Source organism: Odocoileus virginianus, chromosome 2 (genome assembly GCF_023699985.2).
Source record: "Odocoileus virginianus isolate 20LAN1187 ecotype Illinois chromosome 2, Ovbor_1.2, whole genome shotgun sequence".
Classification (NCBI taxonomy): Eukaryota; Metazoa; Chordata; class Mammalia; order Artiodactyla; family Cervidae; genus Odocoileus; species Odocoileus virginianus.
Genome location: NC_069675.1, coordinates 57272883 through 57333830, shown reverse-complemented (window position 1 = coordinate 57333830; position 60948 = coordinate 57272883). Strand labels below are relative to the sequence as shown.

The 60948-nt window shown below is 41.8% G+C and overlaps 1 protein-coding gene, 1 long non-coding RNA gene and 3 pseudogenes across 4 annotated transcripts; 2 read left to right on the top strand and 3 right to left on the bottom strand.

Annotated features, from left to right (window-relative positions):
- Window positions 1–4133: 4133 nt before the first annotated feature.
- Window positions 4134–7103, bottom strand: LOC139039186 (uncharacterized). Its single transcript, XR_011492468.1, has 2 exons — window positions 6564–7103; window positions 4134–6454 (listed from the first exon to the last, which is right to left on the bottom strand). It is a non-coding gene; the product is annotated as an uncharacterized lncRNA (long non-coding RNA).
- Window positions 7104–7362: 259 nt separating this feature from the next.
- FAM161A (FAM161 centrosomal protein A) lies at window positions 7363–36532 on the top strand. 3 transcript variants are annotated; one of them, XM_020891631.2, is made up of 7 exons: window positions 7363–7652; window positions 23783–24021; window positions 25261–26427; window positions 26842–27009; window positions 28595–28694; window positions 35365–35519; window positions 35949–36532. In XM_020891631.2, the coding sequence occupies exons 1-7, from the start codon at window positions 7464–7466 to the stop codon at window positions 36085–36087; spliced, it is 2157 nt and encodes a 718-aa protein (XP_020747290.2). In that variant the 5' UTR covers window positions 7363–7463; the 3' UTR covers window positions 36088–36532. The 3 variants fall into 3 exon arrangements, with proteins under 3 accessions (XP_020747290.2, XP_020747292.2, XP_020747291.2); XM_020891632.2 differs by lacking the exon at window positions 7363–7652 and adding an exon at window positions 8833–9057; XM_020891633.2 differs by lacking the exon at window positions 26842–27009.
- LOC110136130 (cytochrome b-c1 complex subunit 7 pseudogene) lies at window positions 10603–11042 on the bottom strand (annotated as a pseudogene).
- Window positions 11485–13249, bottom strand: LOC110136129 (ubiquitin carboxyl-terminal hydrolase 14 pseudogene; annotated as a pseudogene).
- A 17822-nt stretch (window positions 36533–54354) lies between the features above and the next one.
- LOC110136141 (protein O-linked-mannose beta-1,2-N-acetylglucosaminyltransferase 1 pseudogene) lies at window positions 54355–55946 on the top strand (annotated as a pseudogene).
- The last annotated feature ends 5002 nt before the right edge of the window (window positions 55947–60948 follow it).

Here is a 60948-nt window from a genome sequence, read left to right as displayed (position 1 = left end):
ATGGGACCAGATGCCATGATCCTAGTTTTCTGAATGCTGAGTTTTAAGCCAACTTTTTCATTCTCCTTTTTTACTTTCATCAAAAGAGGCTCTTTAGTTATTCTTTACTTTCTGCCATCAGGGCGATGTCATCTGTATATCTGAGGTTATTGATATTTTCCTGGCAATCTTGATTACAGTTTGTGCTTCATCCAGCCCAGCTATTCTCATGATGTACACTGCATATAGTTAAATAAGCAGGGCGAAAATATACAGCCTTGACATACTCCTTTCCCAATTTGGAACCTGTCTGTTTTTCCATGTCCAGTTCTAAGTGTTTCTTCCTGACCTGCATACAGATTTCTCAGGAGGCAGGTCAGGTGGTCTGGTATTCCCATCTCTTTCAGAATTTTCCACAGTTTGTTGTGGTCCACACAGTCAAAAGCTTTGGCATAGTCAATAAAGCAGAAGTATATGTTTTTCTGGAACTCTCTTGCTTTTTCAATGATCCAGTGGATGTTTGCAATTTGAACTCTGGTTCCTCTGCCTTTTCTCAATCCAGCTTGAACATCTGGAAGTTCACGGTTCACTTATTGCTGAAGCCTGGCTTGGAGAATTTTGAGCCTTACTTTACTAGCATGTGAGATGAGTGCAACTTGTGGTAGTTTGAGCATTCTTTGGCATTGCCTTTCTTTGGGACTGGAATGAAAATTGACCTTTTCCAGTCCTGTGGCCACTACTGAGAGTTCCAAATTTGCTGGCATATTGAGTGCAGCACTTTCACAGCATTATCATTTAGGATTTGAAATAGGTCAACTGGAATTCCATTACCTCCACTAGCTTTGTTCGTAGTGATGCTTCCTAAGGCCCACTTGACTTCACATTCCAGGATGTCTGGTTCTAGGTGAGTGATCACACCATTGTGATTATCTGGGTCGTGAAGATATTTTATGTACAGTTTTTTTGTGTGTATTCTTGCCACCTCTTCTCAATATCTTCTGCTTCTGTTAGGTCCATACCATTTCTGTCGTTTATTGTGCTCATCTTTGCATGAACTATTCCCTTGGTATCTCTAATTTTCTTGAAGAGATCTTTATACTTTCCCATTCTACTGTTTTCCCCTATTTCTTTGCATGGATAGCTGAGGAAGGCTTTCTTATCTCTCCATGCTATTCTTTGGAACTGCATTCAAATGGGTATATTTTTCGTCTTCTCCTTTGCCTTTCACTTCTCTTTTATTCATAGGTATTTGTAAGGCCTCTTCAGATAGCCATTTTTCTTTTTTTGCATTTCTTTCCATGGGGATGGTCTTGATCCCTGTCTCCTGTACAATGTCATGAACCTCCATCCATAGCTCATCAGGTACTCTGTCTATAAGATCTAGTTCCTTGAATCTATTTCTCACTTCCACTGTATAATCATAAGGGATTTGATTTAGGTCATACCTGAATGGTCTAGTGGTTTTCCCTACTTTCTTCAATTTCAGTCTGAATTTGGCAATAAGGAGTTCATGATCTGAGCCACAGTCAGCTTCCAGTCTTGTTTTTGCTGACTGTATAGAGCTTCTCCATCTTTGGCTGCAAAGAATATAATCAATCTGATTTTGGTATTGACCATCTGGTGATGTCCAGGTGTAGAGTCTTCTCTTGTGTTGTTGGAAGAGGGTGTTTGCTATGACCAGTGTGTTCTCTTGGCAAAATGATTAGCCTTTGCCCTGCTTCATTTTGTACTCCAAGGCCAAATTTGCCCATTATTCCAGGTATTTCTTGACTCCCTACCTTTGCATTCCAGTCCCCTCTAATGAAAAGGACATATTTTTTGGGTGTTAGCTCCAGAAGGTCTTATAGGTCTTCATAGAACCATTCAACTTCAGTTTCTTCACCATTACAAGTCAGGGCATAGGCTTGGATTACCACGATAGTGAGTGATTTGCCTTGAAAACCAACAGATTGTTCTGTCATTTTTGAGATTGCATCCAAGTACTGCATTTCAAACTCTTTTGTTGACTATGATGGCTCCTCCATTATTCTAAGGGATTCCTGCCCACAGTAGTAGGTATAATGGTCTTCTGAGTTAAATTCACCCATTCCAGTCCATTTTAGTTCGCTGATTCTTAAAATGTTGATGCTCACCCTTGCCATCTCCTGTTTGACCACTTCCAATTTGCCTTGATTCCTGGACCTAACATTCCAGGTTCCTATGCAATATTGCTCTTTACAGCATCGGACTTTTCTTCCATCACCAGTCGCATCCACAACTGGGTGTTGTTTTTGCTGTGGCTCCATCTCTTCATTCTTTCTGGAGTTATTTCTCCACTGATCTCCAGTAGCATATTGGGCACCTACTTCCGGGGGGCTTTATTCTCCAGTGTTCTTTTTGCCTTTTCATACTGTTTATGGGGTTCTCAAGGCAAGAATAATGAAGTGGTTTGCCATTCCTTTTCCAGTGGACCACATTTTGTCAGAACTCTCCACCATGACCCATCCGTCTTGGGTGGCCCTGCATGGCATGGCTCATAGTTTCATTGAGTTAGACAAGGCTGTGGTCCATGTGATCAGCTTTTTAGTTTCCCGTGATTGTGGTTTTCAGTTGGTCTGCCCTCTAATGGAGAATGGTGAGAGGCTTATGGAAGCTTCCTGATGGGAGAGACTGACTGTGGGGGAAATTGGGTCTTGTTCTGATGGGCGGGACCATGTTCAGTAAATGTTTAATCCAATTTTCTGTTTATGGGTGGGCTGTGTTCCCTCCTTGTTATTTATCTGGGCAAACTATGGTGGAGGTAGTGAAGATAGTGGCGGCCTCCTTCCAAAGGTCCCGTGCATGCACCGCCACACTCAGCGCCCCAGCCGTGCAGCAGGCCACCACTGCCCCACGCCTCTGCTGGAGGCTCTTGGACACTTACGAGCAAGTCTGGGTCAGTCTCTTGTGGGGTCACTGTTCCTTTCTCCTGGGTCCTGGGGCACAGAAGGTTATGTTTGTGCCCGCCAAGAGTTTGTTTCCCAGTCCCATGTAAGTTCTGGCGGCTCTGTGGTAGGGTTAATGGCGACCTCCTCCAAGAGGGCTTATGCCACACCCAGGTCTACTGCACCCTGCCCCGAGGCAGTCCACTGCTGACCCGCACCTCCACAGGAGACACAGACACAGTTCTGTCTCAGTCTCTGTGGGGTCTCTGGGTCCTGGTGCGCACAAGGTTTGTTTGAGCCCTCTGAGCGATTCTGGAGGGCATGGGGTTTGATTCTAAATGCGACTTCACCCCTCCCACCACCTTGCTGGAGCTTCTCCTCTGTTCTTGGACGTGGGGTATCTCCTCACAGTCACTCGAGCACCGAGCAGCTGCTGCTCCAGTGCCTGCTATGTTGCTGGGGTTTCTCTGCCCTTGGATGTGGGGTACCTTCTCACAGATGCTCCCGCGCCACGTAGCCACCACTCCCAAAATATATATGTACATATTACTAAGTATGTATACTCTAACTATGTATATTCCCAGGGCTTCCCTGGTAGCTCAGCTGGTAAGGAGTCCGGCTGCAATGCAGGAGACCCTGGTTCGATTCCTGGGTTGGGAAGATCCACTGGAGAAGGGATAGGCTACCCACTCCAGTATTCTTGGGCTTCCCTGGTGCCTCAGCTGGTAAAGAATCTGCCCCCAGTGCGGGAGACCTGGGTTCCATCCCTGGGTTTGGGAAGATCCCCTGGAGAAGAGAATGGCTACCCACTCCAGTATTCTGGCTTGGAGAATCCCATGGACTGTATGGGGGTCCTTCCATGGGGTCGCAAAGAATCAGACAGGGTGGAGCGACTTTCACTTTCACATAGATGTGTGTCCTCTGTTTGTAATTGTGCTCTTCAAATCGTCTACACCACTCCATATACACATAAATGTATCAAAGACACATCCAGGACTATTCAAGCTGTCTTATTCACAATGGCAAATGTGGCAGCCATCTAACTTAGTTGCTTAGATCTCCCTTAAAGACAGGCTCTGCTGTGAGGACTGCAGTCAGTTGACACTGCAGTCTACAGGGGCCTGTCAGTACTGCCTTGAGAGAGCTGATTGTAAAAACTTCAGGATATTTTCAAACTGGTTGCTAAACATAGCCATTCTTAAAAATTGTTTTGCTAAATTATAATTAAATAAATTACATTCAAAACAAAGATAATTTCTCAAAACTCTTCACTTCCTCTTCTGTTACTACATTTTCTTACACCTATGCTCTCGAGACTATTACTCTATCTGTGTGGTGGAAAAACTGTGTAATGGTGTCCTATTGGGCATCTTTCCCCAAGTTCATGTTTAGTGATGTGACACTGGTAACTTGAAATTGGCCCTTGTAGTAGGGGGGACACCACGGAAAGCAGCCTGTGCTACAAGTTGGACTTTAAAACTTAAAGCAATAAGGAAAATGTTAGTAATGCAGAAAAAACTTGGTGTGTGGTATCTAAAGCTGTCACATTGTGAATAGCACAAAAATTTAAGGAAAATTTTTCCAGTGTTAGAAAAGTATTCTAGCAACGAAGTTGCTCACAACATTGGCAAACAAGTGAAATTCTAATGTACATGTTGGTTGTTTCACTTTCATTTTAGTCATTAATACAAACAAAAATATCAACAAGCATTCATCAATCAGTTGCAACCATAGGTTGGCTATAGATACAAGAGTTCAGCAAAAACCAGTGAAAATATTCTGGAAGAATCAATTGTGGGGGATTTACAGTAAAAAGTATGTATTATTTATAACTTGTAGGCTACAATGCTTTATACCACTGAAATATATAAGCATAATCACACACATACAGTTTCTCCCAGAGAGACTGTCATCAACCATTTACCAGCATACCACTGGCTAACAAACAGGCTGCAACCACAGCACCTCAGGGTTTTCCCAAGTATACCATCTGAGAACTTGCTTTTCAAAGGGAGTGCTAGCCAACGATGAGATTGCGGACTGGTAGTGTTTGGCCATGTCTGCTCTATGTGCAATCTTTGTGTTGGAGTTCTTTTTAACCGGTCTGAGACTTTTTCAGGCCTTCACTGTAGTTTCAGCCTCCTCCTACACAATTATTCTTTCCCTCTCTCTTATCTAAGGTGTCAGAATATATCTTGTCCTGAAAAAATTCCTATTCCTCTCCTTTTATCTTTCACAGAAACTTCCCCCAATAACTCTCTTTCACTTCTAACTCCTTCTTGGTGTCATCTTCCTCAAGGATCCAAACTGACAGCAAACAAATAGTAAATAAATGTAAACAACAGGTAAGTGAATAAACTTAAAGTGATACAGACAATGTTATCGGTGCAGACTGGGATTCCCTTGTGGCTCAGCGGTAAAGAATTCACCTCCAATGCAGGAGATGCAGGAGTTACAGGTTCAATCCCTGTGTGGGGAAGATCCCCTGGAGGAGGGTATGGCTACCCACTCCAGTATTCTTGCCTGGAGAATCCCATGGACAGAAGAGCCTGGTAGGCTACAGTCCATGGGGTTGCAAAGAGTTGGACACAACTGAAGTGACTGAGTACAGCACAATGGTGCTGATTAAATGTAAGAGTATATCTTGTCTCTGTTACATTATGAATAGCACAAAATAAAGAGGAAAATTCTTCTAGTATTGGAAAACTATCATCTTAGCAAAGAATACTATTCAGCAATTAAAAAGGAACAGACCACCCCTATATACAGCATGGACGAATCCCTAAGAACCGGTATGTTGATCAAAGAAGTTAAGAGAAAAAAGACTATATGCAGTATGATTCCATTTACATGAAGTTCTAGAACAGTCAAGGAAATGTGAAATGGGGAACATACAGGGAAGGGGCACAAAGGATCTTTCTGGAATGACTAAAATGTTCTGTACCTTAATATGATTTAAGAGTGTACGCACTTGTCAAAAGGCATCCAACTACACATTTAAGATCTATTCATTGCACTGTATATATTTCAATACAAAGGTGAAAAAATAATTCTTCCTATGATGGCATAAGATTTGTCATTTTCTTCTTGTAGATCTGTCCATTTCTGCTCTATATATTTTGAGGCTATATTATTAGATATCTGCAAATTTATGTGTATATATAGCTGAATCACTTTGCTGTACATAAACTAACACAACATTGTAAATCAACTATTTTTCAATAAAAACGATTTAAAAGATAACAGCAAATTTAGAATATTGCTCATGAGTGGAAGCTTTTTTTGCTTTTCTACATACACATACAATATGTCCTCCACACTTACTGCTTCTTTTCCACTCTATTCTAATGTTCTATTTTCAGTGCTTCAGCATGCTGATTTGAGGTCGGGGTCAAATCACAAGAGGGTCACGTGCAGTCACAGAACTCGCTGCATGCAAACGCCTGGAAGTCCTTCTGTGGTCACTTGCGGCGTCCGTACCTCATGGACTTCCAACTCTAGCTTTGGCTAAGAATCCAGCCAGGATCTGTTCCAGTGGTCGAAGCAAATCCTCAGCCAAAACAAAGAGCAGCCTGCAGAAGGTGAGGGAGTAGGGCGTTTACATTCCTGACGGGCGAACAAGAAATACTTGGCTCAGACCTCAGAGAAGGGGTCTTGATATTGCGCGCTGCATACCCTAACCTTGTGGTGGCGGCAGCAGGTTGTGGGGCCAGGAGTGGGAGGTGGCTGCGGCCTCAGCCTCAGGAAGTAGAGGTTTGGCTGACACTGCACCACGCCTGCTATTTTAAGGTTAGGCCTCATACAGGCGCGCGGTGTAGCGAGAAGGCGTCATTTGAAGCGCCCAAACGGCGCTTGGAGATGAGGCTTGTCTGTGGCTACTGCTGGGCGTTCACGCCTTCCGATCCCCACCACTATAAAGCGGAGGAATCCAAGCAGCAAGTGTGTGGGTCACACACCTGCACTGTCAATCATTGGTGGGTGGACCAGGCTCCACCCAACTCTAGGCTTTTATTGGTCAGAAGAGAGGGATAACTAGCACCTCCTCCAGATTGGTCGATTTCTGCTAGCTTTCAAGTCAGGGTAGAAAGTAACTCACTGCTTCCCATTCTCTGGCTCGCTGGAGAGCCATGTTAGGTCGCGGGACGCAAACGTTCCCATTGTCCCGAGACCGCAACACAATACCACCCCCGTTTTCCTCTGCCGCCGCCGCCTCCTCCAAACACATTATTTCAATGAATAAAAAGCCCCACCACTACCACCACAAGTCGTTTCATTAGTGTAATATGAGAAGTCTGCGTTTAGCGGGTGAAATGCGAAGAGGGACCAGGTGCCCTATTCCGCCGACCAATCCTCTAAACCAGCAAAGACTCAATACTGACTTCCACTATCCAAGAGGCCCCGCGGCGGGCGCAGGTTTTAAGTGATTTTTGGCCCCTCGCGGCCCCTGTAGCGTCCCTAGTTACCGGGGTCCTAGTAACCACCACCCTAAGCAAAGAGCAATCCGGCGCCTGCGGCCACGCCGGCTTCCCCGCCCCGGGCCAGCGCGGGCGCTCAGGCCTCGGCGGCGCGGTGACGGCCGCTATGCACCGAGCGGCGAAGTTGGCGGCCAGCAGTCTCCAAACCCCGGTCAATCCCAACACCGGAGCGCGGGTCGCCCAGTACGAACGCAGAGACCCCTTGAATTCCCTGTCGGCGGCGGCGGCGGCGGCCATGGAGGAAGAGGAGGAAGAAGAAGAGAAAGAGGCGGCGGCACGGCTGGCGCGGGCGCCGGTAATGCAGGGGCGGGAAGTGGGGTGGGGCTGGGCGCCGGGTGCAATTGGAGGCTGATCTGCGACCCCCGCTGGTGAAGCGCGGTCTGGGAAATGCGCAGTCTCTCCTGACCTCCGTACAGGTGAGCCTGGCCCAGCACGTCCTCTGGGCCCTCACGGAAAATACTCAAAACCGAGGCGTTGAAAAGTCTTTTAATTTTAACCAAAGAGATTTTTATAAAAATTTTTTGGAGGGCATTTACGTTACGCTATTTCTAGAGTGTGAAAAGTACAGAACTTTATTCCTTATGCTCCAGCAACTGTTGGGAGTAGATATTTGCTTTTCTTTTTTTTTCTTTTTCTTTTCAACTTGAGGGAAACTGTGCTGTCCTACAGAGAATAATCCAAAAAATGCAGGTGAATCAGCTGTATTGTCAGGTGTGTTTTGTTGTCACTTCGATGTCTTGGTTATTAGTGCATCTTAATACAATACATGAGAGATGATGTTTAAAACCAGCAGGGGTTCAGTGGGTAGGTGGGAAACAGAGTTAAGCCTCCAGAGAAGCAAATTACTGAGGCTCCAGTGTTGCCACACGGCTCTTCAGAGTGGGGAGAAACAGCTTTTTCACGGATCAGTTTTCAGTGTCAAGTGTTTTGTGAACACCTGTCTACCAGGTAGGGGGCCAAGTCTACCATCTGTTCTGTTCACTTAAAAGATGAGAACTTTGAATTTTAACCAGCCATCTGCAGATATAAACCTTCTTAACCCCAGGTAAAGATTCTTTTGTTGTTTTTAATATTTATTTATTTGGCTGTGCTGAGACTCAGTTGCCCCCATGCGACCTTTGTGTGGATTCTTTAGTTGTGGCATGCGGAATCTACTTCCCTGACCAGGGACGGAACCCAAGGCTCTTGCGCTGGGAGTGCAGAATCTTAACCAGCAGAGAAGTCCCCCAAAATTCTTAATACTGTTTGCTCAAAGCATCTTAGATTCAAAACATGTGGTCTAGTGAAAGTCACTCAGTCGTGTCCGACTCTTTGTGACCCCCATGGACTACAGAGTCCATGGAATTCTCCAGGCCAGAATACTGGAGTGGGCAGCCTTTCCCTTCTCCACGGGATCTTGTGGTCTAGGGCTATTAGAAATCTCTGGATATTTTGGAATTCTAATCTCTTTAAATCTGCACTAAAACTGTTAATGAGTAAATCTGTAGTAACACCTTTTATGGGCAGTATTTTACCAACAGATAAACTACTTGAGGTTATCCAGAGTAAAACAGATTGAGACCCTGAACTTGAACCAGAATGAGTGACCTACAGACCTACAGCCAAATTCATTCATGATGAAGCTTCAAATTTCAATAACCAATGAAGGAGGTGGACTGATGTTGAAAAATGATTTGAATGAAGAGGATTTGGAGCCCTGGGTTAGGATCTGTTCATTTGCTAGTTAATATTAAGATGTAACTTCTTTCATTCTGTTTCCTTATCTATAAAAGAGCTTTAAAATAACTGTCTTTCTTGTCTCACTGGGCTATTATGAGAACCAAATGAGAGAATATGTCATAGCTAAAAGACAGTTTGTATAATAATAATAACAGCTGCCAGTGGGGCTGTTATTTGAACACCTATTCCAAAGAGAACAAGAGAACAAGAGATTAAGTTCTCTTCTGGCTTGCTGTAGTGGAAAAGTCAGTCATTTCTGTGGTTGCAGGTATACTTCCAGAGTACCCTATAAAATTGCAAATTTGTATTAGAAACATTACCTTAGGAGAGATCAGTATATCTAATGAGCTAGTTTCTAAGGGACAGTATCTCAGTTAAAAAAAAAAAAAAAAAAGGGAAGCTAAGTTTTGAGTGTAACTCTATTCTGAGACCGTGGTACTTGAAGGAACCAAAAGCAAATCTGGATCAGCTGCCACTGTAGTTGTGGTAAAGAACCCCCTGCCTGCCAGTGCAAGAGATGTAAGAGACGTGGATTTGATCCCTGAGTCAGGAAGATCCCTTGAAGAAGGGAATGGAACCCATTCCAGTGTTCTCTCCAGGAAAATCCCATGGACAGAGGAGCCTGGGAGGCTACAGTCCATAGGGTCACAAAGAGTCTGACACGACTGAAGTGACTTAGCACGCGGCACGTAGTAGTAGACCTGATGGAGACACAAGTGTTGGCAGACAAAGCACTGGAAAGGCAAGAAAGAGAGTGCAGCCGCCAAGCTTTACCTTCCTCACAGTTTGGCTTGATCTCATCTTGATTTTTAAATGCTAGTTTCTCTCAACTTTGTCGTCTATTAAATGGAGTTAACTCAGCTTCCCATAGCCATCACACAAAATTGATTATGGAGAACTAACTGTCATAGTTCAGTTCAGTTAAGTTCAGTTGCTCAGTCATGTCCGACTCTTTCCAACCCCATGGACTACAGCACATCAGGCCTCCCTGTCCATCACCAACTCCCGTAGTCTACCCAAACTCATGTCCATTGAGTTGGTGATGCCATCCAAACATCCCATCCTCTGTCGTCCCCTTCTCCTCCCACCTTCAATCTTTCCCAGCATCAGGGCCTTTTCCAATGAGTCAGTTCTTTTTGCATCAGGTGGCCAAAGTATTGGAATTTCAACATCAATCCTTCCAATGAACACTCAGGACTGATCTCCTCTAGGATGGACTGGTTGGATCTCCTTGCAGTCCAAGGGACTTTCAAAAGTCTTCTCCAACACCACAGTTCAAAAGCATCAATTCTTTGGCACTCAGCTTTCTTTATAGTCCAATTCTCACATCCATACATGACTACTGGAAAAACCATAGCCTTGACTAGACAGATCTTTGTTGGCAAAGTAATGTCTCTGCTTTTTAATATGCTGTCTAGATTGGTCATAATATTGCCTTCCAAGGAGTAAGCATGTTTTAATTTCTTTTTTTTTTTCAACAGTAATTATGATATTTATTTAAAGTAATATATTTACAGCCCAAATAGTTCTACATTGTACATTTCAGGTTTAACCAGCTTCATAAAAATACTTGAGAACAGCTGTACCCACAGATTTAGACTACTATATTATTTCTTTGCCCATTCTTCTCTCTCTTTTCTTTCCCAAATAACCTCTTTCAGATACGGTTCAAGGTAGAATTTATCCTCCTCATGTTTTGTCCACTGCTCTTTAGGCAGGATCTGCTGCCTCATGCTGAGGTCCGGTGCTCTCTTAATATGAAACATTCTGTCGTTATAAAGGTTCTCAGGAAGCCTTCTTATGGCTTCTTTTACATCGTCATTCTCCTATATTGTGTCATCTTGCATTAACCCAGTTTATTGAACCCGGCAGCATTGTAATACCATTTTCAAATACCCTCCAGCCACCTGCTTAATGCAACAGCTGGCCAGCCTGCCATGTTGACCTGACACAGAAGCATTGCATCTTTTTTTTTTTTTTTAATATTATTTGATCACAATTTTTTTTAAAGTCATGAAAAGCCAACAACAGTCAGGCTGGACAAATACTTGATCGTACCCATGTTTCCATGGGGGTGGGGACTCAGCACTGAGTTACACAATGAGATCAAACTTACTTCCTTTCCACCTTCCTGGCAACATTTATGTTAGATAAGGCAAAGGATGGGCAGCTACTGAATCACTGGTGGTTTGAACCATGCAAGAACAACAAATAATAGAGTAATAGGTGTGCAATAAACATCTGATTGCTGAATCTTGGGCTGAAAAAGACGGAGAAAAATTATCACAGAAGGTAATAATGGTTGAAAGCCTTTTCAACTCATAATTTTTAAAAATCAATCCAAGCAATAAGCTTTTTAAAAAGTTCTTCCTGCCACCTTTACACAGGGCACCACAGTCCAAAGGCAATTTTTCTTTTCTGTTCTCTTTTCTGTAATTTCTTAGGTCAGTAACACAGAGTGGTCTGCTTCTGCCCTCTCTTGTTCCACATGAGGGGAAACACATAAAACCACCTAAACAAAGCTCTGGGTTATAGAAATGATCAACAAATAACATTTATTTCACACCTAAGCATAAATAGCTAAAATGAAGATTACTGTTCACTTTCCTCTTCCATGATTTCCACTCTGCGAGGCCCATAGAGGAGGACATAAGCTATGTGCCAGTCGCCAGAGAGTCGTAGGATGTCCTCTGGTGTCATGATGCTGACCTTATCATCATCGAACTTGATCCACTCATCTTGTTTCCTTTTCACCCATGATACATAATGGCCTGAAGAGCTAGACCTTCCCTGATGTGTTAGCACTGCTTGTAAATCATAGTATCCGCAATTATTGGAGCCAATGTCATCAGCAAAAGAAAAGGGTTCATACTTAACTTCTTTTTGAGGACTACTGTTTTTGTCACCTGTCTTTGGCTGCTGATTTACTTTTTTATCCTCTAGATCCTTGAATTTTGATAGAAAAGAAACCATTTTCTCTTGAAGTTCTGGTGTACATAGTTCATACACATCCAACATAAGAGGAAATTTCACATCCTTAAGAACTTTAACATTCACAGATTCCTTCTCTTTGTAAAAAACTCGAACCATCTGAATAGTTAAGTAAGCAGGTAACCGGCTGATCTTGGACGATTTGATGTACAAAGCATTTCTTTGCAATGTTGGAGACTGTTTGGTGATTTCTTCCTGAAGTCGCAGCTTAAGTCCTGTAAAAAGATACTTGACTTCTTGATTGATGAAACAGCTAAGCTGAAGCTGACTTTCCTTTCCGTTAGTGACTTCTTCTTCTTCAGATTCTGTACATTTCATGGTTGTCTCAAATTCAACTCCAAAGAACTGATCAATTAAACTTTTCTTTTTAGAAGGTGTCACTGCTGATGCAGATGAAGAATCTGTCTCTTTAACAGTATCATCTTCTATAGCTTCCAATTTCTGCTGTAATATTCGCATCATTTGTACCCAACACTCATTAGCATCCTGCTGAAGATACTGTTCTTGTTCGCCATTCTCTGCAAACTGTGGAAAAGCCATGTGCAAAAACTGCAGTAAAATAATCGGTGGAATACTAGCAGAAGTTTTATCCATGGAATCAAATAAATCTCTAAGGGCTGCAGTAATATACTGTGCTGACGCCATTTCTCCTGAAGCTCTCAAGGCGCCTGCATACCTTTTAAGGGCATCTTTGAGTTCAGGCACAGAACGAATACACTGAACTGTAGCATTCATGTAACAAGTATTACCAAGCTTTGTCAATCCACGTGGTAATTCCATAGCAGATGCTAACTGTTCTTCTGTCATGTCTTCTACAAAGACAGTTTTAGCTGAGGGTTCCTCAGGAAGAGCATCTGCTGACCCCATCATTAGTACAGTCATTCCAGTTTTCATTTTGATGTCCGCCAATCATCGTCCTTCAGTGTTCCTCCTTTCACCATAACTTTCTGTCTGGCCGGCTGGACTCCAGTCAGTGCAAAAAGCTGAGCCTTGAACACCATTGGAGGTTCATCAATATTCAGTTCTACGCCTTCAAATTTCTCCTTTCCCCATTTCACAGTAACGGAGTAGAGCGGCATGGCGGGGCGCGGGGGCGCGGCGGCACGGGAAGGCCTGGCCTGGCAAGGACGACGAAGGGAAGGGGCCGCGAAGGAGCTGCGGTGGCGGCCGAGGCGGAGGCGCGGCGGTGGCGGTGGTGGTTGCCGCATTGCATCTTTTAATTTCTTGACTACAGTCACCATCTGCAGTGATTTTGGAGCCCAAAAATAAAGTCTGCCATTGTTTCCCCACCTACTGTCATAGCAGGCCCCTTTAAATCCTTTGGCTTGCCAAAGCCACTCCCCCGAACCCCATGTCTCCATATACACCCCTTGCAGGACTCTGTGCCCATGTAAGGGCATTAAGGCATATTCCTTGAATCTAGCCTCAGTTGGAGATACCAGTTCACAAGTCTTGCTTTGTGGTTGATGATGATATGGGTAAAGCAATATTCTATAATTCACAGTTAAAATTTCATGGATTTTCCTAATGGGATGGCCTTCTCTTTTTCAGCAAATTTTGAGCATTTATTAAGTGCCAGTAATGGACTATTTAGAAGTGAGTGCTAGCAGACATAGCTCATGTTGTCACAGTGCTTCCAGTCTGATGGGGAAGTTGGACAATAAAAAATGAGCAGTCAAATGATTATAAGACAGGAAATGTTGGGAAGGAGGTGAGCAGGCTACTATAATTAAAAATGCAATAGGCGGGGACCTACTTCAATGAGTTAACATTTAAGCTAATGCCTGGTAGATGAGAAGGAGCAACCATTTTTTAAGATGGGGGTGGGAGTGCGAAAAGCATTCCAGGCAGAGGGAACAGCATATGCAGAGGCCCAAAGATAGAAAGAGAAAGAGTTTTGTGTGATTAAGAATCTGAAAGAAAGCCAACAGGACTGGAAAAGGGAGAGGGGAGAGGGCAGAAGATGAGGTCGGAGAGGAAAGGAGGTCCTTATAGACGAAGGTAATGGGTTTAGTGTTTACTGCCGGTGTAGTGAGAAGTCTTTGAAGACTTTTAAGAGATCTAGCATGTTTCTGTTTACAGTTTTTAAAGATGACTCTGGTGGCTTTGTAGAGAATGATTGGAGGGTTTGACAAAGAAAGGAGATTGGGTAGGAGGCTGTTGCAGTGATTAAGGGGCCAGAGGCAGTGGCTTGGACCTAGAGTCAAGGCACGAAGTGGACACAGATTGCATAGGACTTATGTGAGGCCAAGGAAGAAGTCAAGAGTGCTCATTCCCAGATTGCTGATTTGACCAGCTGCATGGAAGATAAAGCCATTTACTGAACTGGGAGTAACTTGGAGAGGAGTAGATTCAGAGGCCAGGTGGGAATCCAGTTTTCAGTTTTGAACAGGTAAATTTGAGATATCTGTGAAAGTAGCAAGTGGAAAGATGTAGGAAGCAGTTGGGCCTGTGAAACTGTAGAAATGTGGGTGTGGGTTGGACATTTCTGTCTGGGAGTTTCCAGCATTTTTGAAACAATGAAGTCATGTAGAGGCAGAGTGCAGAGAAGGAAGAGAAGGGGCCTAGTGTAGAGCTCTTAAAGCCCTCAACAAGTCAGGTCCAGAAAATGGAGCGAAAGAGGTCAAGATCAGCTCCCCTGGCAGAATTGTTGCTGAAGCGCGGAAGTTTCCAATTCGTTGGTTTCAGTGATGGAACGGGTCAGATGCTGCTAAGAGAAGGGACACTTCATCTCTGAAGCAGGAGGGAAGGCAAAAAGGAGCACAAAAGGGAGCAGTTTTGTAGGTGGAAAGATGAGGGAACTTCCCTGTGATGGTTTCTTTTTTCCTGAAGAAGTAAAGGAATTATCATTTGCAGTTGGGAGGTGGGGGTGGGAGCAGATGAACAAGGAACAGATAGGCAGGATCATGGGGGCAGTGTTGAGAGCCACTTCCGGGAGCACAGGAGGTGCCAGGCTGACCAAGTAGCCATTAGAAATTGTTCCGTTTTTTTCTTTTTTTCATTTCTTCACAAGTATATTGTGTCTTTGTCTAAAAGGTATAAAAGCTTTCTAATCTGGTCACTTCTTTTTTTTTTAAATTAATTTATTTATTTTTATTAGGTGGAGGCTAATTACTTCACAATATTGTAGTGGTTTTTGTCATACATTGACATGAATCAGCCATGGATATACATGTATTCCCCATCCCGATCCCCCCTCCCAGAAATTGTTCAGTTTTTAATTTAGTATTACTGTTCACAAAACATTTTCTTTTTGTTGTTGTTACATTTTAATTATAGAAGTAATACATGAACACATTCTCCTTTTAAAATTTCAAATGTTATAAATAAGGCTAAGGCCCTTTACTAGTTCTCCCTGCAAAAAAGTCTGGCTTCCCCCTCCCTCCCCATTAATAGCCACTGGGTTTTATTTTGTTTTGTTTTTAAAGTATTTGTTTTATTTGGCTGTACCTGGTCTTGGTTGCAGCATGCAGGATCTTTAGCTGCAGCACGTGGGATCTAGTTCCTTGAACCAGGGATTGAACCCAGGCCCTGTGCATCGGGAGCCCACTGGACCACCAGGGAAGTCCTAGTAGTCACTGTTTTGAATCAGATATATACTCTAGGCCTTTTCCTATCTCCTATGTACATAATATTTTAATACATGGTAGCATTTGATAGATATATATTGTCCTGCCACTTGCTTTTTTCCTCTTATCATTTACATGTAGATCTGCCTCATTCCTTACAAATCTCTTTAATGCAAAAAAAATTTTTCAATAAAAATTCCAGAATTGTAGATGATAACTTTAACACAGAGAATGACGAATGCTGATTACTAATGAAGCAACATGTGTTGGAAGGAGTCATCATCTAAATGGGTCAAGCCAATCTAGGGAAGATTATCCTCTAATCTCATGGCTGTGTGTACAACATTCCACAGAAAGCTCAACAGTTAAAGGGAAAGGATGCAATCTTAGGCTCTTGGAAACTAATGTCCTTGGCCTAGGTTATCTGAACTACTGTTTGCTTCTATGTGAAGAAGACAATGAAAGATGAAATTAGAGTTGGAAGTCGATTATTAACCATTTATCTGTTTTGGGTAAAACACTGTGAGATCAGTTTATCTGAAAAGTTCAGTTCAGTGTTCCCAGCATTAAGCTGAAGTGCAGTGACTACTGTGCAGTCAGTGCTTAAGTATGATCGTCAGGCCTGTTGCGTCTCTTTAGAAGTTATACATCCTTCTGTATTGTTTTCAAACATCTTTTCCAGGTCCAAATAAATTTCATCCTTTTTGTGAAAATGATTGTTATAAGACCTTCTTTTAAGGAATGGTCTAAAAGAATGAATGGTGAGTCTGTGGATGCTTTTGCCTAAAAAATGATTCTTTGGAATATCCACCCGATTTTAATGATAGCTTTTGGAAGATAAGGCCTTTCCTTAATACTCAGTAGAATATAGCTCTTTAGAGCAGCCAGTATTTCTTTGATTCAGTCTTTTGTGAGGAAATACCTGTCCATTCCCCTTGGGAGGACTTAATATTGTTTTAGCTGGACATTGGTTTATCTAGTAAACCCTGATTGAGGGTCTTTCAATGACCATACACTCTTCTAGGCACTGGGGACACAACAAAGCAAATGCTTGCTTTCGTGATGCTTACTTTTTGGTAGGGACAGGCATGTAATACACAACTACATCAGCAAATATGAGTAGAATGTCAGTTGGGGGTGAGTACTTATGAGACAAATAAAGCAGAAAAAAAGGGTGAGAGTGAGTCAGAGGAGAGGTTGTCATTTCAATAACCGGTAGTCAATGAAGACCTTGTGGAGAGGATGACATTTTGAGTAAAGCTCTGAGGGAGTGAGCAGGTGGGCCGTGCAGATATCTGGAGGCAGAGAATCCAAGGGGGAGGGAACAGGAAGCCCTCGAGGTGATTCTGCTGATTCTGTGAGCACTAGAGAACCTGCAGACTGGAATCAGCCCCTGCTGCTAGAGTGAGCTGCTGCTGCCCAGAGGAAGAACACTGCTGGGGTGATGTTGTATTGTTGTGCTTAGTTGCTCAGTTGTGTCCAACTCTTTGTGACCCCATAAACTGTAGTCTGCCAAGCTCCTCTGTCCATGGGGATTCTCCAGGCAAGAATACTGGAGTGGGTCGCCATGCACTCCTCCAGAGGATCTTCCCAACCCAGGGATTGAAACCAGGTCTCCCTAATTACAGGCGGATTCTTTACTCCCTGAGCCACCAGAGAAGCTGGGGTGATACAAGCAGACAGATGGATGGAGAAGGAACAGGAAGAAATAGTCCCTTCTTCCTCCTCCAGCCTTGCAGTCTCCCTCTAGCCCCACTTTTGGCAGAATCTAGTGGGAAGCCTCTGGCAAAGCAGAAATGTGCTTTGCAGAGTTCGATCCCCAGCATCACATACATAGCAGGGTAGAGAAGGGTGGCTTTGGTGCTGTGAGAAAATAGTTTAACAACTGGCTCACATACTTTATGTTTCTCAAAGCTGAAGTTCCAAAGTTCTTAGCCTCACCACATGACTAAGAAGTGCAGAACCTAGGCTTGAATGAGAATTCTGACACCATGTCTGTACTCTTTTCCCCCAAGCCACATGAACATTCCAAACTGCAAAGTGTCCGACCCTTTCAGCTTTGAAGGGTTTTTAGGGGGCTGAAACCAGGTGACCAGGGAGGGGTCGGGAGCCAGCTATATACAGAAACAGAAACCGCCTCAATTGCCCTAACCTCCCTTTCCAGGCTTTCTGCCTTAAATTGCTTTGTGCATTTTTACTTTCCTTACAGCCTGCAGCTGTGTGCTTTCCACCGTGTTCACCCATCCACCCACAACCCCATCTCCACTGCTTTTACTGTCATTTCCTCTTTCTAGAGTACCTTTTCCCTCTTTCCCCGTATACTTTCTCTGATCCTCCAGTTTTCCCATTCTTTGGCTCAGCTCAAATATCACCTCCTCCAGGAAGTCTTTCAGTATCTTCCAAACTCACACAAAACCAAAGCTCCCTTCCTTTAAATACGGTATCACTTTGTTGCTGAATCCAAGTTCGTTTGCCCAGTGCACAGTGAAGCCAGACAAACTGACACATTAGAGCTTGGAGCAGAGAAAGGTTTATTGCAGAGCCAAGCAAGGACAATGGGCAGGTTGTCCTCAAAAAGCCCAACTGCTCTGTTGGGGAAGAGGTTTTATAAGCAAAATTTAGGGGGTGGGCTTCAAGGGTAGTGACCTTTTCTCTGATTGGTTGATGGGAGGTAACAGGGTCAAGGAATGGTCAAGGAAGCTCCATCCTCAGCCTTCCAGTTCCAACCATTCTGGGATCCATGTGCTTCTGATCAGCCTGAAGTTACCATCCTCCACCTGGGTGGGTGCCTTAGTTTCTGTATCAGATTGTTTTGTGTTTCCCTTTGGAGGAACTAGGACCCTGCTCCTTCCCCACACTATTTCTTGACTGCCTCTCCTTTTTTTTTCCTGCAGTCCCTCACTCCTCTAATTAGTAACTGTTTGCATCTGCTCTTTGAAACAAGGACATGGAAAGACTTTTGTGTCCTGGAGGGCCTCACGGGATTCTGTTCAGTTTCAACCTGATCTTTGTGATCTTTTGTGACTGTTTCATACTTTTTTGTACATTATTTTTAAAAATTAGTTATTTATTGTATTTTTGGTGGCACTGGGTCTTTGTTGCTGCTTGGAGGCTTTCTCTAGTTGTGGCGAGTGGGGGCTACTCTTCATTGCAGTGCATGGGCTTCTCATTGCGGGGGCTTCTCCTGCTGTGGAGAACAGGTTCTAGGCTCATGGGTCTCAGTAGTTGCAGCTCGTGGGCTCTGAAGTGTGGGTTCAGTAGTTGTGGTGCACGGGCTGAGTTGCTCTGTGCCGCGTGGAATCATTCCAGACGAGGGATTGAACCCGTGTCCCCTGCATTGACAGCTGGATTCTCAACCAGTGTACCACCAGGGAAGTTCTATCACTGCTTATTTGGATGCTGGTGTTTGCCAACATTTCCATCCTCAAGTTCTTGCCTCTCACTGCCCACAGGAAGCCTTATCTACACCCAGGGCTTCACCTGCATTTCTGTATGCATTGCTGGCTCCTTATTTCCATCTCCAGCCCAGCCTTCTTACTGAGTCTCCAGATACATTTACCCCTTTGTTTCCTGGACATTGGGCTGCCCTACTATCCCCTCACACTTAGTGTGTCTAAGACAGAGATTAATATCCTGTCCCTAAAAATACTCCTCTTCCCTGTAGCCCCTCTACTGATAAATGGCAGACCGTCATTTACCTAGACATGCAGCACTCCAAACAGAAAACTTTTTCAGTTTCTTGCCCACAGTCCAGACCTTTGTCAGGTTGATGACTCAGCCTCTTAAATCTCCCAATAGCCCGTTAACCGCCACCAGCCTTGCTTTCCTTCCCTCCACTTCGCTTGCTACCAGAGAGTCCTTCTGAGTGTGACTCTCACATTCCACGTCCTTCCGGGCTCCTGGTGCCTGTGCTTGGCCCACTGGGCTTTCGGTTGGGGCTCTTCACTTGCCTTTTTCACCTTGTTTTCCCTCCTCCGCTGTGCTCCATATATGCTCTTCCCCACTCCCTCTCAGACTGTATACCTTCCTCTGAGCACAGCATGCTTGTTACTTCCACTTGCAGCTAAAAAACCCTCCTGCATTTGGGAGGAGTGTGGTGTGTCTTTGGAGTCTAACAGGTATGGTATTGGAGCCCAGCTCTGCTGCTTACTAGCTGTGTGACCGTAGACAGGTCACCTGACTCCTCTGAGCCTCAGTTTCCTCACCAAGGACAGAGTACCTGCCAGTTGCATCATCATGAAGTAACATGGGGAATGTTCGAGCCCTCGGCCTCAGTTTCTTTGTTTTTCACAAACCTTGTCCTTATCCAGGCTTGTGTATCCAGTCTTTCTGATATCTGCAAATTTTGCCTCTTCTTTCCCCCTGTCAGAATTAGACGCTCTTTCTGTGAGCTCTCAAAGGTCCCTAATATCGTGACATACACGGTCACTTCTCTGTCTCCCTGCTCAGCTCGGAGCAAATCGTGGACAGGAATCAGGAGTTCTGTCTCATTCAGAGTCTGCTATTGATTATTTATCTGCATGTCCTCTTCTAAACTAGCTGGAAGCTTCTGGAAGGTGGAGTTGTCTTTTTTTCTTTTTTTTTAAAGCTACACATTTATTCAAAAGGTCAGAAGTTTAAAAAGACTAAACGTATTGGCAAGAGAATGGAAGAACCAGAAGTCTCAAACTCTTCTGGTAGGAATGCAAAAGGAAACAACCATTTTAGTTCACAGTATGTGCTGATGTGCTCAGTCACTCAGTCGTGTCCAGCTCTTTGCGACGCCATGGACTATAGCCCACCAGGCTCCTCTGTCCATTGAATTTTCCAGGCAAGAATACTAAAATGGGTTGCCATTTCTGGAAGGTAGAGTTTTTACCTGATTTGTATCTTTTAGCAGCTAGCTACATGCTGAATGTCTCTAAATATTGAATGAGAGAGGAAATTAACATAGTACTCGTTCCCACAGCTAAGCAGGTAATGGTGAGGAGCACATACAAAAAACAGCAGAGGATATCAGAAAATTCTCTTAATTGAGTTGTATGACTCAAGTGGGCCTTAAGAAGCGCTGCTGTTAATAAAGCTAGTGGATGTGATGGAATTCCAGCAGAACTATTCAAACCCTGAAGGATGTTGCCATCAAGGTTTTGCATTCATTATGTCAGCAAATCTGAAAGACCGAGCAGTGGCCACAGGACTGGAAAAAGTCAATCCTCATCCCAGTTCCCAAGAAGGCTAGCACCAAAGAATGTGCTAACCATCGGACAGTTGCACTCATTTCTTATGCTTGTAAGGTCATGCTTAAAATCTTGCATGCTAGGCTTCAGCACATGTGAACCAAGAACTTGAGGCTGTCCAAGCTGGATTTAGAAAAGGAAGAGGAACTAGAGATCAAATTGCCAACATTCACTGGATTATAGAGAAAGCAAGGGAATTTCAGAAAAACCTCTGTTTTATCAACTGTGCTAAAGCCTTTGATTGTGTGGCTCATGACGAACTGTGGAAAGCTCTTAGAGAGATGAGAATACCAGACCATTTTACCTGTCTCCTGAGAATCCTGTATGTGGGTCAAGAAGCAACAGTTAGAGCCCTATATGGAACAGCTGATTGGTTCAAGATGGAGAAAGGAGTATGACAGGGCTGTCTGCTGTCACCCTGTTTGTTTAACCTACACGCTGAGCACATCTTGAGAAATTCCAGTCTGAATGAGTTACAAGCTGAAATCTAAATAGGTGGGAGAAACATCAACAACCTCAGATATGTGGATGATAACTACTCTAATGGCAGAAAGCAAGGAGGAACTAAAGAACCTCTTGATGAGTATGAGAAGGCGAGTGAAAGAGCCAGCTTAAGACTAAATATTACAAAAACTAAGATTATGGCACCCAGCCCCACTACTGCATGGCAAATAGAAGGGAAAAAAGTGGAAGTAGTGACAGATTTCCTCTTCTTAGGCTCCAAAGTCGCTGTGGTCAGTGACTGTAGCCATGAAATCAGAAGACAGTTACTTCTCGGCAGGAAACAAACCTAAACAGTATGTTGAAAAGCAGAGACATTACTTTGCTGACAAAGATCCATATTGTCAGGCTGTGATCTTTCCAGTTGTCTCATACAGTTGTGAGAGCTGGACTGTAAAGAAGGCAGAATGCCAAAGAATTGATGCCTTCAAACTGTGGTGCTAGAGAAGACTCCTGAAAGTCCTTTGGACAGCAAGGAGATCAAACCAGTCAATCTTAAGCGAGATCAACCCTGAATATTCACTGGAAGGGCTGATGCTGAAGCTGAAGCTCCAGTATTTTGGTCATCTGATTCGAACAGACAACTCATCTTAAAATCCCTGATGCTGGGAAAGATTGAGGGCAGAAGGAGAAGAGGGCATCAGAGGATGAGATGGCTGGATGGCATCACTGAAGCAATGAACATGAACTTGGGCAAACTCCAGGAGATGGTGAGGGGCAGGGAGCCTGGCGTGCTGCAGTCCATGGGGTCACAAAGAGACACGACTGGGCGACTGAACAACAGCAGCAACATGACTCATAAAGCAATTCTCCAATTTATTTGGTAATAAATTTCTGCACACATGTTCTACTGAAGGAAACTTGTTTTCTTTCATTTGCTTTCTCTTAAGTTGTCCCAAGTGGTACAACACTGGCCTCATCTACACTGTTTCTGAGCCCATTAAAGTGTTACATCTATAAGTATTATGGACAACTGAATCTTCTGAATTTTCTGTTGGGAGGCACTACTCAGGTTTATTTTCTAGAGTCTTATCAGGTTGGATCTCTAATTTTCTTTGGCAAATATACTTTTTTCATTTTGAGTCTATTTCAGGCAGTAAGCTAAATTTAAAACCATAGTAACCTTTTATGCATAGTATCATAAACAATTTCAGTTGTTTCTCACCTGAGAGAATAAGAAATTTTTATATACTTGTGAAGGATATGGGGTTTTACCTCTTTAAAGTTCCTTCAGTTAAAAGAAATTGAAAGGTATTTGGAGGGAGTGAGGGGGAAGGGATCAGTCATACCCTTGTAGACATGTATATAGAATAACCACCCTATGTGTTCTTGTTCTCTTGTCACCCCCACAGTCCTTGTCACCATGGGAGCTACTGTTCTTATTGCCCACAGGAGTGGCTATTCTGGAAGTCCCTCCTACCTTCACCTCCTACTGTTCCTGAGGTTCCTCCCAACCCCCACCCCATGCACATGGAGGAAAGTTTCTCTCTGGCTTCTTGATGAGCCCCCGAGAAATGTGTCCCCTCCAATCCCACATTCCCCGGAATTCTCATTCAGTTTTCCTCTCTTCTGAAACACCCTTGGGGCCCTCACTGCAAAGCCCAGCTTAGAGAGGGCACTGGGCTGTGGTTGCTTGGTCTGCAGCAGGAGAAACTGTGTTCTTCATCTCAGATAAACCTGTGCTGAGAAGGAGGCTCTTTATAAAGGGTGCTTTGGTTTGATCCTGCCGTAGTGTTTCTTAGTACATAATTTGAGAATCTAACCACCCTTTATTTTTTTTTCCATTTATTTTTATTAGTTGGAGGCTAATTACTTTACATCATTGCAGTAGTTTTTGTCATACATTGAAATGAATTAGCCATGGATTTACATGTATTCCCCATCCCGGTCCCCTCTCCCACCTCCCTCTCCACCCCATCCCTCTGGGTCTTCCCAGTGCACCAGGCCCGAGCACTTGTCTCATGCACCCAACCTGGGCTGGTGATCTGTTTCACCCTAGATAATATACATGTTTCGATGCTGTTCTCTTGAAACATCCCACCCTCGCCTTCTCCCAGAGTCCACAAGTCTGTTCTATACATCTGAGTCTCTTTTTCTGTTTTGCATATAGGGTTATCGTTACCATCTTTCTAAATTCCATATATATGTGTCTAACCACCCTTTAAAAGATGGATTAAATAGTATTTATTTTCTGGCAACTTGGTCTCTCTATCTCCCCTTCTCTCTCTCTTATTCTTAATAAAATATTTATTAGGAGAAAATGTATATAGCCCACAAGTAACTTATAATATGTTATATGTACATAGTCCACAAGTAAACATATAACCTCGTTAAGTGGACTTTTTAAAAAGTAGCATTGGGAATAAGTGTCAGCTTAATTTGTCTTTCAACTCCAGACATCATATAACAGGTGTTTTTCATCCTACCAGGCTGATTTTAACACCAGCATGTCTAGGGTGAATGAACAAAAACATATAAGCCATGAGGATTCTGTGGACTTTTCTGATATTTACCACTCTAATGAAGAGTATTTCAGGAAACTAGAAGAGCTGAAGGCAGCCCACATAGAAACTATGGCAAAGTTAGAGAAATTGTACCAGAATAAATTAAATTTAAAGGAAATTCAGCCAGCAGTCACCAGGGAAGAAACTGCTAGTGTCTCTTCCAGGTAAGTTTGTCCATATTGTTATTTGTGAACTGTAAGATAAAATGTATACTTAAAAGTGCAAAAGAAATTATTTCAAAATACTTTCTCTCAAATACCCTTTTGTGCTTTTAATGATATACAGAGGTGGGTTTTTATTCAGATTGTTTGATGGCTTATCAACCTACTAGGTAGCTTCTTGCTTTGAGGGTTATTTGGTGGTCACTTTAGTCTTTTCTCTCTGATGCACCTCTCTTAGACATGTATCAAAATATTTAGTGTGGGCCATTTTCAAATGTTGAATATTAAAATTCAGTTTTAAATGTCTTTTTTTGTAATATGTGGATTAACATGAGCTCATTGCAGATATAACACAGATTGTTCAGAACTAAGACATAAATCTGATTTGTTTTCAAAATAGTCATTTTTGCCATAAACCTGCTTCTTTTGAAACTTGAGGCCACTCATCCAGTTATTCAGCACTGATGGTGCATCTCCTGTGTGCCAGATGTTGCCTAGGCACTGAGGACTCAAGATCAAGATGCCCTCAAGGAGATCAAAGACAATCTGAGGTCCAAAAATACAACTTGGTGTAACAGAGTATCATGGAGAGGGAGGAAGAGCAGTTGAACATGTCAGGGTGTCAGTGAAGGGATACAGGCAAGTGAAGTATATTGGAGTTCAGTCTTAAAGGAGAAATAGCTGAAGCAGATGTAGGAAGCAAGGAGTGGCCTTCTAGGCACCAGGAACCATGTGTGCAAAGGCATGGTGCCTTGAGAAATCACCACAGTGTGGGAGAAACTTCCTATGATTGGATCTGACTTAAGAATGGTAACCTGGGTAGGGAGAGGCAAGAGGTGAAACTGGAGAGGTAGGCAGGAGCTAGTCTTGAGGGGCTTTATAATCTAAGCTTGGTAACAATGGCAAGTCATGGGAAAGTTTCAGGAAAGAAAGTGATGTGATCAGATGTATATTTTAGGATGGTGACTCTGGAAAACATGTGGAGAATTCAATAGTGGTTAGATATAAGGAGACTCTGCTGTCTCAGGTTCCTCCCCTGTAAAATGAGGGAGTCAACTTAGATCAATTTCAGGCATCTCCCAGGCTCTGTAATTAAAGAATTTGATAGTTTTCATCAGCCCTGTCCAGTTCCTATTTTTTAACTGATTTTACCTTGATCTTAGAAATTATGTAGCTTTTAATTTTTCTATTTGGTCACATACAACTGAAAAGGTAACCTGATTATTCTCCTCATTTGCTTAGGTCTGTATCAGAGAACTCCTATCACCCTGTCTCGTTAATGACATCAATTTCAGAACCTGATTTAAGTCAGTCTTCCTCCTTGATCGTGTCTTCCTCTGAAGAAGAGTTGCCCAGCTTAGAAAAAAAGTATCCTGAGAAAAGCAGTATGATGACCTATGCTAAGGAGCTCATCAACAACATGTGGACAAACTTCAGCGTAGAAGATTATATCCAGTTTGAAGATGTCAACCTGCCAGCACTTGAAAAACAAAGAAAGAAACCTAAAGAATGGGTGCCAAGGATTACAGTACCCGAGCCTTTTCAAATGACAGTTAGAGAGCAGAAGAAAAAAGAAGAGAACATGAAATCGAAATCAGATATTGAAATGGTACACAAACTTCTCAAGAAGCAAGAAGAAGAGTCAGAGTGTAAGAAAAAATTCCGAGCCAACCCAGTTCCTGCGTTCGTCTTTCTCCCCCTTTATCATGATATGGTCAAGCAAAATGAGGTACGGAGGAAGGCTATGAAGGAGAGAAACAAAGAAGCTCTTTTGGCCTCTCAAAAGCCCTTTAAGTTTATTGCAAGGGAGGAACAGAAGCAAGCAGTTCGGGAAAAGCAGCTGAAAGACTTTTTTAAGTCTAAAAAGAAAATAAATCGTTTTAAAGCCAGACCTATACCTCGCTCTACTTATGGTTCAACACTCAATGACAAGTTAACAGAACAAGCACTCTATAAAAACATTAGGGCGCAGCAGAGAACTCAAGACTTTTTACAGAATCCATCCCCTCTGCCTTACAGTCCACCTCGCAGGAGTTTTGCTACAAGGAAGTCCAGGGGTCCTGAACAGGCTGAGAATTCCAAGTATGAACACAGGGTTAGGCGCCAGCCTGCTGGTTCTGAAGGCCCACCTGAGAGGTGTCAGAAACACCACTCAGAACAGAAGTGTCCCAAATTCCGGACAGTCTGTGAACCATCTGACCTTCAGGCAGCCTCACATTCACCCACCAAAAGAGAGAAAATTTTGGCAGACATCGAAGCAGATGAAGAGAATTTAAAAGAGACACGTTGGCCTTATCTGTCTCCAAGGCGCAAGTCAGCAGTAAGGGATGCAGACACAAAGCCTGCACCTTGTAGCTGCAACCCTCCAACGCCCACGGCGTCCTCCCGAGGAAGAGAGCAAGCCACAAGGTAAATAACCAGCACAATGATGACCGACTCACGGTCGCTCTAGTGCTTTTGTGTTGGGGGATTTGAGAATACGATGCTAAGTTACCCGGTAACATATTTTACTATAAAATATAGAACGTTTTGCCAGAAGGTGTGCTATGGTAGCTCCGATGGTAAAGAATCTGCCTGCAATGCAGGAGACTGGGGTTCCATCCCTGGGTCAGGAAGATCCAAGAACTAAATATATTTTCCATTTTATGAATCTTTGGGGCTAGAAAAGGTTACAGTCAGCCTACTGATTTCTAGTTACAACTCAGATCCTTCTCAAAAGGTTGCCCTTTTTTTTTCAACCATTGAATTACCCTGTGCTAAATCTTTACTAAACAACATTCTCACTGGCTTAAAGTGAATTAAGCCTTAGTTTGTTGCCCTCAGGAGATCACTTGAGGAAAAGAAAATGTTGGAAGAAGAGAGACATCGGATCTTAACTAAGCAGAAGCAAAGAATGAAAGAATTGCAGAAACTCCTGACAATCCGGGCTAAGGCTTATGACTCACACGAGAGTTTAGCTCAGATGTCTAAATCCAGAATAAAAGCTCTCAGGTATCAACGAGAGAACCCTGACCCTCCAGATCACTGGTTTTCAAACTTTTTTTTTTTCATCAGTGGACCCCCCCCAAATATGTGAATGAATGAAGAATAGTGTTAGTATTTCAGTTTGTGGATTCAAGTTACTATCACTTACTTACAATTAACTTACGCATACACTAACACTCACTCACTTCATGGTAAGAACCAACATGCATACTCACCCCACAGTGAAGACCATGATGCCGTATTGATGGACAGAAGCATTTTATACTGTGGCCATGGTTCACAGCTGTGATCCTGTGTCAGCACCTAAACTTTTTATTTATATTATTTTTTTTTGTACAGTGTGATATTGAGAAAAATCTTGATTCACACAAAGCTCTTTTTTAACAGCTTGCTGTGTAATCTCAAAATGTTCTTCAGCAAAGAAATATGTCCAAGACCTTTGTTCTAAGGTCTACACAAAATCTGATAGCACAGATTAGCACATTGATGTTAGCATCAGTTATGTGATGTGTCAGTTAACATGTGTGTTAGAGGTTAATGGTATGTGACACTGGAATTCTACAGCATGAAGTTTGAAAATCAGTGTTTCAGAGGAATATTTTTATGTTGCAACATAAAAATGTTCATGTTTAAGTAGTAAATTATCTCCCTCAAAGCTGGGTAAGTAATATGATTTATTAACTGTTAATCTGATTTATAAGTACCCCCAAATCTATATTTGCTTTTGTGATTATTCCTTTAAATATGTTTATTATATATAATAAGTATTGTATTCCTTTATAATGTATATTATGTGTATATACCTTATAATGTGTATCAGTGTAACTTGTTGATAGAAGGAGCTTGATTTGATGAACTTGAGCAAAATATTCTCTAGAAATATACTGTTCATCTTTAGAAAGTAAACTGGATTTTCCATAATGCTAAATTGTGTATATTTAAGCATAATTATTATTTTGTGGTATAATTATTTTGTCTAATCCAGGAAGTCATGATCTTGGTAGAATGAGTGTATTTTACATAGAGAAAATAGCATAGTTTAATTCATTGTAGGATCTGGTTCAAACAGTGAGTATACTTACTGTGAGTTTTTGTGTTTTGGTTCCTGTTTGGTTTTCTCTATATGTGTTATTTCCATACTCCTTGTTTCTCCCTTACCCTACTCCCATTTAATTAACTCTGCCACCAGCCTATAGGAGATCTCATCTAGGGAAAAAAGAAGAGCACCATCTAATTTTCAGAAGAAATTCCTCAAAGAGAAGATACATAATTTGGACCAAACTTTTTTGGTTTATAAATGAGATGAGAGGGCATCGATTAATCTCCCGAGGCCAGTTTGAAACCCCTTAATCTATTCTTGTCTTGAAGATTTCAGGAATCTCAGCATACCCAGACTGTCCCCGAAATGTAAAATGTGTGCTCTCAAAACCTAGAATTTGTATTCTGCATCCCTTAAAAATTTACCAGTCTAGAAAAGAAATTGTGATAAACTGTGCTCATGATTTAATTTCTGATTTGTCATCTAAGCTAAATGTTGTATGTGCAAGTTCTTGTTTCTTTTAAAAATTCCATTCCTTTTATTTGATTTTAGAAAGAGTGAAAAGGAAAGGATGAGAGAATACCGACGAGAACTAGAAGAAAGAGAAGAAAAATTAAAAAACAGGCCGCTGCTATTTGAAAGAGTTGCTCAGGTTGTGTTTGTTGGAATTTGAGAGCTATTGTCAGCCTTTTTTTTTTTTAACATCTCTAGCTCCTAATTTTCATAATCCATTTTTTTATGTGTTATGTAATTTACTGAGACATTATTTCTGTGACAGCTTCACCACATCAGTCCAGTAAGTAATTTGCTTAAATCTGAGCACTGAATCTTGATGAGGTTCGTAAGCTTGATAAAGAACATGCTACTAATCCATTCATTTTCAAAATAATAGTTTCATAACCTGTTTTTAATGGCTAGTCTTTTTTTAGTACCAACTTGGCCAAATATTGAGGTTGAATTGGAAGTCTTTGAAGAATTAAAAAATGAAACAAAATGGCTAACTGAATCATTTATTTCTGCCGGTTTTTTTCCCGGTTTTATTGGATAAAATTGACATTTGGCAGGTATAAGTTTAAGATGTACAGTATAATGACTTGACATTCACATATTAGGAAATGATTATTACAGTTAGTTAACACCTATCAACCTCATTGTTAATTGTTTTCCTTGTGATGAGAAGTTTTAGGATTTACTCACTTAGTAACTTCCATATATTCCACACTGCAGTGTTACCTGTCATCATCATGTTGTACATTATACTTTCAGTACTTTCATATCTTATAAGTGGAAGTTTGTACCTTTTGACACCTGCGTACAATTCCTCCAATAATCACAAATATGATCTCTTTTTCTATGAATTTGTTTCTGTGTGTGTGTTTGGATTCCACACATAAATGAGATCATATAGTATTTGTCCTTCTCTGTGTGACTAACTTCTCTTAGCTCTATGCCCTCAAGGTCCATCTGTATTGTTACAAATGGCAGGATTTCTTTTTTTGTGGCCAAATAGTATACCATATCTACCACATTTTCTTTATCCATTCATCTTTTGATGGTCATTTGGATTTTTTCCATGTCTTGACTATTGTAAATAATGCTGCAGTGAATTGACATAATGATTTCATTTCCTTTTAATAAATACCCAGGAGTGGAATTGCTGGATTGTGTAGTGGTTCTATTTTTAATTTTTTGAGGAAACTCCATACTGTTTTCCATAATGGCTGTGCCAATTTACTTTCCCATGAACAGTGCACAAGGGTTCCCTTTTTCTCTACATCCTCACCAGCATTTGTTATGTTTTGTTTTTTTGAGACCAGCCATTGTAACGTGTGAGGTGGTATCTCATTGTGATTTTGATTTGTATTTCCCTAATGATGGTGATGGTGAGCACCTTTTCGTATGCCTGTAGCCATTTGAATATCCTCTTTGAAAAATGTCTTTTCATATCTTTAGCCCATTTTAAAATTTTATTTTTTGCTAATGACTTTCATGAGTTTTTTATATATTTTGGATATTAACCTCTTATCAAATAGATTATTTGCAAATATTTTCTCCAATTCAGTAGGTTGCCTTTTTGTTTTGTTGATCAGTTTTTTTTTAAGTGAGTCTATAATTTTTAGTTTTAGCTATAATTAGTGAAATTACTTCCTTTTTCTAAAAATTGAAGTATAGTTGATTTACCATGTTGTATTAGTTTCTGGTGTACAGCAAAATGATTCAGTTGTTTTGCATATATGTATACGTACACACATATATATATTCTTTTTCAGATTCTTTTCCATTATAGTTTATTACAAGACATTAAAATAGTTCCCTGTGCTTTACAGTAGGACCTTGTTATTTGTCTGTTTTATGTAAAGTAGTGTATATCTGTTAATCCCACCTCCTAATTTATCCCCCTTCCCTTTCCCCTTTGGTAACCATAAATTTGTTTTCTGTGTCTGTGAGAAGGACTCCCTTTTTATCGGGGAAAAAAAAGCTTGGTGCTACGAACAATGAATCATGATTTTACTAGATTTATACTCAGTTTTACAGTCTTTCCCTTAAGAGTAATTTGCCAATTTCAGGTGATCTTTTTTGTATCCATAAGGGAAAAGCTCCTATGGGCTACGTAATTTAAAAATAGACAAAATCCCTAGAGATTACAGGTGCTGTGTTGTGAATTTCAAGCTGTTACATTTGGAGCTTGCTGCCAGCAAGTGTCTGGGACAGATGAGTGTCCTATAGGACTGTCCTTGTCAGAGTCTCACTGAAGACAAGGGACATTCGTTGTGGCATATTACAGTCTCTCAAAGTTATGGGAACCCTCTGTTTATTGATTTGGATATAATTTTGTGTAACACTTTTCACTTTAAGGGATTTTTTTTCTCACATCCCAGTTTCAACTTTAGGGGAGAAAAATGATCATAAGCTGTTCTACGTTACTCAGCGTAAAGTGATTGATTTTTGCCTCACATAGTTTTCTCCGGCTCTCTACTGCAGGTTTTATGTCCACTCATCTGGATGTACCTACCCAGATTTCTCACAGGCATCTTATATTCATCTTGACACAAAGTAGACCTGCCTCTCTGGGTTCGTGTTTTTGTTGGGCTGAAATTTAGATGGCTAGAAACCACTCTTCCCCCCACTTTTTCTCAGCTGTCCCTGAGACCTGAGCAGTTCCTTTCTAAACAGCTTTTGGATCTGCCTTTCTCCATTCCTGATGGCGAAATGCTAGGTGAAGCTACTGTTATTTTCCGTCTGAGTTGTTATTATGGTTTGACTGGTTTTCTTGCCTTGTTCTTTGCAAAGCCACTCGCTCTGTCTTCTCTTTGCCATTCCCATTCCCTTGCCACAGTGTTCACCCCAGTAACAGTGGCAATCATCCATTTCGCTGATGCCATTTGTTCTCATTTTCAGTAAATGGTATCAAGGGAGCTTGACATTGGCTTCTCCAAACAGTGCTGCAAGATGGGTGTTCTTGTATTGCAGAGGAAGAAACTGAAGTTGAAAGAAAGTAAATAACTTTTAAGGTCTATAGTTAGTAAATAATAGAACTAGGAACCCAAGTCAGCCTGCTTCCAAGTGCTTAGCACTAAGCTGTCCTGCTTCCCCCCAGAAGATAAGTCCACAAGTCTTAACATGGTGTACCGAATCCTCTCTTACCTGATTCCTGTTGACCTCTTTAGTTCATTGACCACTGCATGCCTCCACTCCCTTCTGTGTACACCCTTTACTTGCAGACTGTACCACACCACTAGTTTCAAACTGGAAATCTTTTTTAAATATTTATTTATATATTTGGCTGTGCCAGGTCTTAGTTGCAGCACTCAGGCTCTTTGATCTTTGTTGTGGTGTGTGGGATCTTTTTAGCTGTGGTGTGCGAACCCTTTAGTTACGGCATGTAAACTCTTAAGTTGCAGCATGTGGGATCTAGTTCCCTGACCAGGATTTGAGCCCGGGCCCCCCGCATTGGGAGTGCAGAGTCTTAGCCACTGGACCCACCAGGGAAGTCCCTCAAACTTGAAATCTTTATTCAGGCTGTTTCTCAACACCCATATAACTTCTTCGTATCTTTCCTCTGACTCTTTCAAGGCTTAGTGTAAAATCACTTCTTGCACTGTGTCCCCAGGTTGAGTTGCATGCTATTTATTCTGTGTTCTTTTATTACCCTTTGTGCATTTCTGTGTTTTTTCCTATGTATTGTGTGCAAATTATCTGTTTAATGCTCTCCCTTCTCTTTCAGCTAGTTACTTTTAAAGGTGTTGGTCAAATCTTTGTGTTGCTAGCTCCTAAGACAGCATACGGCACAGAGGACATGTTCATAAACAGTTGTTGAACCTGAACTGGACTATTTCTCCCAGGGATTATACCAGGCCTAGAGCACTACCCTGACATAGTAGTGATGAGTCTCAGCAGTAAGAAGCAGTTCTGCAATGCTGTGAATTCCCAGTCTTTCTAATCACCAGAGAAAATGTGGCAAAATAGTGGTGTGTGTGAAATTAAACCCGTAAAGAAGTGTTAAATATTGAAAGCATAGGTTAGTTTCATAGCTGATATTTTCTTCAACCAACTTCAGCCAACACATATGCTGTCCTCTCCCCATATACCTCTACCTCCCATGAGGGCTTGTCACAAAATAAGTAGTCAGTAATTATTATATAAAGGAAAGAATTGCTATAAAGTAAACTTAGGCTTATAAAGCTAAGTATTTTTTTCCTCTTCAAACTAGAGTAGTGATTGTAGACAAATTGCCTGAAGAAACAAAGATAATTTGTTTTTTTGCAATATCTTAGATATAAAAACAAAATAATCATTCAGTTATTTTAACCACTTTTATTTCATAGTCTTTACAGTTCTTTTGCATGGTGAAATTTGAGGGGGACATGCTTGTTTTAAAAAAGAACAGTTACACACTATTCACCTTGATATGAAATATTAAAAGATAATAAGTTCTATATGCAGAGTGACTGGCAGTGACTCACCATTGTTTTGGTTTTGTTAACATAAATTGGTACTTTTTTCTTGCAGTTACTATTACTGCTAATTAACAGCTAGCTGTTAATTAATAAATTCACTTACAATGGTATGCATTTCCCATTTATAAGTGTTAATTATGGTCATGCTGCTGTTGAGTTATCCCCCTAGCAGAGTTAGCCTGTGATCCAGGACAGAACAAACCATGTTTTCCTATTTCTTAAAAATCACAGGATTTATTAACTGACTATGTTAAATCAGATTTTAAACCGAATATTGGGGCTTCCCTGGTGGCTCAGCTGGTAAAAAATCTGCCTGCACTGCGAGAGACTTGGGTTTGATCCCTGGGTTGCGAAGATCCCCTGGAGAAGGGAACGGCTACCCACTCCAGTATTCTGGCCTGGAGAATTCCATGGGCTATATAGTCCATGGGGTCGCAAAGAGTCAGACATGACTGAGCGACTTTCACTTTCAAACCAAACATTAAAGCGTTAGATCAAATTCAGGTGAAGGCTTAAGAGCAGTAACATTGACTAGTATCATTTAAATCTTTTATACCTCGTTTGCTTAAATCAGAATATATTCTTTTTAGCACATTGAGTTAGGCCTGGGGTTTCTTTATCCTGCTTTACAGTCTTTGGGGGCATTCTTTTCAGGTCACTTTCCTATGCCTTTCAGTTGCCCAAGGCTTGTCTATTGGTATTCATAGCCTCTGGTTGCATTTTTACTTACTAAAAATCATCATTCACAGTGGGTGCATTTTGGTAGCAGTTTTAGTGCTTCTTTTTGAGTTTTCTAGAGTGTCAGAAAATGCCCTAGTGATAGTTTTATCCATCGTAATCAGCCTTTGCCATTTTGGTTTCTCCAATGGAACACTAGACTCCAGGGTCCTTCCTTATACTGGAATCCCTGGGTTAGGAAAATATCTGACACTGCTTCACTGAAGTCAGGCTTCAGGCCACCTTGAATGACCACTACCACTTAGAGGAAGCAGTGAAGAAGATGCAGGAAAGGATTAGGAGACTAGCTTTTCCCTCTCAGTATATTCTGTGACTTTAAGCAAACCACTTAACCTCAGGAAGGGTGGACCAAGTATCTTGGTTTCCTCTTCTGTGTTAAATTTTGGGGTGAGACCGAGTGCTCTTCCACACTCTTTTCAGGATGGGATGCCATTGGTGCATTGGGACTGGGCCATTCCTCATCTCTTTCCTTTAGTTCCAGGTTCAGATAGTGATTTTTGGCCCTGTGCTAGTTCACACCCACTCATAGGAGGTAAAAGTGGACTAAAGTCAAGGCACTCGTGTGAACCTCAGTCATCTTGTGAATCTGTAAAGCCTGTGGTATCAGGAGCCAAGGCACTCATGTGAACCTCAGTTATCTTTTGTCTCTGTAAAGCCTGTGATCTCAGGAACTGTGATAATTGATTTGCTTTAGGTATGAGAGGGTCATCACGACTTCCACAGGCCCCAAAGCCAGGAAGTAACATTCTGGAGATTTGAACCCAGTTCTAAATTCATGTTTTTCCTGCTGTATGCATTGCTTCCCCCACAGAGTAAAGATAACAACACTGATGATTTTGTACTCTTCAGTGGATTAGAGACATGGCTTGTAAAGAGCAAAATTTATAGTAGGCACATAAAGAACCCTCTGACAACTATCACATGATCTTATTTTCTTACTGATTTTTTTTCAGTTATCCTTGAACAGTCATGAAACAGCACAGTGTAAAGAATAATTTTAGTTCAAAACTCCTGTGGCCATTACCCATGTTAACAAATATAGCATTAGAGCTTTGCCAGTACCCCAGAAACACTGTGCCCTGCCCAGATCAAAACTCTCTCACCTAGAGGTAACCACCATTTTAACTTTTGAGATAAGCATTTCCTTGTTTTTCTTTACGGTTTTACTACCGATGTACCAATCCCTAAGCAGCATAGCTTAGTTTTGCCTGTTTTTGGGTCTTTTATACTATGTGTGCTCTTTTGTGGTATGCTGCTTTTGTTCAGTGTTTGTGAGGTCCATCCATGTTGTAACATACAGCTCCAGTTCATTTTCTGCTTCATTTTAGTCTGTTATATGAATGCACCAGAATTTGTTTATCCGTCTACTGTTGATAGATATTTAGGTTGTTTCCAGTTTGGGGTTGTTACAAACAGTACTGTTCTGAGCATTTTGGGTGTGTCTCTGTGGGCACGTAGGTTAGTTTCTCTAGGCACATACCTAGGAGTGAAATTGCTGGTCAGAGGGTATGCATATTTTTCAACCAGCTGTGATGATTGAATTTAATTTTCACTGAAGCTTTTAACATTTTTAATGGAAACTTGAAGTCTTTTGTCCTTCTCTAAAAAGGTTTGTCTTTCCTATAGAAAAATGCAAGAATGGCAGCAGAAAAGCATTATTCTAACACTTTAAAAGCACTAGGAATATCTGATGAGTTTGTTTCAAAGAAAGGCCAAAGTGGAAAAATATTTGAGTACTTCAGCAATCAAGAGATGAAAAATTTCACAGAAGATAAAGAAAGGTAACATATATAAGATGTCTGAATGGTTAACCTTTGAAAAAATTCTTACTTGCAGGAAAGCATAAAAATCTGTTCTATAAGATTTTAAAAGGTGTTTTATCTAATGGAACACATGTGAACTATATAAAACATACTGACATTTTAACATGTTTGACACTTCAAAATATTACATGGTGATGAAATATTTTTTTAAAGTCAAATAATGTAAATTTCTGACATAGATAATGAAAACAATAAGATGCTTTCAAATAAAGTTTGAAGAGTCAATCTTTATTTTCCCAACTGGTACTTGTATAGACTTTTCTTCATAAATTGGAGCTTGTACACTTGAGGAAAACTGGCTGCAGGATGGCATACATTGCAGAGGGTTTGTTTACCTTTAAACCAAATCATTTTTCCTTTGAAAGATTGATAAATTTCTTCCTCTAGCTTTAATGAAGAAGAAAAAATAGAAGAAAGAGAGAATGGGGAAGAAAATTATCTTACTGATACCAACAGCCAAGATTCTTGCAAGGAAACAGATGAAGTCAATGAAGAGAATGGAGAAGAGAAATGTGTTGAAGAATAAAACTGAGTCAGTTGGCAGGGTCGCCTTTCTGTGCCCCTGCTGTTGGTTGGCAGCATTGGGCATCAGAAGCTGTGCTTGTGGTGTTAAGGACATCTATGAGGACCCATCTGTTATGTGCAGGACTCTTGAGCGAAGTCCTCATTTGGCCTGAAAAGGTCAAATCCAGCTAATGGGTCATTTGATTGTTTAAAGTCAGGTTTTGCCCTCCAGTTTTTAAAATCACTATATATGGTCTGTTTGCAACTTTGATCTTCTGTTTTTTAAAAATGTTTGAGAATCACAGCTGTCACAAACTAATTAGATATAAAAGTATACATCACTTCATTATTTTGGGTAGAAAAATTGCTTAACATTGAGAGTAGACAGACATATTGGCCTTTGGTGATTTGTTTGGAAAAAGTGTTCTGGAAAGCATGAATTGAAAAATAAATATTTTTAAATTGTACTATTTGCTCGTTCTTTTTCTCTTCAATACGTCTCACAAAATGAATCCTCAAAGTTATTTTACTAGGTATTTTAAGTTTCTTATCTGAGCCATTTTTAAAAAAGTAATAAGACATAGGAAAAAATAGATAACTTGCACATTTACATTCATTTATGCACTAAGAGTTACTGTTAAATTATCCACACCATCGTCACTGTTTCTTTTACCTACTATCATTCCAGTTTATTTTTGAAACATAAATTATTAGAAACATTTTTATACTAGATTTTAACTTTGTTTATTATGACAGGTGGAAATAATTGTAGCATCTGAGTTATAATCTTAATTAGAATTAAATATCACCCCTGTTTTATAGATGATGAAGTTGAACATAATAACTTATTCAGGACAAGTCTCCAAAGTAATTCAAATTTAACCCTTTAATACTGAACCTTTACATACTGTTGTAGATACTTATCTTTCTGTGCATAATGCCAATTTGATTTTATGAATCTTATTTTGCTCTTTGAGCAAACTTTTACTTTAAAAATTCAAACCAGTCATAAAGATGTGATTGGGTAAGATGTTTTTAGAGGAGAAAGATCTACCTCCTTTAAAGATGATGAACTAATAAAGGTGTGTATAATAGGACTGTTTACCAACTGGCAGTTTATGCCTTCACCTACAAAAATGAGGTGATTTTTCTCAATTAAGGGCAAATGCTTACTCCTAATTCCTTTCCTACAGTTTGTGTTAAATTCATTACCATTAGATTGAAAACTCTCCTTGAGAGTTGGCACTCACTGCTTAAAAATTCATCTTTCTGTTCCTTGAGTATTTTGCACAGGATTGTTGATATAGTAGATACTTAATAAAGGCTTGAATAAATAGATGAATATAGTTTTAAATTTTACTTATAATTACTTCAAAATGAGTACACATAGATTGAAAACATTTCCCTTTCAGTTTATTGAGAACCTGTTAAAACACAATCCACAAATTGTAACACTTAAAACGTAACTTGTTTCCTAAGGATTTACTCCACATTCTATTTCTTCTCAGTTTTTTGGGCAGTGTTTAGGACTTGGTTTCAGAACCAAGCTTCAGTTTTCTTTAAAAACGGGAATTGTATAGTCTCTGGGGTCTCAAAGAATCAGACATGACTGAGCAACTTCCACTTTTCTCCACTTTACCTATCTTGGGTGGCTGTGGGAAAGACTGGCGTAATATACGGAAAAGTTCTTTGTAAGCTAGGGTATTCAAGTGATAGTGTCAGAGGACAGAAGAGTCCTCAAGAAACTTTTAACTTTAACTAGACATTCTTTTATTTAAATGAGTTACAAAATTATTTAGATATTATTTTGTTAGAAATTTTATTTGAAGCGACACAGATAATCATGATGGTGTGATCACTCACACTCACCTAGAGCCAGATAGCCTGGAATGTGAAGTCAAGTGGGCCTTAGGAAGAATCACTACGAACAAAGCTAGTGGGGGTAATGGAATTCCAGTTGAGCTATTACAAAGCCTAAAAGATGATCTTGTGAAAGTGCTGCACTCAATATGTCAGCAAATTTGGAAAACTCAGCAGTGGCAAAAGGTCAGTTTTCATTGTAATCCCAAAGAAAGGCAATGCCAAAGAATGCTCAAACTACCACACAATTGCATTGATCTCACATGCTAGTAAAGTAATCCTCAAAATTCTCCAAGCCAGGCTTCAGCAATACATGAACAGTGAATTTCCAGATGTTCAAGCTGGTTTTAGAAAAGGCAGAGGAACCAGAGGTCAAATTGCCAACATCTGCTGGATCATCAAAAAAGCAAGAGAGTTCCAGAAAAACATCTATTTCTGCTGTATTGACTATGCCAAAGACTTTGACTTTGTGGATCACAATAAACTGTGGAAAATTCTGAAGGAGATGGGAATACCAGACCACCTGACCTGCCTCTTAAGAAACCTGTATGCAGGTCAGGAAGCAACAGTTAGAACTGGACATGGACCAACAGACATGTTCCAAATAGGAAAAGGAGTACATCAAGGCAGTATATTGTCACCCTGCTTATTTAACTTATATGCAGAGTACATCATGAGAAACACTGGACTGGAGGAAGCACAAGTTGGAATCAGGATTGCCAGGAGAAATATCAATAACTTCAGATATGCAGATGATACCACCTTTATGGCAGAAAGTTAAGAAGAACTAAAGAGCCTCTTGATGAAAGTGAAAGAGGAGAGTGAAAAAGTTGGCTTAAAGCTCAACATTCAGAAAACTTAAGATCATGGCATCCAGTCCTATCACTTCATGGCAAATAGATGGGGAAACAGTGCCTGACTTTATTATTTTGGGCTCCAAAATCACTGCAGATGGTGATTGCAGCTATAAAATTAAAAGACACTTACTCTTGGAAGGAAAGTTATGACCAACCTAGACAGCATATTAAAAAGCACAGACATTACTTTGCCAACAAAGGTCCATCTAGTCAAGGCTGTTGTTTTTCCAGTAGTCATGTATGGATGTGAGAGTTGGACTGTAAAGAAAGCTGAGCACTGAAGAATTGGTGCTTTTGAACTGTGGTGTTGGAGAAGACTCTTGAGAGTTCCTTGGACTGCAACCAGCCCATCATAAAGGAGATCAGTCCTGGGTGTTCATTGGAAGGACTGATGTTGAAGCTGAAACTCCAATATTTTGGCCACCTGATGTTAAGAGCTGACTCACTTTAAAAGACCCTGATACTGGGAAAGATTGAGGGCAGGAGGAGAAGGGGATGACAGAGGATGAGATGGTTGGATGGCATCACTGACTCAATGTACAAGGGTTTGGGTAGACTCCAGGAGTTGATGATGGACAGGGAGGCCTGGTGAGCTGCGGTTCATGGAGTCGCAAAGTCAGACACAACTGAGCTTCTGAACTGAGCTGATATTTGAACCACATACTATATTTTCTTAATAAATTGATGTATAGTTGATTTACACTATTAATTTCAGTATACAGTGTAATGATTCAGTATTTTTATGGATTATACTCCATTTGAAATTATTACAAAATAATGGCTACATTTCCCTGTGTTGTACGCTATATCCCTGTTGCTTATTTTATACCTGATAGTTTGTGTCTCTTAATCAACTCTTTCCCTATCTTCCTCCTCCCCCGTCCCTCTCCCTACTGGTAACCACAAGTTCGTTCTCCCTCTTTGAGTCTTTCTCTTTTGTTATATGAATTTCTTTATTTTATTTAATTACCTTATTTTCGGCTGTTCTGGGTCTTCATTGCTCTGGATAAGGTTAGTCTATAACACTGTCTTGAAAGTAGTTTGTTTGTTTGTTTTTTCCCCCCCTTGGCCACATCACACAGCATGTATGATCCCTGGTCAATTCTGACCAGGGATTGAACCCCATTGAAAGCACAGAGTCTCTCAACCACTGGACCACCAGAGAAGTCCCTTAAAAGTAGTTTTTAAAATGTAATTATTATTATTTTTTAATGTAATAATTATTTTTAAAACTTCTGCCCCGTTAGAGGAAGGTGATGGAATATGGTGTTTTATTTTGGAAATGTTGGTTTGACACTTGATGATAAAGCAGTCTGAAAGATGGTTCTAAGCTGAGTGATGGTTCTGTTAGTTTCCAAGGCAAACCATTCAATATCATGGTAATCCAAGCCTATGCCCCAACCAGTAACACTGAAGAAGCTGAAGTTGAATGGTTCTATGAAGACCTACAAGACCTTTTAGAACTAACACCCAAAAAAGATGTCCTTTTCATTATAGGGGATTGGAATGCAAAAGTAGGAAGTCAAGAAACACCTGGAGTAACAGGCAAATTTGGCCTTGGACTATGGAATGAAGCAAGGCAAAGGCTAATAGAGTTTTGCCAAGAGAACGCACTCGTCATAGCAAGCACCCTCTTCCAACAACACAAGAGAAGACTCTACACATGGACATCACCAGAGGCTCAACACAGAAATCAGTTTGATTATATTCTTTGCAGCCAAAGAAGGAGATGCTCTATACAGTCAGCAAAAACAAGACTGGGAGCTGACTGTGGCTCAGATCATGAACTCCTTATTGCCAAGTTCAGACTTAAACTGAAGAAAGTAGGGAAAACCACTAGACCATTCAGGTATGACCTAAATCAAATCCCTTACAACTATACAGTGGAAGTGAGAAATAGATTTAAGGGACTAGATCTGCTAGACAGAGAGCCTGATGAACTATGGACAGAGGTTCGTGACATTGTACAGGAGACAGGGATCAAGACCATCCCCATGGAAAAGAAATGCAAAAAGGCAAGAAGGTTGTCTGAGGAGGCCTTAAAAGTAGCTGTGAAAAAAAGAGAAGCAAAAAGCAAAGGACAAAAGGCAAGATATTCCCATTTGAATTCAGAGTTCCAAATAATAGCAAGGAGAGATAAGAAAGCCTTACTCTGATCAATGCAAAGAAATAGAGAAAAACAACAGAATGGGAAAGACTAGAGATCTCTTCAAGAAAATTAGAAATACCAAGGGAACATTCCATGTGAAGATGGGTTCAATAAAGGACAGAAATGCTATGGATTTAACAGAAGCAGAAGATATTAAGAAGAGGTGGCAAGAATACACAGAAGGACTGTACAAAAAGGATCTTCATGACCCAGATAATCATGATGGTGTGATCACTCACCTAGAGCCAGACATCCTGGAATGTGAAGTCAGGTGGGCCTTAGAAAGCATCACTATGAACAAAGCTAATGGAGGTGATGGAATTCCAGTTGAGCTATTTCAAATCCTAAAAGATGATGCTGTGAAAGTGCTGCACTCAATATGCCAGCACATTTGGAAAACTCAGCAGTGGCCACAGGACTGGAAAAGGTCAATTTTCATTCCAATCCCAAAGAAAGGCAATCCCAAAGAATGCTCAAACTAGCACACAGTTGCACTCATCTCACATGCTAGCAAAGTTATGCTCAAAACTCTCCAAGCCAGGCTTCAGCAATATGTGAACCGTGAACTTCCAGATGTTCGAGCTGGTTTTAGGAAAGGCAGAGGAACCAGAGATCAAATTGTCGATATCTGCTGGATCATCAAAAAAGCAAGAGAGTTCCAGAAAAACATCTGTTTCTGCTGTATTGACTATGCCCAAGCCTTTGACTTTGTGGATCACAATAAACTGTGGAAAATTCTGAAGGAGATGGGAATACCAGACCACATGACCTGCCTCCTGGGAAATTTGTATGCAGGTCAGGAAGCAACAGTTAGAACTGGACATGGACCAACAGACATGTTCCAAATAAGAAAAGGAATACGTCACGGCAGTATATTGTCACCCTGTTTATTTAACTTATATGCAGAGTACATCATGAGAAACGCTGGGCTGGAAGAAGCACAAGCTGGAATCAAGATTGCTGAGAGAAATATCAATAACCTCAGATATGCAGATGATACCACCCTTATGGCAGAAAGTGAAGAGGAACTAAAGAGCCTCTTGATGAAAGTGAAAGAGGAGAGTGAAAAAGTTGGCTTAAAGCTCAACATTCAGAAAACTAAGATCATGGCACCTGGTCCCATCACTTCATGGGAAATAGATGGGGAAACAGTGGAAGCAGTGTCACACTTTATTTTTTGGGGCTCCAAAATCACTGCAGATGGTGACTGCAGCCATGAAATTAAAAGACACTTACTCCTTGGAAGGAAAGTTATGACCAACCTAGATACCATATTAAAAAGCAGAGACATTACTTTGCCAACACAGGTTCGTCTAGTCAAGGCTATGGTTTTTCTGGTGGTCATGTATGGATGTGAGAGTTGGACTGTGAAGAAAGCTGAGCATCGAAAAATTGATGCTTTTGAACTGTGGTGTTGGAGAAGACTCTTGCGAGTCCCTTGGACTGCAAGAAGATCCAACCAGTCCATCATAAAGGAGATCAGTCCTGGGTGTTCATTGGAAGGACTGATGCTGAAACTGAAACTCCAATACTTTGGCCACCTGATGCGAAGAGTCGACTCATTGGAAAAGACCGTGATGCTGGGAGGGATTGGGGGCAGGAGGAGAAGGGGATGACAGAGGATGAGATGGCTGGATGGCATCACCCACTCGATGGACATGAGTTTGAGTAAACTCTGGGAGTTGGTGATGGACAGGGAGGCTTGGCGTGCTGCGATTCATGGGGTCGCAAAGAGTCGGACATGCCTGAACGACTGAACTGAATTGAAGCTGAGTGTATCCCAGCAATGGGCTTGAATGCCCGTCATGCTGAGAAAGATACTGCACAAGACTCAATGCTTAGTATTCAGTATCCACATATGATGAGGTTTGCTATTGATCACAGTGGACATAAATGCTTATTTCAATTATCTGCTATAACTTTGAATTTTTTTACTTAATCCAAACAAGACTGATTAGACTGTCATTGTTTTTGCCTCCTTATGTAGCTGATTAAGAGCTCATACCAGGTTACAGGAGAAGCGCTCTGATATTTTCCTGTCCCTTGTGCTTGTGTTGAGAGTATTAGCCTCAGTCAGAGGTGTCTTTGCAGGATTTTCTTTTAAAGCCGCTTGTCTGTTTTGTGAGGATTGGTTTTGGAAAGCTGCTGATACAATCTATGAAGCTACCTGCCAGGGCACACACTGCCTGAGTTGCATAACCACAATAGTCACGGGAACAAAAGTAGAGGCTGTGTCCTGGACTAGCACTTGGCTGTGTGAGGACCAGACCATGTGAATAGCCAGGGACAATCAACACAGTCAATTTGGTAAAACTATTTCTTTTTTCAAACAAAATGAGCAGAAATGTTCTAGTAGTTGCTTCTTTCCACACCAGATGGGGCATCTTGCTCCCCCCTGCTCCTCTGTGTTCATCCCACTTCAGAAATACTGCTCTGGGCCCCTGCTTCCTCTTGCTGAGGTCAGTCAGTGTGACTTGGTCCAAGAGTGATTGTAGAGATGGGGTGACCAAGGCAAGTAGGGCAGAAAATAAAGAGCCAGTTGTTCAAAGTCAAGGAATACACACAACACATATCATTAGACTTGCTGATGAATGCACTTTGCAGTGAGTTGGGTGGAGGCAGTGTCAACCAGAACTCCCCGGTCCACAACTGCCCCCACATCCAGTGATATATAATTGCAAGGCCCTGTGGAAAACTTTAAAAAACCATGCCAGGATGCTTCACATCACCCCTGGAGAGCTGAAAGGAACCTGCCAATTGAATCAGCTTCAAGGAGGGGACAAGTTATGACGAATGTCCTGGTGGCCCATGGTTCTGCCCCAGGAGGGCACACACAAAGGGTCAGAAGCCTAGTGTGTGCTGCACCCGCCCTCTGAAAGGTGAGCATGTGCAAAGGTGAGGAAATTAATCTGCTCAGACACTTGAAGATAAGAAGATCTTACTGCAGAGCGTGACAACAGGAGGTAACAGCTGAACATTACATAATATATTTTGTATAGAGAAGGCATTTTAAAAAATTGCTTTACTGTTACATTCTAATTCTAATCATATCCTTTAAAATATCTACTATTGCATGCATTTCAATTCATGTTACAGTAAGCATTTCAGTTACTCAAAGTTTTCCTTAAAATAGACAATGGTTTAATTACTATTTGGAACTGACATCACAACTAACTAGGAGAATCAAAGTCTTACAAAGATGAGCGACAGAGATGATAAATGAGAAGAGAGGGAGGAAGGAGAGAAGACAAGACATGGAAGTGAATGCATTGATCAAGACATTCTGTACAAAGCAGTTGAAATCTAACAGAACTGATAATAAGTGGCCAAAGAGTTCAAAGTGCAAACTATCAGGAACCTAGGATCTCAGAGAAAATGGAGATAAATTCTGGATGAACCTTAGGTGCTTTCCAGTTGAAAAACCAATGAACAAACCTCTGAATCTCAAACACTGGGTGCCACAATTCAATTACATCTCCGAAAGAAACCAGAAAGTTTCCCAAAGAGTTGTGCTACCTCATTACATCTCCTGTAACAGAAATGGTTTAGACTTAAAACCAACAGTTTCAGTTCAGTAGTCCACATCCCAACACATTTTTAAAGCAGTCATTTTCTCACTGGCAGGTGACCCTCCAGCCATTCTGAGCCACTTCCCAGCCTCTACAAACCTTGCCCCCCTTGTGTCTCTGGCTGCATTCTGCTTACCCCATCTGGACTCTGCTTTCTTCCCCTGCCTGACTCCCCAGGGGTCTGTGCATCTTTACTCCTGTCACTTTTTCCAGGGGTCTTTCTGGTGCCTTTGACATTACCTTGACTCTGACTCTCAAGCATCATACACACCTGCCAACTCAGAACCTCCCCTTGTTCTGTTGTAATTGATAGTGATGGTCAATCCTTGAGGGCCAAACTTTTCTTTCAACTTTCAATCCCCAGGACTGGCCCATCACCCTTCATACAGGAAGGGCTCAGTCTGTGTTTTTGAGTGACTGATTAATGAATAAATCTAAAATATGTTTCAATAAACATTGAATAAACATATTTCAATAAACATATAAAGCACAATATGTTTCAATAAACAATTTCAATAGTATGACTAAGAATAACTTTTTTTTCTAAAATTGTTACACTAATCTTTGAGCATAACACAAGGGTTTTCACTACCAACTTGTTCTTGAAGTATGGAATTTAAGCATTTTTTAAAAATTAATCTATTTAATTTTAGTTTAGTTTCTTTTTCCTTTTTTGCTGTGGCGGGTCTTCATTGTTGCACGCGGGCTTTCTCTAGTTGTAAGTGGGGGCTACTCTTCGTTGTGGGTCATGGGCTTCTCATTGCAGTGGCTTCTCTTGTTACAGAGCACAGGCTCTAGGCGCTCAGGTTTTATTAGTTGTGGCACACAGGCATAGTTGGCTCTGTGGCATGTGGGATCTTCCCAGACCAGGGATCGAACTGGTGTCCCCTGTTTTGCATGGAGGATTCTTAACCACTGGACCAGCAGGGAAGCCTTTGAGCTGCTGCTTTTAAAGCAGGCCGTGTTTTACTGAAGGCTTCTGACTCTTTTATTTTAACCAGAGAGCTAGCCTATAAATAAACTATATAAGATAATCAAAATGCTCCATAATACATACTCATTTATTCAGTCAGTAAGAGCTTAATCTAGGTACTGAGAACACATCAGTAAACAACAACAAAAAGGAATCCCTGCTCTCATGGAATTTACATTCTAGTTGGGGGTGATAAGCAGGTGGGGTGGAAGGGGTGGGATGGGGAGGGAGGTTCAAGAGGGAGGAGACATGTATACCGATAGCTGATTCATGTTGATGTTTGGCAGAAACCGACACAATTCTGTAAATCAATTATCCTTCAATGAAAAATAAATTTTAATAATGTATACTAAAACATTATGTCAGCTGATGAATAAAGAAAAATAAAGCAAGGTAAGGGGGTAAAAAGTGACTGGAGAGAATTTGTCTAATTAGAGTCAAGGAAGGCTTTTCCAATAAGGCAGCACTTGAGCAAAAACATGAAGAAAGTAAGCACTGTTATCAGTTCAGTTCAGTCGCTCAGTCGTGTCCAACTCTTTGCGACCCAATGGACTGCAGCATGCCAGGCCTCCTTGTCCATCACCAACTCCCGGAGTTTACCCAAACCCATGTCCATTGAGTCGGTGATGCCATCCAACCATCTAATCCTCTGTCGTCCCCTTCTCCTCCCGCCTTCAGTCTTTTCCAGCATCAGGATCTTTTCAAGTGAGTCAGCTCTTCGCATGAGGTGGCCAAAGTACTGGAGTTTCAACTTCAGCATCAATCCTTCCAATGAACACCCAGGACTGATCCCCTCTAGAATGGACTGGTTGGATCTCCTTGCTGTCCAAGGAACTCTCAAGAGTCTTTTCCAACACCACATTTCAAAAGCATCAATTCTTTGGCACTCAGCTTTATTTATAGTCCAACTCTCACATCCATACATGACTACTGGAAAAACCATAGCCTTGACTAGACGGACCTTTGTTGGCAAAGTAATGTCTCTGCTTTTTAATATGCTGTCTAGGTTGGTCATAAGGTGTGTGAATAACTGCAAAGGGCATCTAAGATAAAGGAACAGCAAGTACAGTGGCCCTGAGGTGGGAGTGAGCCTGGGGTTTTGAAGAACTACAAGGAAACCGGTGAGGCCAGAGCAATGAGGGACAGAGAGTTGTAAGATTCCAGGTTAGGAAAATAGTGAGGCCCAGATTCCCAGGAGCCTTCTACGCCACAGTAAGGCCTTTGCATTTTGTTTTAAATGAGATGGGGGTGTTCTGCGAGTGCTGAGAACTAAAAGGGACTTGAGTTTGAAATGGTCACTCCGGCTGGTGCATAGGAGACCAGTAAAGGTGGTTTCAATGATCCAACCATCCAAGTGAGAGATGATGGTGGCTTGGACCAGTGTAGTAATAGAGGCAATAATGAGAAATATTCAGATTCTGGATCATTTTAAAGGTGACAGACATTAAAAGGAATTTAAGGTGGAATGTGAAAGAAATTGATGAGTTCACGGATGAAGTTTCTAGACTGAGCCACTAGAAGAAGGATTTGCCACTTGCTGAAGTGGGAAAGATTTGGGATGAAACAGGTTAGGGAGGTGGGCTTCCCAGTTGGCACTAGTGGTAAAGAATTCACCTGCCAGTGCAGGAGATGCAAGAGATGCATGTTCAATCTCTGGGTCAGGAAGATCCCCTGGAGGACAGCATGGCAACCCACTCCAGTATTCCTGGAGAATCCCATGGATAGAGGAGCCTAGCAGGCTACAGTTCATAGGGCTGCAAAGAGTCAGACATGACTGAAGTGACTTAGCACACAAGAATTATTTTACAACTCAAAGGCAGAGGTAAGTAAAACATTTACTGGTGGTGGGAAGGGGGGCATCTGTTAACATGGAAAATGCTGAGAAGGGAGCCAAAGAGAGGCAACAACCCTCAAACTCAGCGCACTAACAAGTTTAACCTGCCTCTGCAGTCCTGGGGGCCTTTTCATGATTTGTATACCTTTTAGGCCAGATACGGAGTTACCATGGTTCTTAAAAAGGAACTAGAGGATCAAGCCATTTGAAAATTCTTATTTAAAAGGAAGCCAACATGTTATCTATTTGCAATTACCTTGTGATCAGGCATCATCCATCCCACCCCACCCCATACACCCATCTATCCTGTTGTGCTTTTCACACCTCACTTTTTTTTTTTTTTTTTTTGGCTGTGCCTTGTGGCTTGCAGGATCTTAGTGCCCTGACCGGGAATTGAACCTGGGCCTGGGAATTGAAAGCATCAAGTCGTAACCACTGAACGGCCAGGAAATTTGCTTTCACATGTCATTTTAATGATGTAGTCCCTTCTCCTCCTCCAGGAGTAACAACTTACCTTTCCCCTCTAAGCCTACCTGAACTTATTCTTATCATGCATCCCAGATACAGTAATGCTGTAGTTTCCTGAGTAGCACATTCTATGCCTAAAAGGAAAAATGAGCCAACCTTAAATCCTGGGTTCAGCTCATAATTAGAAAATGTTTTCCATTGTCTGTAAACAATTACTAAGAAGCTTTAAATATGTTTACTGTTAATAACTAAAATCTCAAAATACTTCCTTTGAAAACAATGCGATTTTTGCTCTCCCTCCTTTCAGTGGTTGTCAGATGGCAGCTGCCCCTCTCCTTCACTGAGTATCCTGGGATCACCTTCCAAATAAATACTTGTACCCAAATCTTCATCCCAGGGTCTGCTTTGGGGAAAGCCCAAACCAAGACAGTGGTCTTCTGAACATCTGGAATGTCTAGCAGCATTGGGCCTGCACTTCACCTGGCAACAAAGGGTGATGTCAGAGGCAGCTGACTCTTTCATGGCTATGTGTCCCCCACTTTGGACAGCCCTCCCTGGAAGTGGCTGAGCAGGCATCTCAGTTTGGAGCTCTGCACATGTGAGGTACAGGCACATGGGAATCTCCTTTCTGTTTTACATTTTCAAGCAGTTAGAGAAGAGACACAATGAACAGATATACTTCAAAACTATAGTGTAATCTATGCCATGTGTGTAATTGAAAAACTAAATATGTAGTTAAGAAATTCTTCCTTTAATAAGTATTCTGTCATTTTCATACTCTGTCATTTTTTTCTTTTTTCTATATGTTTTTTTCCTGGTCCTTTATTTTCTCAAGTTGGGGTTTCAAGAGTTTCATTTCAAGAACTAACTTTGCTTAATTTTTGTCTGGGCTTTGGGTTAGCTTGTGTGCTTTCAGGAGAATGTTTATTAATAATGCTTCAACTCCAATTAGCAAGCTCTCCTGGAAGAGTGAACACTCCACTGTCATTTCTAAAGTAATTCTACAACCTCATAAAACCTGATTTCCATAAAAGAATGTGAAAATCATCTCAGATAATTTAAGCACCAATTTCATCTGACAAATGTGAGATTTGATTCTTTCAAATAAAGATGTGGAAAGCAAAATTGCCTTCATGTGAAAAATACACATGATTTAAATTTTTTCAAATCAATTACTCATAACACTTCCCCTAGAGATTTGCTTCTAAATAAAAACTGAGAACTATTATTAAAATTTCAAGACCATTAGTCTTTCCTCTGATTGTAAGACACGGTTCATGTTGCCATTCCCCAGATGTTTAATGTGAAGATTTCACAATGACACTGACAGAATAATAGGGAGCAACTGCAGTCACTGCCACATCTGAAGCCTGCTCCATGTGAAGTAATGCCAGATTCTTAAGCAGGGGCTGGAAATAGTAACATGAGTTTTAAAATAGAACCTCAACATGAATTTATTTAAGAAGTGATGGCTCCTTCAGAGGAATAGTTCTCAGTATATTTTGAGCCACTATGGATAAGAACATACTTAGAACACTCCTTCTGGTTTGAAATTGATTTCTGAGCTTAGGGTGTATTCTTTTGGGTATCTCAGTGGTGCCAAATATTTCTTCTTCGAGAACAAGTTAATTTTTTTAAAACACTGACAAAAGTAATTTGACAAGACTAGTGAATAAGATTGGAGAAGGCAATGGCACCCGACTCCAGTACTCTTGCCTGGAAAATCCCATGGGCAGAGGAGCCTGGTGGGCTGCAGTCCGTGGGGTCGCGAAGAGTCGAACACGACTGAGCGACTTCACTTTCACTTTTCACTTTCATGCATTGGAGAAGGAAATGGCAACCCACTCCAGTGTTCTTGCCTGGAGAATCCCAGGGACGGCGGAGCCTGGTGGGCTGCCGTCTATGGGGTCGCACAGAGTCGGACACGACTGAAGCGACTTAGCAGCAGCAGCAGTAGCAGTGAATAACATAAGTAGTCAAACTAGTGGCACTCGTTTCTAAAAAACTCTAACAGCAAAATAACCAGACTGGTGTTCTCACCTTGCTCAGAAGTCACCTCTGAGATGGATCTGTAAGTGTTTGGGCTCTGAAGCTCCCCGAGGGCAGGGCCTGTGACCATTTTGCCAATTACTGTACCTGGTGCATTGTGGGTGCTCAATAAATATTGGTTGAATGACTGAATAAAGGCAAAAATTGACAATGGTGCTAATTCTGTGATACTCATTAAATGCATGTATTTGAAATAGTTGTTTAAAAAAGAAAATAGTTTCTGTTATTTGCAGATTTGACAGTACTCTAATGGTTTGTAGGAAATGCCCCAAGCTACTCAACTTAATTTTCTTTCTTTTGACATAATACCATCTTCTGGATATAGTCCATTTTGCAAAATAAAAAGAGCACTTTTTTCAGTGAGTATATTGAGTAGATAGGGCAAACAGAATCACTCCTGTTTTACAGATTAGAGCACTCGATGCTGGACTGTTAAGTAATTTTCCCAACATTAATGTTATTTGTTAGAATATTTTTGGCCAGTAATAATGCAAGTCATCCTAACTTAGATGACTAATGTCCATTTCTGACAGAAACCACTGGGAAAGGGGAGGGGATTGAGTATTGAGTAATGAAAATAATACTATCACATAAATGACCTGGCTACAGAGAAAAGTCCTGTGTGTTGTAGTGTTTTCTGTGTGAGGGAAGTCATTTTAACTTTTGCAAGTAATCACATGTTCTGTTTGAAATGAATTCTGGAAACAATTTATCACACAGAGCAAGTCTTTTCTAATTCCTCTCACCAAGCAGGGTCCAAGCAGAATCTTTCACATACCTTTAATGTGTCATGATGAACAACAGTGCTCTCATTTAAAGACAATACTATTAACAGCCTGTGTAAATCCAATCTCTGCTCCCACTAAAAGAGACAACCTAAACTCACCATCCATCCATAAAGCCAAACAGCAAACTTAAAACTTAGAGCCTGGAAGGAGAAAAGGGTGAGGAGAAAGGTAGATACGTGAAAACATTTCTCTTAACTAGTTAGTCAGAAAATCTGTGATCACTTATAAATTCTTGGTGGAGGAAAATTCTTAAAGAGATGGAAATACCAGACCACTTTACCTATCCCTGAGAGATCTGTATGAGGGTCAAGATGCAACAGAATCTGACATGGAATGATGGGCTGGTTCAAAATTGGGAAAGGAGTACGTCAAGGCTGTGTATTGTCACCCTACTTATTTAACTTACATGCAGAGTACATCATATGAAATGCCAGGCTGGATGAATTCCAACCTGGAATCAAGATTTCTGGGAGAAGTAGCAACAATCTCAGGTATGCAAATGATACCACTCTAATGTTAGAAAGCGAAAAGGAACTAAAGAGCCTCTTGATGAGGCTGAAAGAGGAGAGTGGAAAGGCTGATTTAAAATTCAACATTCAAAAAATGAAGATCATGGCATCTGGTCTCATCACTTCATAGCAAATAGATGGGGGAAAAGTGGAAACAGTGACAGATTTTATTTTCTTGTATTCCAAAATCACTGTGGATGGTGACTACAGCCATGATATTAAAAGATGTTTGCTCTTTGGAAGAAAAACTATGACAAACTAGTCATTAAACTAGTATTAAAAAACAGACACATCACTTTGCCAACAAAAGTCAAAACTATGGTTTTTCCAGTAGTCATGTACAGATGTGAGAGTTGGACCGTAAGAAGGCTGAATGCTAAAGAATTGATGCTTTTGAATTGTGGTGCTGGAGAATACTCTTGAGAGTCCTTTGGACTGGAAGGAGATCAAACCAGTCAATCCTAAAGGAAATCAACCCTGAATATTCATTGGAAGGACTGATGCTGAAGCTGAAACTCCAAACTTTGGTCACCTGATAAAAAGAGCCAACTCGTTGGAAAAGACCCTGATGCTAGGGAAGATTGAGAGCAAGAGAAGAAGGGGGTGATGGAGGATGAGATGGTTGGATGACATCATCAACTCAATGGACATGAGTTTGAACAAACTCCAAGAGATAGTGAAGGTCGGGGAAGCCTGGCATGCTGCAGTCCATGGGGTTGGAAAGAGTTGGACACAACTTAGCAACTGAACAACAAATAAATTCTTGGTAGAGAATTAGATATAGATTTTTATCCCCTCCTACTTCAAGTCCTAACCAAAAAAAGGTCTCTTATGATATAGATCCTGCCGTGCCAACCTCTCTGATCTAATTTCCTGGAGTTGCACTGTTAAGACATTCCACTCCAAAGCCACACTGACTGTCTTGCTGGTCCTCCTGTTCTTCCAGCACACCAAACGTTTAACCACCACAGGACCTTTGCACATGCCTTTCCTTATACCTATAACACTTTCCCCAGATTGTCACTGGACTTGCTCTCTCACCTCATTCAGGCCTCTGTTCAAATGTCACCTCTGAGAAGCCTTTTCTAACTATCTAAAAAGGCACCACTTCACATTCCCAGTCTCTTTTACTCTGCTTTTCCCACAGAGCATTGATCATTACTAGGCATGATGTAATATATTTATTTGTGTATTTTATTGTCTCTTCTCACTAACATGTAAGCACCCCAAATGCAGAGATGTCATCTACATTGTTCACTGCTGTGTCCTTGGGCCGAGAAGAGTGGCAAGCAAATGTCACTCCAAAATATTTATGAGCATCTGCTATGTGCCAAGCACTGTTCCAGATGCTGAGCATATAGTAGTGAACTAAACATAATCTTTGCCCAAAGTTGCTTATAATCTAGTGACACATAGTGAGTGTTTGATCAGTATTTGTTCAATGGATCCTCAGGATTATAATCAAAATCCACTAAAATAAACATTTAGCTCTATGTTGTTCTTGTTTAGTTGCTAAGTCATGTTTGACTTTTTTGAGCTCCCATGGACAGCAGCCAGCAAGGCTCCTCTGCCCATGAGATTTTCCATGCAAGAATACTGGAGTGGGTTGCCATTGCCTTCTCCAGGGGATCTTCCCGATCCAGAGATTGAACCCATGTCACCTGCATTGCAGACGGATTCTTTACCACTGAGCCACCAGGGAAGCCCATTTAGCCCCTCGGAAACCCTAGTTGTATCAGTTTCCTGTGGCTGTGTCACATATCACTACAAACAGTCTCTCATAGTTTTGGAGGCCAGAAGTGTAAAATCAATGTCACTGGGTCAAAATCCAGGTGTCACAGGGCCTTCTTGCTCGTGGTTTTAGGGAAAGATTTGTTTCTTGTCTCTTCCAACTCCTGGTGGCTGCTGACCTTCCTTGCTTGTGGTGACATCACTACAATCTCTGCCTCCATCTTCACATCACCTTCGCTATGTCTCTGTCAAATATCTGTCTCCCTCTCTCTTACAAAAATGTATGCGATGGCATTTAGGACAACCGATAATCCAGGATTATCTCCCCATCTGAAAAGAAATCTGGAAGAAAAAAAAACACATCTGCAAAGACCCTTTATCCAGATAAAGCAGTATTTACAGGTTCTGGGTATTTGACCTGATATCTCCAGGGCCATCACCTAGCCTATTACACTGACATTTTTGTATTAATAGCTGAAGGGAAGTTCCCACAAGGAGAATATCAGGAGGTATCTTTTTGCATTTTTCCTTTGCTGTCCTTGGAAAACATATTTATCTCTGGAAAACAAAGAAAGGCAATGACTATTTTCAAATATAACAATAGAATTGCATTTTCCAAAGACTTGTATAATAACATTTCTGACTCATTCATAAAAGTGTTTGTCTTCTATCCAGAAACTCCCACAAAATTAAGTTAATGAGCAGTGGAGATGGCAAAGCAATATTTTAGAACAAGTTGTTTTATATCTTGTACCATGAGATTCCCATCATGATTTGCAGACGGAACATAAATCCCTTACCATTCATCACTTACAGTCATTGCTCCTCATCGTGAAACCAGGTCGTGACTTCAGAGTCCTTGCCAGGGCACAGAACTGTGTCAGTTTCACAGTTAGATCTGGAGTCCTACAGCCTTTGGGGGTATTTGGGGGCCCCCACGATAAGAGAAGAATAGGCATGACTAACAATAATGTAATTTCAATGCTGTTAAGTCTTTCCAAAATTTGATTTGGAGGCCCAGAATTTAAACTTGTCCTGCTTTTTGACCTCTTAAAAACAAGTGTGGGCCAGGGTGGGGCCACCAGGGGCATGGAGTAGGTGGAAGCTGCGGTGTGCTGGGCAGAGCTGTGCGGGCCTCAGTGGGGCCTGGGCTCCCTGAGCAATTCCTGCAGGCATGGGTTGGCCAGGACAGTGGTGACCGTCCCCACACCCCTGTCCCCCCACCCCCCAATATGGCATGGATGACTGGAAGCCCAGCCCCCTCATTAAGCCCTTTGGGGTGTGGAAAAAGTGGAGCGGTATCTTACCTGGAAGTAGAAACTGACCTGGGCTTCCCTGGTGGCTCAGATGGTGAAGAATCTGCCTGCAATGTGGGAGACCTGAGTTCGATCCCTGGGTTGGGAAGATTCCCCTGGAGGAAGGCATGGCAACCCACTCTCTTACCTGGAGAATCCCATGGACAGAGGAGCCTGGTGGGCTACAGTCTATGGGGTCACAAAGAGTAGGACACGAGTGAAGCAACTTAGCAGGCATGCGCGCTCCTCATATAGACGAGGCCATGGTGCTGTTCCTCAACATGGTGGCACCTGGCCAAGGGTTCATCTGCATCATCAAGGACAAGGGCTCCGTCCATCTCAAGGACATGGCCTAGGCTCTGCCGAGGAGGCACGACAGCCAGGCTGGCCCTGCCCTGGGCTGGAGAGACACCTGGGCCTTCGTGGGATGAAAAGGAGGTCCTATCCTTGGGGAGAAACATTCTGACTCGCCTGCCCTCCCCTCCTGCGGGGGTTCAGTTCTGCTGAAGACAGATGTGCCACCAAGCTCAGCTGAAGAGGCAGAGATGAAGACGTGCCACTGGGCAGACACAGAGCTGAACCGTCACAGCCGCTGCTTCTACAGCAAAATCAAGGGCGACGGGAGCATGTACGGCTGCAAGGACCCCACAGCTTCCCAGTTCAGCCCTGACCCACCCCCAATGTGCCTGTGGCTGTCACTGCGGGGAACCGGCCCAGTTACCGGTACAGTACGCTGTGCTCTCTGCCCTCAGCCCAGGGGTTGTCTTTCCAGACGATAACAGTTTTCATTGACGGCTACTATGAGGAAACGACTGCTGTGGTGGCTGCTGTTTGGTCCAAGGGGCATCCAGCACTCTTCCATCGATGTCAAGAATACCCGTGTCTCAGCACAACAAGGCCAGCCTCGCTGCCACTTTCAACCCGTTTCTGGAAGCCAGGTTTGCTGTGGTTCTAGAAGGAGGACCTGGACACTGCTGTGGATATTTTCAGTTTCCTGAGGCAAACCATCCAACTGCTAGAGGAGGACGACAGCTTGTAGTGGATCTCTCCCTGAAATGACCAGGGCTATGAGCACACAGCTGAAGACCCAGCACTGCTGTACCATGTGGAGACTATGCCTGGGCTGGGCTGGGTGCTCAGAAGTCCTTGAACAAGGAGAAGCTTGAGTCCCAGTGGTCCACACTGGAAAAGCTCTGGGCTTGGGATGTGTGGATGCTGATGCTGGAGCAATGCCAAGGTACAGAGTGCAACATCCCTTACATGTCCTGATCCTACCACTTGGGCATCATTGGCCTCAACATGAATGGTTGCTTCCATGAGGATTACTTCCAGAATCACAAATTCAACACAGTTGTAGCTCAGGAACATGGACAGTCTGAAGAAGCACACTTATGAAGTGGAAGTTCACAGGCTGCTTAATGAAGCTGAGGTTCTTGACCACAGCAAGAACCCTTGTGAAGACTCTTTCCCTGCCAGGCACAGAGGGCCACACCTATGAAGACTTTATCTGAATTGAGAAAGATGATGACTTCATCACCTGGAAACAGCTTGTCAAATGCCTCCCTTGTCTGGGACCTGGATGTGCGTGGCAACCACCGGGGCCTGTGGAGATTGTTTCAGAAAAAGAACCACTTTCTGGTGGTGGGTGTCCCAGCCTCTCCCTATTCAATGAAGAAGCCTCCATCAGTCTTCTTGGAGCCATCCCCAAAGAGGAGGGAGCCCCAGGAGCTGCAGAACAGACAAGAGAGCTCCTCCAGGAGCCTGCAGGGCTGGGAGCTGTATACCCCCAGGCAGGCTAGTCCTTCACCCAATCCTTTAGGATTTTGTAGACACTGGATTTTGTAGATACTGGCAGGGGCTGGGGGTGGTTTGTTTTTAACATGAGACTTAATTACTAACTCTTAGGGGAGGGTACCCCTGGAGAGGGTGCCCCTGCTCCAACACCCCTGTTCCTGAGTTGGAGGTCTATTTATTTGCTCCCTTGTCAGGAAAGGGCAGGAGAGTGCCTGGGAATCACTGGGATCCCTGGGTACTTGATCCTGCCTGCCCTTTGTATACTCCCTCCTCCCAGGCCGGGCTCAGAATCTAACCTATCTCCTGAGGGCCTTGGAAAGAGGGTGAAGCCTGGAGGGCCTTGACTTTTTTTTTTTTTTTGACTGGGGTGCTACCCTGAGGGTAGGGCAAGCTCTTACTCAGGAAAGTGCTGTGCCCAGAGCATGGACAGGCAGTTGGGGCCCACCGGCTGAAGCAGACTCACTCAGAGACCCTCAGACATGGAACCAGGCCTCTTCTCAGCCTCCTCTTTGTCCAGATTTCCAAAGCTGTATAAGGTGGTCATTGATTAAAAAAGGAGAAAAGCTAAAAAAAAAAAAAAGAAAGAAACAAGTGTTCTATAACTTTATTCAAACAAAGTATTTTGACAGTTTCTTTAGTGGGAAAGAGTATTATGGATTAGATAAATATGGCCAGTTTTAATCAATGTGTAAAATCACACTTATTTTTCATAATAGTATTTGGTCTTGTGAAAATCTCATTCTTAAGTAATATATTCTGTTGATTAAGTTAAGTCTTGGGAAAGAAAAATTTTAATGAGTCTCATGAGTCATTTCATTTATGGTGGACTCAGGGTACATTTTTATTTCTTGCCTCAGTATTTTTAAAGTAAAATTATGAAAGTAAGTTATGAATTTCTCTTTAATCAGAAAACCTAGTTTTAAAGAAAGACATTGATTCTGATTTACTCTGTAAAATTGACAACATACCTTTTTTTTCTTGGGAATTCAAAGTGTCTCAAATATGCTATTTCATGTATTCATGCAACATTTGTTTTTTGAACACCTACTATTGCCAGGCACAGTACTAGGCACTGGGAATACAAAAGTAAACAAGACTCATTCCCTGCCCTCCAGAACTGTGCAGTGTAAATGGAGTGGTGACAAGGACATGGTTCCTCATAGACAGTGTGAAAATGGTGCTTTCCTGGTGCTGGCCAGGGCGTGGACTGGGAGCTGAGCCCCACCAGCCTGGGGAGACCAGACACCTCTTATGAAAGGAATCTGAGGCCTAAAGAGTGAGTACAAGTCAGGCAGTTGCTCAGAGAGTCTGCAGTGTGTATAAGTATGTGCATGTGAAGGCCCAAAAATGAGAGAGGCTAGTGCTTGGGAAATGGATGTGGGTTAACATGGCAAGAATTGAAAATGACAGGAAAAGGTTAAAATAAAAGAGAGGGCGACTAGGACAGCCCCTGAGTGGCCCCCAGAGTTTTTTATTTATTTATTTATTTTTGGCTGTGCTGGGTCTTCATTGCTGATCGGGCTCTTTTCTGGTTGCGGCTAGTGGGGCTACTCTCTAGCTGTGGTTCGTGAACTTCTCATTGCAGTGGCTTCTTTTGTTGCAGAGCCTGGGCTCTAGGGAATGTGGGCTTCAGTATTTGCTGTTCTCGGGTTCTACAGCATAGGCTTAATAGTTGTGGCACACAGGCTTAGTTGCTCTGAGGCATGTGGGATCTTCCTGGATCAGGGATTGCACCCGTATCTCCTGCATTGGCAGGTGGATTCTTTACCAGTGAGTGACCAGGGAAGCACCCCCTTCCCCCACACCAAGCTTATTAAAGTCGTGACTTCAAAAATGACAATGGTATGCTTACATCTGCATTTTATAATGATTGTTCTGGTTGCAGTGAGAAAATGGATTGGCGGTTGCTAAGACAGAAGCAGAGACCTGTCAGGCTGGGATGAGAGAGGTCAGGGGACACACTGTGGTTACCTGAACTGGAGCTCAGTAGGAAAGGTGACAGATTTGAACAATAATTTCCAATAGTGAAGAACAAGGAAGACAGTGGTGATGCAGTTCATGGGATCACAGACTCTGACACGATCTAATGACTGAACAACAACAATATTCTTGAAACAAAAAGTTAGAGGTGTTCATGGAGCCACGAAAACTTTTAATGGTCTGTGGTGAACAAGTTTTCAAATCTCTTGTTTAAGCCTAATTTTATATCTTAAGAACAGCCTTGAAAATAGCTTTCTTTAATTTTTATTCCTAAGGTCATCTGACATTAGCCTAAATAAGTAAACCTAACCTGTCCACAGGGTACAGAAACTTATCAGAGCTGCTCTGATCTCAACAATGGATGTATGGGAGCAGCCAGTATTATCACCATGGGCACTTCTCTTGGCTCTCCAGAGCAGTCAGTGAACTTACCTGCTGCTATCCTGTTCATCAAGTTACCCGTCCCCAACCCCTGGGGTGAAGGGATGAATGCAGGCTGCAGAACACAATCAGGAGTGGAAAGGTCAGAGAACCTCTTTCTTCCTGAGTCCACACTATATTCCTCTGCCTTCACCTGGGGCAATAAGGTGCCACTCCTTGGAGGACAAGTTCTGATTTCCAAGCTGATAAGGGCTGACAGGTCCATTAAGGAAAAGGCAAATGTTCAGCTGCACTTCTTTTTTTATCCAGCAGGTGGCAATGAGTAAGTGACCAAACCAAGGAGAAACATTGAGAGCGAAAGCCAGAAAGGCATTGAATCTTTAAGAATCTTTAAAATTCTTCTCAAAATGGATTAAAGATCTAAATGTAAGACCAGAAACTATAAAACTCCTAGAGGGGAACATAGGCAAAACACTCTCCGACATAAATCACAGCAGGATCCTCTATGACCCACATCCCAGAATTTTAGAAACAAAAGCAAAAAGAAACAAATGGGACCTAATGAAACTTAAAAGCTTTTGCACAACAAAGGAAACTATAAGCAAGGTGAAAAGACAGCCCTCAGATTGGGAGAAAATAATAGCAAATGAAGCAACAGACAAAGGATTAATCTCAAAAATATACAAGCAACTCCTGCAGCTCAATTTCAGAAAAATAAATGACCCAATCAAAAAATGGGCCAAAGAACTCAACAGACATTTCTCCAAGGAAGACATACGGATGGCAAAAAAACACATGAAAAGATGCTCAACATCACTCATTATCAGAGAAATGCAAATCAAAACCACAATGAGGTACCATTACACGCCAGTCAGGATGGCTGCTATCCAAAAGTCTCACAGGCAATAAATGCTGGAGAGGGTGTGGAGAAAAGGGAACCCTCTTACACTGTTGGTGGGAATGCAAATTAGTACAGCCACTATGGAAAACAGTGTGGAGATTCCTTAAAAAACTGGAAATAGAACTGCCATATGACCCAGCAATACCACTTCTAGGCATACACACTGAGGAAACCAGATCTGAAAGAGACACGTGCACCCCAATGTTCATCGCAGCACTGTTTATAATAGCCAGGACATGGAAGCAACCTAGATGCCCATCAGCAGACGAATGGATGAGGAAGCTGTGGTACATATACACCATGGAATATTACTCACCCATTAAAAAGAATTCATTTGAATCAGTTCTAATGAGATGGATGAAACTGGAGCCCATTATACAGAGCGAAGTAAGCCAGAAAGATAAAGACCATTACAGTATACTAACACATATATATGGAATTTAGAAAGATGGTAACCATAACCCTATATGCAAAACAGAAAAAGAGACACAGATGTATAGAACAGACTTGTGGACTCTGTGGGAGAAGGCGAGGGTGGGATGTTTCAAGAGAACAGCATCGAAACATGTATATTATCTAGGGTGAAACAGATCACCAGCCCAGGGTGGGTGCATGAGACAAGTGCTCGGGCCTGGTGCACTGGGAAGACCCAGAGGGATCGGGTGGAGAGGGAGGTGGGAGGGGGGACCGGGATGGGGAATACATGTAAATCCATGGCTAATTCATGTCAATGTATGACAGAAACCACTGCAATGATGTAAAGTAATTAGCCTCCAACTAATAAAAATAAATGGAAAAAAAAAAAAAAACAACATCCTCAAATATAAGAAAGGAACCATTAAAATAAATAAATAAATAAATGAAATTCTCTCTTTTTTTTCATTTATTTTTATTAGTTGGAGGCTAATTACTTTATATCATTGCAGTGGTTTCTGTCATACATTGACATGAATTAGCCATGGATTTACATGTATTCCCCATCCCGGTCCCCCCTCCCACCTCCCTCTCCACCCCATCCCTCTGGGTCTTCCCAGTGCACCAGGCCCGAGCACTTGTCTCATGCACCCAACCTGGGCTGGTGATCTGTTTCACCCTAGATAATATATATGTTTCGATGCTGTTCTCTTGAAACATCCATTAAAGGCCAGCTTTAAAAATATTTAAATGTTGTTTAAATTGGCATAAAACAGAAGCCCCTAAAAAGGTTCTCAGGATTACACACAATTGTGGCAGAAATGAGCATTTAAAATTTTTAAAAACAGAATTCTAAATTCTGTGTCTTTTAATGTAAAGAGATGTCTGACCAGTCCCAGTGGTGAGACAGAATAGTCTGCAGATGACCTCAGGAGACCACTCTGGGTTGTCTGGACAACGGACCAGCTGTGACCAGTAGTCTCCCTATTTCTTCCAAATTCCCCTTTCCTTGGCACAGGTAGCTTCCTCCCTCCCTGCAGGAGGGGTCACAGCTTCCCATGGACACCCAAGGAGTCCAGACACAAGCATCTGGCTCTCTCAGATAATTCTTGACAGTTGACATCTACACAGTCTGATAGCAAGTAGTCTGCATGAACCCCACTGACGAGAATGTTTACCGCTTTGGTCTTGAAGAAGAGAGGATGTCCCTTCCTCGGAATGCTCACTCATGACATGTCGCACAGAGCACCTTGCTCCTCTGTGACCTGTCTGTACCTTCTCTTGCAGATGCTTGGCTGGTAAAGTTCCTACTTAAGCCTGTTCCTGTGTCT

Excerpts from the sequence above, each read along its gene's own strand:
- FAM161A (XM_020891631.2), top strand. The coding sequence starts at position 7,464 with ATGCACCGAGCGGCGAAGTTGGCGGCCAGCAGTCTCCAAACCCCGGTC. Across the intron at positions 7,653-23,782 it reads CACGGCTGGCGCGGGCGCCG|GCTGATTTTAACACCAGCAT; the intron begins GTAATGCAGGGG and ends TCATCCTACCAG. Across the intron at positions 35,520-35,948 it reads TTCACAGAAGATAAAGAAAG|CTTTAATGAAGAAGAAAAAA; the intron begins GTAACATATATA and ends TTCTTCCTCTAG.